We start from the raw sequence: 72,089 nt of genomic DNA on the forward strand, positions 1-72,089 counted from the left end.
ACATACACTGATACCCAGTAACACAAACACACACTTACACCAAGTAACAAAGACATACACTGACACCAAGTCACAAAGACACACACTGACACCCAGAAACAAAGACATACACTGACACCAAGTATTTTGACATACACTGACACCAAGTAACAATGACATAGACTGATACCCAGTAACACAGACACACACATACAACAAGTAACACAGACATACACTGACACCAAGTAACAAAGAAATACACTGATACCCAGTAACACAGGCACACACTTACACCATGTAACACAGACATACGCTTACACCAAGTAACAAAGACACACACTTACACCAAGCAACACAGACATACACTGACACCATGTAACACAGACATACACTGACACCAAGTAACAAAGACATACACTGACACCAAGTAACAAAGACATACAGTGACACCAAGTAGCAAAGACATGCACTGATACCCAGCAACACAGAAAAACACTTACACCATGTAACACAGACATACACTGACACCTAGTAACAAAGACATACACTGACACCAAGTAACAAAGACATACACTGATACCCAGTAACACAGACGCACACTTACACCATGTAACAAAGACATACGCTTACACCAGTTAACAAAGACACACACTTACACCAAGTAACACAGACATACACTGACACCAGGTAACAAAGACATACACTGACACCAAGTAACAAAGACATACACTGATACCCAGTAACACAGACATACACTTACACCAAGTAACAAAGACATACACTGACACCAAGTCACAAAGACACACACTGACACCCAGTAACAAAGACACACACTGACACCAAGTAACACAGACATACACTGACACCAAGTAACAAAGACATACACTGACACCAAGTAACACAGACATACACAGACACCAAGTAACAAAGACATACACTCATACCCAGTAACACAGACACACACTGACACCAAGTAACAAAGACATACACTGACACCAAGTAACAAAGGCATACTCTTACACCAAGTAACAAAGACACACACTTACACCAAGTAACACAGACATACACTGACACCAAGGAACAAAGACAGACAATGACACCAAGTAACAAAGACAAACACTTACATCAAGTATTTTGACATACAATGACACCAAGTAACAAAGACATACACTGACACCCAGTAACAAAGACATACACTGACACCAAGTCACAAAGACATACACTGATACCCAGTAACACAGACACACACTTACACCAAGTAACACAGACATACACTGATACCCAGTAACACAGACACACACTTAAACCAAGTAACACAGACATACACTGACACCAAGTAACAAAGACATACACTGATACCCAGTAACACAAACACACACTTACACCAAGTAACAAAGACATACACTGACACCCAGAAACAAAGACATACACTGACACCAAGTATTTTGACATACACTGACACCAAGTAACAATGACATAGACTGATACCCAGTAACACAGACACACACATACAACAAGTAACACAGACATACACTGACACCAAGTAACAAAGAAATACACTGATACCCAGTAACACAGGCACACACTTACACCATGTAACACAGACATACGCTTGCACCAAGTAACAAAGACACACACTTACACCAAGTAACACAGACATACACTGACACCATGTAACACAGACATACACTGACACCAAGTAACAAAGACATACACTGACACCAAGTAACAAAGACATACAGTGACACCAAGTAACAAAGACATGCACTGATACCCAGCAACACAGAAAAACACTTACACCATGTAACACAGACATACACTGACACCTAGTAACAAAGACATACACTGACACCAAGTAACAAAGACATACACTGATACCCAGTAACAAAGACACACAATTACACCATGTAACAAAGACATACGCTTACACCAGTTAACAAAGACACACACTTACACCAAGTAACACAGACATACACTGACACCAGGTAACAAAGACATACACTGACACCAAGTAACAAAGACATACACTGATACCCAGTAACACAGACATACACTTATACCAAGTAACAAAGACATACACTGACACCAAGTCACAAAGACACACACTGACACCCAGTAACAAAGACACACACTGACACCAGGTAACACAGACATACACTGACACCAAGTAACAAAGACATACACTGACACCCAGTAACACAGACACACACTTACACCAAGTAACAAAGACATACACTGATACCCAGTAACACAGACACAACCTTACACCAAGTAACACAGACATACACTGACACCAAGTAACAAAGACATACACTGATACCCAGTAACACAGACACACACTTACACCAAGTAACAAAGACAGACACTGATACCCAGTAACACAGGCACACACTTACACCAAGTAACAAAGACATACACTGACACCAAGTAACAAAGACTTAAACTGCACCCAGTAGCACAGACACACACTGACACCAAGTAACAATGACACACACTTACACCAAGTAACACAGACACACACTGACACCCAGTAACACAGACACACACTTACACCAAGTAATAAAGACATACACTGACACCAAGTAACAAAGACATACACTTACACCAAGTAACAAAGACATACACTGATACCCAGTAACACAGACACACACTTACACCAAGTAACAAAGACATACACTGATACCCAGTAACACAGACACACACTTACACCAGGTAACACAGACATACACTGACACCAAGTAACAAAGACATACACTGATACCCAGTAACACAGGCACACACTTACACCAAGGAACAAAGACAGACACTGATACCCAGTAACACAGACACACACTTACACCAAGTAACAAAGACATACACTGACACCAAGTAACAAAGACATACACTGACACCAAGTAACAAAGACATAAACTGACACCCAGTAACACAGACACACACTTATACCAAGTAACAAAGACATACACTGATACCCAGTAACACAGACACACACTTACACCAAGTAACACAGACATACACTGACACCAAGTAACAAAGACATACACTGATGCCCAGTAACACGGACACAACCTTACACCAAGTAACACAGACATACACTGACACCAAGTAACAAAGACATACACTGATACCCAGTAACACAGACACACACTTACTCCAAGTAACAAAGACAGACACTGATACCAAGTAACAAAGACATACACTTACACCAAGTAACAAAGACATACACTTACACCAAGTAACAAAGACATACACTGACACCAAGTAACAAAGACATACACTGATACCCAGTAACACAGACACACACTTACAGCATGTAACACAGACATGCACTGGCACCACTTAACAAAGACATACACTGACACCAAGTAAAAAAGACATACTCTGATACCCAGTTACACAGACACACACTTACACCATGTAACACAGACATACACTGACACCAAGTAACAAAGACATACACTGATACCCAGTAACACAAACACACACTTACGCCAAGTAACAAAGACATACACTGACACCAAGTCACAAAGACACACACTGACACCCAGAAACAAAGACATACACTGACACCAAGTATTTTGACATACACTGACACCAAGTAACAATGACATAGACTGATACCCAGTAACACAGACACACACATACAACAAGTAACACAGACATACACTGACACCAAGTAACAAAGAAATACACTGATACCCAGTAACACAGGCACACACTTACACCATGTAACACAGACATACGCTTACACCAAGTAACAAAGACACACACTTACACCAAGTAACACAGACATACACTGACACCATGTAACACAGACATACACTGACACCAAGTAACAAAGACATACACTGACACCAAGTAACAAAGACATACAGTGACACCAAGTAGCAAAGACATGCACTGATACCCAGCAACACAGAAAAACACTTACACCATGTAACACAGACATACACTGACACCTAGTAACAAAGACATACACTGACACCAAGTAACAAAGACATACACTGACACCAAGTAACAAAGGCATACTCTTACACCAAGTAACAAAGACACACACTTACACCAAGTAACACAGACATACACTGACACCAAGGAACAAAGACAGACAATGACACCAAGTAACAAAGACAAACACTTACATCAAGTATTTTGACATACAATGACACCAAGTAACAAAGACATACACTGACACCCAGTAACAAAGACATACACTGACACCAAGTCACAAAGACATACACTGATACCCAGTAACACAGACACACACTTACACCAAGTAACACAGACATACACTGATACCCAGTAACACAGACACACACTTAAACCAAGTAACACAGACATACACTGACACCAAGTAACAAAGACATACACTGATACCCAGTAACACAAACACACACTTACACCAAGTAACAAAGACATACACTGACACCCAGAAACAAAGACATACACTGACACCAAGTATTTTGACATACACTGACACCAAGTAACAATGACATAGACTGATACCCAGTAACACAGACACACACATACAACAAGTAACACAGACATACACTGACACCAAGTAACAAAGAAATACACTGATACCCAGTAACACAGGCACACACTTACACCATGTAACACAGACATACGCTTGCACCAAGTAACAAAGACACACACTTACACCAAGTAACACAGACATACACTGACACCATGTAACACAGACATACACTGACACCAAGTAACAAAGACATACACTGACACCAAGTAACAAAGACATACAGTGACACCAAGTAACAAAGACATGCACTGATACCCAGCAACACAGAAAAACACTTACACCATGTAACACAGACATACACTGACACCTAGTAACAAAGACATACACTGACACCAAGTAACAAAGACATACACTGATACCCAGTAACAAAGACACACAATTACACCATGTAACAAAGACATACGCTTACACCAGTTAACAAAGACACACACTTACACCAAGTAACACAGACATACACTGACACCAGGTAACAAAGACATACACTGACACCAAGTAACAAAGACATACACTGATACCCAGTAACACAGACATACACTTATACCAAGTAACAAAGACATACACTGACACCAAGTCACAAAGACACACACTGACACCCAGTAACAAAGACACACACTGACACCAAGTAACACAGACATACACTGACACCAAGTAACAAAGACATACACTGACACCCAGTAACACAGACACACACTTACACCAAGTAACAAAGACATACACTGATACCCAGTAACACAGACACAACCTTACACCAAGTAACACAGACATACACTGACACCAAGTAACAAAGACATACACTGATACCCAGTAACACAGACACACACTTACACCAAGTAACAAAGACAGACACTGATACCCAGTAACACAGGCACACACTTACACCAAGTAACAAAGACATACACTGACACCAAGTAACAAAGACTTAAACTGCACCCAGTAGCACAGACACACACTGACACCAAGTAACAATGACACACACTTACACCAAGTAACACAGACACACACTGACACCCAGTAACACAGACACACACTTACACCAAGTAATAAAGACATACACTGACACCAAGTAACAAAGACATACACTTACACCAAGTAACAAAGACATACACTGATACCCAGTAACACAGACACACACTTACACCAAGTAACAAAGACATACACTGATACCCAGTAACACAGACACACACTTACACCAGGTAACACAGACATACACTGACACCAAGTAACAAAGACATACACTGATACCCAGTAACACAGGCACACACTTACACCAAGGAACAAAGACAGACACTGATACCCAGTAACACAGACACACACTTACACCAAGTAACAAAGACATACACTGACACCAAGTAACAAAGACATACACTGACACCAAGTAACAAAGACATAAACTGACACCCAGTAACACAGACACACACTTATACCAAGTAACAAAGACATACACTGATACCCAGTAACACAGACACACACTTACACCAAGTAACACAGACATACACTGACACCAAGTAACAAAGACATACACTGATGCCCAGTAACACGGACACAACCTTACACCAAGTAACACAGACATACACTGACACCAAGTAACAAAGACATACACTGATACCCAGTAACACAGACACACACTTACTCCAAGTAACAAAGACAGACACTGATACCAAGTAACAAAGACATACACTTACACCAAGTAACAAAGACATACACTTACACCAAGTAACAAAGACATACACTGACACCAAGTAACAAAGACATACACTGATACCCAGTAACACAGACACACACTTACAGCATGTAACACAGACATGCACTGGCACCACTTAACAAAGACATACACTGACACCAAGTAAAAAAGACATACTCTGATACCCAGTTACACAGACACACACTTACACCATGTAACACAGACATACACTGACACCAAGTAACAAAGACATACACTGATACCCAGTAACACAAACACACACTTACGCCAAGTAACAAAGACATACACTGACACCAAGTCACAAAGACACACACTGACACCCAGAAACAAAGACATACACTGACACCAAGTATTTTGACATACACTGACACCAAGTAACAATGACATAGACTGATACCCAGTAACACAGACACACACATACAACAAGTAACACAGACATACACTGACACCAAGTAACAAAGAAATACACTGATACCCAGTAACACAGGCACACACTTACACCATGTAACACAGACATACGCTTACACCAAGTAACAAAGACACACACTTACACCAAGTAACACAGACATACACTGACACCATGTAACACAGACATACACTGACACCAAGTAACAAAGACATACACTGACACCAAGTAACAAAGACATACAGTGACACCAAGTAGCAAAGACATGCACTGATACCCAGCAACACAGAAAAACACTTACACCATGTAACACAGACATACACTGACACCTAGTAACAAAGACATACACTGACACCAAGTAACAAAGACATACACTGATACCCAGTAACACAGACACACACTTACACCATGTAACAAAGACATACGCTTACACCAGTTAACAAAGACACACACTTACACCAAGTAACACAGACATACACTGACACCAGGTAACAAAGACATACACTGACACCAAGTAACAAAGACATACACTGATACCCAGTAACACAGACATACACTTACACCAAGTAACAAAGACATACACTGACACCAAGTCACAAAGACACACACTGACACCCAGTAACAAAGACACACACTGACACCAAGTAACACAGACATACACTGACACCAAGTAACAAAGACATACACTGACACCAAGTAACACAGACATACACAGACACCAAGTAACAAAGACATACACTCATACCCAGTAACACAGACACACACTGACACCAAGTAACAAAGACATACACTGACACCAAGTAACAAAGGCATACTCTTACACCAAGTAACAAAGACACACACTTACACCAAGTAACACAGACATACACTGACACCAAGGAACAAAGACAGACAATGACACCAAGTAACAAAGACAAACACTTACACCAAGTATTTTGACATACAATGACACCAAGTAACAAAGACATACACTGACACCCAGTAACAAAGACATACACTGACACCAAGTCACAAAGACATACACTGATACCCAGTAACACAGACACACACTTACACCAAGTAACACAGACATACACTGATACCCAGTAACACAGACACACACTTAAACCAAGTAACACAGACATACACTGACACCAAGTAACAAAGACATACACTGATACCCAGTAAGACAAACACACACTTACACCAAGTAACAAAGACATACACTGACACCAAGTCACAAAGACACACACTGACACCCTGAAACAAAGACATACACTGACACCAAGTATTTTGACATACACTGACACCAAGTAACAATGACATAGACTGATACCCAGTAACACAGACACACACATACAACAAGTAACACAGACATACACTGACACCAAGTAACAAAGAAATACACTGATACCCAGTAACACAGGCACACACTTACACCATGTAACACAGACATACGCTTACACCAAGTAACAAAGACACACACTTACACCAAGTAACACAGACATACACTGACACCATGTAACACAGACATACACTGACACCAAGTACAAAGACATACACTGACACCAAGTAACAAAGACATACAGTGACACCAAGTAACAAAGACATGCACTGATACCCAGCAACACAGAAAAACACTTACACCATGTAACACAGACATACACTGACACCTAGTAACAAAGACATACACTGACACCAAGTAACAAAGACATACACTGATACCCAGTAACACAGACACACACTTACACCATGTAACAAAGACATACGCTTACACCAGTTAACAAAGACACACACTTACACCAAGTAACACAGACATACACTGACACCAGGTAACAAAGACATACACAGACACCAAGTAACAAAGACATACACTGATACCCAGTAACACAGACATACACTTACACCAAGTAACAAAGACATACACTGACACCAAGTCACAAAGACACACACTGACACCCAGTAACAAAGACACACACTGACACCAAGTAACACAGACATACACTGACACCAAGTAACAAAGACATACACTGACACCAAGTAACAAAGACATACACTGACACCCAGTAACACAGACACACACTTACACCAAGTAACAAAGACATACACTGATACCCAGTAACACAGACACAACCTTACACCAAGTAACACAGACATACACTGACACCAAGTAACAAAGACATACACTGATACCCAGTAACACAGACACACACTTACACCAAGTAACAAAGACAGACACTGATACCCAGTAACACAGGCACACACTTACACCAAGTAACAAAGACATACACTGACACCAAGTAACAAAGACTTAAACTGCACCCAGTAGCACAGACACACACTGACACCAAGTAACAATGACACACACTTACACCAAGTAACACAGACACACACTGACACCCAGTAACACAGACACACACTTACACCAAGTAATAAAGACATACACTGACACCAAGTAACAAAGACATACACTTACACCAAGTAACAAAGACATACACTGATACCCAGTAACACAGACACACACTTACACCAAGTAACAAAGACATACACTGATACCCAGTAACACAGACACACACTTACACCAGGTAACACAGACATACACTGACACCAAGTAACAAAGACATACACTGATACCCAGTAACACAGGCACACACTTACACCAAGGAACAAAGACAGACACTGATACCCAGTAACACAGACACACACTTACACCAAGTAACAAAGACATACACTGACACCAAGTAACAAAGACATACACTGACACCAAGTAACAAAGACATAAACTGACACCCAGTAACACAGACACACACTTATACCAAGTAACAAAGACATACACTGATACCCAGTAACACAGACACACACTTACACCAAGTAACACAGACATACACTGACACCAAGTAACAAAGACATACACTGATGCCCAGTAACACGGACACAACCTTACACCAAGTAACACAGACATACACTGACACCAAGTAACAAAGACATACACTGATACCCAGTAACACAGACTCACACTTACACCAAGTAACAAAGACAGACACTGATACCAAGTAACAAAGACATACACTTACACCAAGTAACAAAGACATACACTGACACCAAGTAACAAAGACATACACTGACACCAAGTAACAAAGACATACACTTACACCAAGTAACAAAGACATACACTGGCACCCAGTAACACAGACACACACTTACACCAAGTATCAAAGACATACAATGATACCCAGTAACACAGACACACACTTACACCAGGTAACACAGACATACACTGACACCATGTAACAAAGACATACACTGATACCCAGTAACACAGACACAACCTTACACCAAGTAACAAAGACATACACTGATACCCAGTAACACAGACACAACCTTACAACAAGTAACACAGACGTACACTGACACCAAGTAACAAAGACAGACACTGATACCCAGTAACACAGGCACACACTTACACCAAGTAACAAAGACATACACTGACACCAAGTAACAAAGACTTAAACTGAGACCCAGTAACACAGACACATACGGACACCAAGTAACAATGACACACACTTACACCAAGTAACACAGACACACACTGACACCCAGTAACACAGACACACACTTACACCAAGTAACAAAGACATACACTGACACCAAGTAACAAAGACATACACTTACACCAAGTAACAAAGACATACACTGATACCCAGTAACACAGACACACACTTACACCAAGTAACAAAGACATACACTGATACCCAGTAACACAGACACACACTTACACCAAGTAACACAGACATACACTGACACCAAGTAACAAAGACATACACTGATACCCAGTAACACAGACACACACTTACACCAAGTAACACAGACATACACTGACACCAAGTAACAAAGACATACACTGATACCCAGTAACACAGGCACACACTTACACCAAGTAACAAAGACAGACACTGATACCCAGTAACACAGACACACACGGACACCAAGTAACAAAGACATACACTGACACCAAGTAACAAAGACATACACTGACACCAAGAGTAACAAACACATACACTTACACCAAGTAACAAAGACATACACTGATACCCAGTAACACAGACACACACTTACACCAAGTAACAAAGACATACACTGATACCCAGTATCACAGACACACACTTACACCAAGTAACACAGACATACACTGACACCAAGTAACAAAGACATACACTGATACCCAGTAACACAGACATACACTTACACCAAGTAACAAAGACATGCACTGACACCAAGTCACAAAGACACACACTGACACCCAGTAACAAAGACACACACTGACACCAAGTAACACAGACATACACTGACACCAAGTAACACAGACATACACTGATACCCGGTAACACAGACACACACTGACACCAATTAACAAAGACACACCCTGACACCAAGTAACAAAGGTATACACTTACACCAAGTAACAAAGACACACACTTACACCAAGTAACACAGACATACACTGACACCAAGTAACAAAGACATACACTGACACCAAGTAACAAAGACATACACTGACACCCAGTAACACAGACACACACTTACACCAAGTAACAAAGACATACACTGATACCCAGTAACACAGACACAACCTTACACCAAGTAACACAGACATACACTGACACCAAGTAACAAAGACATACACTGATACCCAGTAACACAGACACACACTTACACCAAGTAACAAAGACAGGCACTGATACCCAGTAACACAGGCACACACTTACACCAAGTAACAAAGACATACACTGACACCAAGTAACAAAGACTTAAACTGCACCCAGTAGCACAGACACACACGGACACCAAGTAACAATGACACACACTTACACCAAGTAACACAGACACACACTGACACCCAGTAACACAGACACACACTTACACCAAGTAACAAAGACATACACTGACACCAAGTAACAAAGACATTCACTTACACCAAGTAACAAAGACATACACTGATACCCAGTAACACAGACACACACTTACACCAAGTAACAAAGACATACACTGATACCCAGTAACACAGACACACACTTACACCAGGTAACACAGACATACACTGACACCAAGTAACAAAGACATACACTGATACCCAGTAACACAGGCACACACTTACACCAAGGAACAAAGACAGACACTGATACCCAGTAACACAGACACACACTTACACCAAGTAACAAAGACATACACTGACACCAAGTAACAAAGACATAAACTGACACCCAGTAACACAGACACACACGGACACCAAGTAACAAAGACACACACTTACACCAATTAACACAGACACACACTGACACCCAGTAACACAGACACACACTTACACCTAGTAACAAAGACATACACTGACACCAAGTAACAAAGACATACACTGACACCAAGTAACAAAGACATAAACTGACACCCAGTAACACAGACACACACTTATACCAAGTAACAAAGACATACACTGATACCCAGTAACACAGACACACACTTACACCAAGTAACACAGACATACACTGACACCAAGTAACAAAGACATACACTGATGCCCAGTAACACGGACACAACCTTACACCAAGTAACACAGACATACACTGACACCAAGTAACAAAGACATACACTGATACCCAGTAACACAGACACACACTTACACCAAGTAACAAAGACAGACACTGATACCAAGTAACAAAGACATACACTTACACCAAGTAACAAAGACATACAATGACACCAAGTAACAAAGACATACACTTACACCAAGTAACAAAGACATACACTGGCACCCAGTTACACAGACACACACTTACACCAAGTATCAAAGGCATACACTGATACCCAGTAGCACAGACACACACTTACACCAGGTAACACAGACATACACTGACACCAAGTAACAAAGACATACACTGATACCCAGTAACACAGACACAACCTTACACCAAGTAACAAAGACATACACTGATACCCAGTAACACAGACACAACCTTACACCAAGTAACACAGACGTACACTGACACCAAGTAACAAAGACAGACACTGATACCCAGTAACACAGGCACACACTTACACCAAGTAACAAAGACATACACTGACACCAAGTAACAAAGACTTAAACTGACACCCAGTAACACAGACACATACGGACACCAAGTAACAATGACACAAACTTACACCAAGTAACACAGACACACACTGACACCCAGTAACACAGACACACACTTACACCAAGTAACAAAGACATACACTGACACCAAGTAACAAAGACATACACTTACACCAAGTAACAAAGACATACACTGATACCCAGTAACACAGACACACACTTACACCAAGTAACAAAGACATACACTGATACCCAGTAACACAGACACACACTTACACCAAGTAACACAGACATACACTGACACCAAGTAACAAAGACATACACTGATACCCAGTAACACAGACACACACTTACACCAAGTAACACAGACATACACTGACACCAAGTAACAAAGACATACACTGATACCCAGTAACACAGGCACACACTTACACCAAGTAACAAAGACAGACACTGATACCCAGTAACACAGACACACACGGACACCAAGTAACAAAGACATACACTGACACCAAGTAACAAAGACATACACTGACACCAAGAGTAACAAAGACATACACTTACACCAAGTAACAAAGACATACACTGATACCCAGTAACACAGACACACACTTACACCAAGTAACAAAGACATACACTGATACCCAGTAACACAGACACACACTTACACCAAGTAACACAGACATACACTGACACCAAGTAACAAAGACATACACTGATACCCAGTAACACAGACACACACTTACACCAAGTAACAAAGACAGACACTGATACCCAGTAACACAGACACACACTTACACCAAGTAACAAAGACATACACTGACACCAAGTAACAAAGACATACACTGATACCCAGTAACACAGACACACACTTACACCAAGTAACAAAGACATACACTGATGCCCAGTAACACAGACACAACCTTACACCAAGTAACACAGACATACACTGATACCCAGTAACACAGACACAAACTTACACCAAGTAACAAAGACATACACTGATACCCAGTAACACAGACACACATTTACACCAAGTAACAAAGACATACACTGACACCAAGTAACAAAGACATACAATGACACCAAGTAACAAAGACATACACTTACACCAAGTAACAAAGACATACACTGGCACCCAGTTACACAGACACACACTTACACCAAGTAACAAAGACATACAATGACACCAAGTAACAAAGACATACACTTACACCAAGTAACAAAGACATACACTGGCACCCAGTTACACAGACACACACTTACACCAAGTATCAAAGGCATACACTGATACCCAGTAGCACAGACACACACTTACACCAGGTAACACAGACATACACTGACACCAAGTAACAAAGACATACACTGATACCCAGTAACACAGACACAACCTTACACCAAGTAACAAAGACATACACTGATACCCAGTAACACAGACACAACCTTACACCAAGTAACACAGACGTACACTGACACCAAGTAACAAAGACAGACACTGATACCCAGTAACACAGGCACACACTTACACCAAGTAACAAAGACATACACTGACACCAAGTAACAAAGACTTAAACTGACACCCAGTAACACAGACACATACGGACACCAAGTAACAATGACACAAACTTACACCAAGTAACACAGACACACACTGACACCCAGTAACACAGACACACACTTACACCAAGTAACAAAGACATACACTGACACCAAGTAACAAAGACATACACTTACACCAAGTAACAAAGACATACACTGATACCCAGTAACACAGACACACACTTACACCAAGTAACAAAGACATACACTGATACCCAGTAACACAGACACACACTTACACCAAGTAACACAGACATACACTGACACCAAGTAACAAAGACATACACTGATACCCAGTAACACAGACACACACTTACACCAAGTAACACAGACATACACTGACACCAAGTAACAAAGACATACACTGATACCCAGTAACACAGGCACACACTTACACCAAGTAACAAAGACAGACACTGATACCCAGTAACACAGACACACACGGACACCAAGTAACAAAGACATACACTGACACCAAGTAACAAAGACATACACTGACACCAAGAGTAACAAAGACATACACTTACACCAAGTAACAAAGACATACACTGATACCCAGTAACACAGACACACACTTACACCAAGTAACAAAGACATACACTGATACCCAGTAACACAGACACACACTTACACCAAGTAACACAGACATACACTGACACCAAGTAACAAAGACATACACTGATACCCAGTAACACAGACACACACTTACACCAAGTAACAAAGACAGACACTGATACCCAGTAACACAGACACACACTTACACCAAGTAACAAAGACATACACTGACACCAAGTAACAAAGACATACACTGATACCCAGTAACACAGACACACACTTACACCATGTAACAAAGACATACACTGATGCCCAGTAACACAGACACAACCTTACACCAAGTAACACAGACATACACTGATACCCAGTAACACAGACACAAACTTACACCAAGTAACAAAGACATACACTGATACCCAGTAACACAGACACACATTTACACCAAGTAACAAAGACATACACTGACACCAAGTAACAAAGACATAAACTGACACCCAGTAACACAGACACACACGGACACCAAGTATCAAAGACACACACTTACACCAATTAACACAGACACACACTGACACCCAGTAACACAGCACACACTTACACCAAGTAACAAAGACATACACTGACACCAAGTAACAAAGACATACACTTACACCAAGTAACAAAGACATACACTGACACCAAGTAACAAAGACATACACTGACACCCAGTAACACAGACACACACTTACACCAAGTAACACAGACATACACTGACACCAAGTAACAAAGACATACACTGATACCCAGTAACAAAGTCACAACCTTGCACCAAGTAACACAGACATACACTGACACCAAGTAACAAAGACATACACTGATACCCAGTAACAAAGACACAACCTTACACCAAGTAACAAAGACATACACTTACACCAAGTAACAAAGACATACACTGACACCAAGTAACAAAGACATACACTTACACCAAGTAACAAAGACATACACTGACACCAAGTAACAAAGACATACACTGGCACCCAGTAACACAGACACACACTTACACCAAGTAACAAAGACATACACTGATACCCAGTAACACAGACACAACCTTACACCAAGTAACAAAGTCATACACTGACACCAAGTAACAAAGACAGACACTGATACCCAGTAACACAGGCACACACTTACACCAAGTAACAAAGACATACACTGACACCAAGTAACAAAGACTTAAACTGACACCCAGTAACACAGACACACACGGACACCAAGTAACAATGACACACACTTACACCAAGTAACACAGACACACACTGACACCCAGTAACACAGACACACACTTACACCAAGTAACAAAGACATACACTGACACCAAGTAACAAAGACATAGACTTACACCAAGTAACAAAGACATACACTGATACCCAGTAACACAGACACACACTTACACCAAGTAACAAAGACATACACTGATACGAAGTAACACAGACACACACTTACACCAAGTAACACAGACATACACTGACACCAAGTAACAAAGACATACACTGATACTCAGTAACACAGACACACACTTACACCAAGTAACAAAGACAGACACTGATACCCCGTAACACAGGCACACACTTACACCAAGTAACAAAGAGATACATTGACACCAAGTAACAAAGACATAAACTGACACCCAGTAACACAGACACACAGGGACAACAAGTAACAAAGACACACACTTACACCAATTAACACAGGCACACACTGACACCCAGTAACACAGACACACACTTACACCAAGTAACAAAGACATGCACTGACACCAAGTAACAAAGACATAGACTTACACCAAGTAACAAAGACATACACTGATACCCAGTAACACAGACACACACTTACACCAAGTAACAAAGACATACACTGATACCCAGTAACAAAGACACACACTTACACCAAGTAACACAGACATCCACTGACACCAAGTAACAAAGACATACACTGATACTCAGTAACACAGACACACACTTCCGCCAAGTAACAAAGACATGCACTGACACCAAGTAACAAAGACATACACTTACACCAAGTAACAAAGATATACACTGACACCAAGTAACAAAGACATACACTGACACCCAGTAACACAGACACACACTTACACCAAGTAACAAAGACATACACTGATACCCAGTAACACAGACACACACTTACACCAAGTAACACAGACATACACTGACACCAAGTAACAAAGACATACACTGATACCCAGTAACACAGACACACACTTACACCACGTAACAAAGACAGACACTGATACCCAGTAACACAGGCACACACTTACACCAAGTAACAAAGACATACACTGACACCAAGTAACAAAGTCATAAATTGACACCCAGTAACACAGACACACACGGACACCAAGTAACAAAGACACACACTTACACCAAGTAACACAGACACACACAGACACCCAGTAACACAGACACACACTTACACCAAGTAACAAAGACATACACTGACACCAAGTAACAAAGACATACACTTACACCAAATAACAAAGCCATACACTGATACCCAGGAACACAGACACACACTTACACCAAGTAACACAGACATACACTGACACCAAGTAACAAAGACGTACACTGATACACAGTAACAAAGGCACACACTGGGGGGAGGGGGCGGGGGTGCACATTGGCGCAGTGGATCGCACCGCAGCCTTTCAGCTCCAGAGACCCGGGTTCGATTCTGGGTACTGCCTGTGCAGAGTTTGCAAGTTCTCCCTGTGTCTGCGTCAGTTTCCTCCGGGTGCTCCGGTTTCCTCCCACATGCGAAAGACATGCAGGTTGATAGGTTAATTGGCCATCATAAATTGCCCCTAGTGTAGGTAGGTGGTAGGGAAATATATAGGGACAGGTGGGGATGTGATAGAAATACGGGATTAGTGTAGGATTAGTATAAATGGGTGGTTGATGGTCGGCACATACTCGGTGGACCGAAGGGCCTGTTTCAGTGCTGTATTTCGAAACTAAACTAAATACTGACACCTAGTGTCACAGACACACACTGACAGCAAGTAACACAAACAAACACACACTGATACCCCGTAACACAGAGAACCACTGATACACAGTAACCAAGACATACACTGACACCAAGTAACACAGACACACACTGACACCCAGTAAAAAAGACATACACTGACACCAAGTAACAAAGACATACATTGATACCAAGTCACAAAGACATAGACTGATACCCAGTAACACAGACACACACTGATACCAAGTAACACAGACATACACTGACACCAAGTCACAAAGACACACACTGACACCCAGTAACAAAGACATACACGGACACCAAGTCGCAAAGACATACACTGATACCAAGTAACAAAGACATACACTTACACCAAGTAACAAAGACATACACTGACACCAAGTAACAAAGACATACACTGATACCCAGTAGCACAGACACACACTTACACCAAGTAACAAAGACATACACTGATACCCAGTAACACAGACACAACCTTACACCAAGTAACACAGACATACACTGACACCAAGTAACAAAGACATACACTGATACCCAGTAACACAGACACACACTTACACCAAGTAACAAAGACAGACACTGATACCCAGTAACACAGGCACACTCTTAAACCACGTAACAAAGACATACACTGACACCAAGTAACAAAGACTTAAACTGATACCCAGTAACACAGACACACACGGACACCAATGAACAAAGACACACACTTACACCAAGTAACACAGACACACACTGACACCCAGTAACACAGACACACATTTACACCAAGTAACAAAGACATACACTGACACCAAGTAACAAAGACATACACTTACACCAAGTAACAAAGACATACACTGATACCCAGTAACACAGACACACACTTACACCAAGTAACAAAGACATACACTGATACCCAGTAACACAGACACACACTTACACCAAGTAACACAGACATACACTGACACCAAGTAACAAAGACATACACTGATACCCAGTAACACAGACACACACTTACACCACGTAACAAAGACAGACACTGATACCCAGTAACACAGGCTCACACTTACACCAAGTAACAAAGACATACACTGACACCAAGTAACAAATTCATAAACTGACACCCAGTAACACAGAAACACACAGACACCCAGTAACACAGACACACACGTACACCAATTAACAAAGACATACACTGACACCAAGTAACAAAGACATACACTTACACCAAGTAACAAAGACATACACTGATACCCAGGAACACAGACACACACTTACACCAAGTAACACAGACATACACTGACACCAAGTAACAAAGACATACACTGATACACAGTAACAAAGGCACACACTGGGGGGAGGGGGCGGGGGTGCACATTGGCGCAGTGGTTCGCACCGCAGCCTTTCAGCTCCAGAGACCCGGGTTCGATTCTGGGTACTGCCTGTGCAGAGTTTGCAAGTTCTCCCTGTGTCTGCGTCAGTTTCCTCCGGGTGCTCCTGTTTCCTCCCACATGCCAAAGACATGCAGGTTGATAGGTTAATTGGCCATCATAAATTGCCCCTGGTGTAGGTAGGTGGTAGGGAAATATATAGGGACAGGTGGGGATGTGATAGAAATACGGGATTAGTGTAGGATCAGTATAAATGGGTGGTTGATGGTCGGCACATACTCGGTGGGCCGAAGTGCCTGTTTAAGTGCTGTATCTCTAAACTAAACTAAATACTGACACCTCGTGTCACAGACACACACTGACAGCCAGTAACACAAACAAACACACACTGATACCCAGTAACACAGAGAACCACTGATACACAGTAACAAAGACATACACTGACACCAAGTAACACAGACACACACTGACACCCAGTAAAAAAGACATACACTGACACCAAGTAACAAAAACATACATTGATACCAAGTCACAAAGACATAGACTGATACCCAGTAACACAGACACTCACTGATACCAAGTAACACAGACATACACTGACACCAAGTCACAAAGACACACACTGACACCCAGTAACAAAGACATACACTGACACCAAGTCGCAAAGACATACACTGATACCAAGTAACAAAGACATACACTTACACCAAGTAACAAAGACATACACTGACACCAAGTAACAAAGACATACACTGATACCCAGTAACACAGACACACACTTACACCAAGTAACAAAGACATACACTGATACCCAGTAACACAGACACAACCTTACACCAAGTAACACAGACATACACTGACACCAAGTAACAAAGACATACACTGATACCCAGTAACACAGACACACACTTACACCAAGTAACAAAGACAGACACTGATACCCAGTAACACAGGCACACACTTACACCACGTAACAAAGACATACACTGACACCAAGTAACAAAGACTTAAACTGACACCCAGTAACACAGACACACACGGACACCAAGTAACAAAGACACACACTTACACCAAGTAACACAGACACACACTGACACCCAGTAACACAGACACACATTTTCACCAAGTAACAAAGACATACACTGACACCAAGTAACAAAGACATACACTTACACCAAGTAACAAAGACATACACTGATACCCAGTAACACAGACACACACTTACACCAAGTAACAAAGACATACACTGATACCCAGTAACACAGACACACACTTACACCAAGTAACACAGACATACACTGACACCAAGTAACAAAGACATACATTGATACCCAGTAACACAGACACACACTTACACCAAGTAACAAAGACATGCACTGATACCCAGTAACACAGAAACATACTTACACCAAGTAACACAGACATACACTGACACCAAGTAACACAGACATACACTGACACCAAGTAACAAAGACATACACTGACACCAAGTAACACAGGCACACACTTACACCAAGTAACAAAGACAGACACTTACACCAAGTAACAAAGACAGACACTGACACCAAGTAACAAAGACATACACTGATACCCAGTAACACAGACACACACTTACACCACGTAACAAAGACAGACACTGATACCCAGTAACACAGGCACACACTTACACCAAGTAACAAAGACATACACTGACACCAAGTAACAAAGTCATAAACTGACACCCAGTAACACAGACACACACGGACACCAAGTAACAAAGACACACACTTACACCAAGTAACACAGACACACACTGACACCCAGTTACACAGACACCCACTTACACCAAGTAACAAAGACATACACTGACACCAAGTAACAAAGACATACACTTACACCAAGTAACAAAGACATACACTGATACCCAGTAACACAGACACACACTTACACCAAGTAACACAGACATACACTGACACCAAGTAACAAAGACATACACTGATACCCAGTAACAAAGGCACACACTCGGGGGAGGGGGCGGGGGTGCTCTTTGGCGCAGTGGTTCGCACCGCAGCCTTTCAGCTCCAGAGACCCGGGTTCGATTCTGGGTACTGCCTGTGCAGAGTTTGCAAGTACTCCCTGTCTCTGCGTCAGTTTCCTCCGGGTGCTCCTGTTTCCTCCCACATGCCAAAGACATGCAGGTTGATAGGTTAATTGGCCATCATAAATTGCCCCTAGTGTAGGTAGGTGGTAGGGAAATATATAGGGACAGGTGGGGATGTGATAGAAATACGGGATTAGTGTAGGATTAGTATAAATGGGTGGTTGATGGTCGGCACATACTCGGTGGGCCGAAGGGCCTGTTTAAGTGCTGTATCTCTAAACTAAACTAAATACTGACACCTCGTGTCACAGACACACACTGACAGCCAGTAACACAAACAAACACACACTGATACCCAGTAACACAGAGAACCACTGATACACAGTAACAAAGACATACACTGACACCAAGTCGCAAAGACATACACTGATACCAAGTAACAAAGACATACACTTACACCAAGTAACAAAGACATACACTGACACCAAGTAACAAAGACATACACTGATACCCAGTAACACAGACACACACTTACACCAAGTAACAAAGACATACACTGATACCAAGTTACAAAGACATACATTAACACCAAATAACAAGGACAGACAATTACACCAAGTAACAAAGACATACACTGATACCCAGTAACACAGACACACACTTACACCAAGTAACAAAGACATACACTGACACCAAGTCATAAAGAGACACACTGACACCCAGTAACAAAGACATACACTGATACCAAGTCACAAAGACATACACTGATACCCAGTAACACAGACACACACTTACACCAAGTAACACAGACATACACTGACACCAAGTAACAAAGACATACACTGATACCCATTAACACAGACACACACTTACACCAAGTAACAAAGAGAGACACTGATACACAGTAACAAAGACATACACTGATACCCAGGAACACAGACACACACTTACACCAAGTAACACAGACACACACTTACACCAAGTAACAATGACATACACTTACACCAAGTAACACAGACATACACTGACACCAATTAACAAAGACATACACTGACACCAAGTTACAAAGACATACATTAACACCAAATAACAAAGACAGACAATTACACCAAGTAACAAAGACATACACTTACACCAAGTATTTTGACATACACTGACACCAAGTAACAAAGACATACACTGATACCCAGTAACAAAGACACACACTGACATCAAGTAACAAAGACATACACAGACACCAAGTAACAAAGACATACACTTACACCAAGTAACAAAGACATACACTTACACCAAGTAACAAAGACACATACTTACACCAAGTAACAAAGACATACACTGATACCCAGTAACACAGACACACACTTACACCAAGTAACAAAGACATACACTGATACCCAGTAACACAGACACAACCTTACACCAAGTAACACAGACATACACTGACACCAAGTAACAAAGACATACACTGATACCCAGTAACACAGACACACACTTACACCAAGTAACAAAGACAGACACTGATACCCAGTAACACAGGCACACACTTACACCACGTAACAAAGACATACACTGACACCAAGTAACAAAGACTTAAACTGACACCCAGTAACACAGACACACACGGACACCAAGTAACAAAGACACACACTTACACCAAGTAACACAGACACACACTGACACCCAGTAACACAGACACACATTTGCACCAAGTAACAAAGACATACACTGACACCAAGTAACAAAGACATGCACTTACAACAAGTAACAAAGACATACACTGATACCCAGTAACACAGACACACACTTACACCAAGTAACAAAGACATACACAGATACCCAGTAACACAGACACACACTTACACCAAGTAACACAGACACACACTTACACCAAGTAACAAAGACATACACTGATACCCAGTTACACAGACACACACTTACACCAAGTAGCACAGACATACACTGACAGCAAGTAACAAAGACATACACTGATACCCAGTAACACAGACACACACTTACACCAAGTAACAAAGACAGACACTGATACCCAGTAACAAAGACATAAACTGACACCCAGTAACTCAGACACACACGGACACCAAGTAACAAAGACACACACTTGCACCAAGTAACACAGACACACACTGACACCCAGTAACACAGACACACACTTACACCAAGTAACAAAGACATACACTGACACCAAGTAACAAAGACATGCACTTACACCAAGTAACAAAGACATACACTGATACCCAGTAACACAGACACACACTTAGACCAAGTAACAAAGACATACACTGATACCCAGTAACACAGTCACACACTTACACCAAGTAACACAGACATTCACTGACACCAAGTAACAAAGACAGACACTGATACCCAGTAACACAGACACACACATACGCCAAGTAACAAAGACATACACTGACACCAAGTAACAAAGACATAAACTGACACCCAGTAACACTGACACACACGGACACCAAGTAACAAAGACACACATTACCCCAATTCACACAGACACACACTGACACCCAGTAACACAGACACACACTTACACAAAGTAACAAAGACATACACTGACATCAAGTAACAAAGACATACACTTACACCAAGTAACAAAGACATACACTGATACCCAGTAACACAGACAAAAACTTACACCGAGTAACACAGACACACACTGACACCCAGTAACAAAGACATACACTGACACCAAGTAACAAAGACATACATTGATACGAAGTCACAAAGACATACACTGATACCCAGTAACACAGACACACACTGACACCAAGTAACAAAGACATACACTGACACCAAGTAAGAAAGGCATACACTGATACCCAGTAACACGGACACACACTGATACCCAGTAACACAGACACACATTTGCGTCAAGTAACACAGAGATTCACTGATACCAAGTAACGCAGACACACACTTACACCAAGTAACACAGACATACACTGACACCAAGTAACAAAGACATACACTGATACCCAGTAACACAGACACACACTGACACCAAGTAACAAAGACATACACTGATACCCAGTAACACAGACACACACTTACACCAAGTAACAAAGACATACAATGACACACAGTAACAAAGACATACACTGACACCCAGTACCAAAGACATACACTGACACCAAGTCACAAAGACATACACTGATACCCAGTAACACAGACACACACTTCAACCAAGTAACACAGACATACACTGATACCCAGTAACACAGACACACACTTACACCAAGTAACACAGACATACACTGACACCAAGTAACAAAGACATACACTGATACCCAGTAACACAGACACACACTTACACCAAGGAACAAAGACATACACTGACACCAAGTATTTTGACATACACTGACACCAAGTAACAATGACATAGACTGATACCCAGTAACACAGACACACACTTACACCAAGTAACAAAGACATACACTGACACCAAGTCACAAAGACACACAGTGACACCCAGTAACAAAGACATACACTGACACAAAGTAACAAAGACATACACTGATACCCAGTAACACAGACACACACTTACACCATGTAACACAGACATACGCTTACACCAAGTAACAAAGACACACACTTACACCAAGTAACACCGACATACACTGACACCATGTAACACAGACATACACTGACACCAAGTAACAAAGACATACACTGACACCAAGTAATAAAGACATACACTGACACCAAGTAACAAAGACATAAACGAACACCCAGTAACACAGAAACACACGGACACCAAGTAACAAAGACACAAATTACACCAATTAACACAGACACACACTGACACCCAGTAACACAGACACATACTTACACCAAGTAACAAAGACATACACTTACAGCAAGTAACAAAGACATACACTGACACCAAGTAACAAAGACATACACTGATACCCAGTAACACAGACACACACTTACACCAAGTAACACAGACACACACTGACACCCAGTAACAAAGACATACACTGACACCAAGTAACAAAGACATACATTGATACCAAGTCACAAAGACATACACTGATACCCAGTAACACAGACACACACTGACACCAAGTAACAAAGACATACACTGACACCAAGTAACAAAGGCATACGCTTACACCAAGTAACAAAGGCATACACTGATACCCAGTAACACGGACACACACTGATACCCAGTAACACAGACACACATTTGCATCAAGTAACACAGAGATTCACTGATACCAAGTAACGCAGACACACACTTACACCAAGTAACACAGACATACACTGACACCAAGTAACAAAGACATAGACTGATACCCAGTAACACAGACACAGACTTACACAAAGTAACAAAGACATACACTGATACCCAGTAACACAGACACACACTTACACCGAGTAACAAAGACATACACTGACACCAAGTATTTTGACATACACTGACACCAAATAACAATGACATAGACTGATACCCAGTAACACAGACACACACTTACACCAAGTAACAAAGACATACACTGACACCAAGTCACAAAGACACACACTGACACCCAGTAACAAAGACATACACTGACACAAAGTAACAAAGACATACACTGATACCCAGTAACACAGACACACACTTACACGATGTAACACAGACATACGCTTACACCAAGTAACAAAGACACACACTTACACCAAGTAACACCGACATACACTGACACCATGTAACACAGACATACACTGACACCAAGTAACAAAGACATACACTGACACCAAGTAATAAAGACATACACTGACACCAAGTAACAAAGACATAAACTGACACCCAGTAACACAGAAACACACGGACACCAAGTAACAAAGACACAAATTACACCAATTAACACAGACACACACTGACACCCAGTAACACAGACACATACTTACACCAAGTAACAAAGACATACACTTACAGCAAGTAACAAAGACATACACTGACACCAAGTAACAAAGACATACACTGATACCCAGTAACACAGACACACACTTACACCAAGTAACAAAGACATACACTGACACCAAGTAACAAAGATATACATTGATACCAAGTCACAAAGACATACACTGATACCCAGTAACACAGACACACACTGACACCAAGTAACAAAGACATACACTGACACCAAGTAACAAAGGCATACACTTACACCAAGTAACAAAGACACACAGTTACACCAAGTAACACAGACATACACTGACACCAAGTAACAAAGACAGACAATTACAACAAGTAACAAAGACATACACTTACACCAGGTATTTTGACATACACTGACAACAAGTAACAAAGACATACACTGATACCCAGTAACACAGACACACACGTACACCAAGTAACAAAGACATACACTGACACCAAGTCACAAAGACACACATTGAAACCCAGTAACAAAGACATACACTGACACCAAGTCACAAAGACATACACTGATACCCAGTAACACAGACACACACTTACACCAAGGAACACAGACATACACTGACACCAAGTAACAAAGACATACACTGATACCCATTAACACAGACACACACTTACACCAAGTAACAAAGACAGATACTGATACCCAGTAACACAGACACACACTTACACCGTGAAACAAAGACATCCACTGACACCAGGTAACACAGACACACACGGACACCAAGTAACAAAGACACACACTTACACCAAGGAACACAGACACACACTGACACCCAGTAACACAGACACACACTTACACCAAGTAACAAAGACCAAAACTGACACGAAGTAACAAAGACATACACTTACACCAAGTAACAAAGACATGCACTGACACGAAGTAACAAAGACATACACAGATACCCAGTAATACAGACACACACTTACACCAAGTAACAAAGACATACACTGACACCAAGTAACAAAGACATACACTGACACCAAGTCACAAAGACACACACTGACACCCAGTAACAAAGACATACACTGACACAAAGTAACAAAGACATACACTGATACCCAGTAACACAGACACACACTTACACCATGTAACACAGACATACGCTTACACCAAGTAACAAAGACACACACTTACGCCAAGTAACACCGACATACACTGACACCATGTAACACAGACATACACTGACACCAAGTAACAAAGACATACACTGACACCAAGTAATAAAGACATACACTGACACCAAGTAACAAAGACATAAACTGACACCCAGTAACACAGAAACACACGGACACCAAGTAACAAAGACACAAATTACACCAATTAACACAGACACACACTGACACCCAGTAACACAGACACATACTTACACCAAGTAACAAAGACATACACTTACAGCAAGTAACAAAGACATACACTGACACCAAGTAACAAAGACATACACTGATACCCAGTAACACAGACACACACTTACACCAAGTAACAAAGACATACACTGACACCAAGTAACAAAGACATACATTGATACCAAGTCACAAAGACATACACTGATACCCTTTAACACAGACACACACTGACACCAAGTAACAAAGACATACACTGACACCAAGTAACAAAGGCATACACTTACACCAAGTAACAAAGACACACAGTTACACCAAGTAACACAGACATACACTGACACCAAGTAACAAAGACAGACAATTACAACAAGTAACAAAGACATACACTTACACCAGGTATTTTGACATACACTGACAACAAGTAACAAAGACATACACTGATACCCAGTAACACAGACACACACGTACACCAAGTAACAAAGACATACACTGACACCAAGTCACAAAGACACACATTGAAACCCAGTAACAAAGACATACACTGACACCAAGTCACAAAGACATACACTGATACCCAGTAACACAGACACACACTTACACCAAGGAACACAGACATACACTGACACCAAGTAACAAAGACATACACTGATACCCATTAACACAGACACACACTTACACCAAGTAACAAAGACAGATACTGATACCCAGTAACACAGACACACACTTACACCGTGAAACAAAGACATCCACTGACACCAGGTAACAAAGACATACACTGACACCCAGTAACACAGACACACACGGACACCAAGTAACAAAGACACACACTTACACCAAGGAACACAGACACACACTGACACCCAGTAACACAGACACACACTTACACCAAGAAACAAAGACCGAAACTGACACGAAGTAACAAAGACATACACTTACACCAAGTAACAAAGACATGCACTGACACGAAGTAACAAAGACATACACAGATACCCAGTAATACAGACACACACTTACACCAAGTAACAAAGACATACACTGACACCAAGTAACAAAGACATACACTGACACCAAGTAACAAAGACATACACTGATACCCAGTAACACAGACACACACTTACACCATGTAACACAGACATACGCTTACACCAAGTAACAAAGACACACACTTACACCAAGTAACACAGACATACACTGACACCATGTATCACAGACATACACTGACACCAAGTAACAAAGACATACACTGACACCAAGTAACAAAGACATACACTTACACCAAGTAACAAAGACATACACTGACACCAAGTAACAAAAACATACACTGACACCCAGTAACAAAGACATAAACTGACACCAAGTAACAAAGACATACATTGATACCAAGTCACAAAGACATACACTGATACCCAGTAACACAGACACACACTGACACCAAGTAACAAAGACATACACTGACACCAAGTAACAAAGGCATACGCTTACACCAAGTAAAAAAGACACACAATTACACCAAGTAACACAGACATACACTGACACCAAGTAACAAAGACAGACAATTACACCAAGTAACAAAGACATACACTTACACCAAGTAACAAAGACATGCACTGACACCAAGTAACAAAGACATACACAGATACCCAGTAATACAGACACACACTTACACCATGTAACACAGACATACACTGACACCAAGTAACAAAGACATACACTGACACCAAGTAACAAAGACATACACTGATACCCAGTAACACAGACACACACTTACACCATGTAACACAGACATACGCTTACACCAAGTAACAAAGACACACACTGACACCAAGTAACAAAGACATACACTTACACCAAGTAACAAAGACATACACTGACACCAAGTAACAACGACATACACTGATACCCAGTAACACTGACACACACTTACACCATGTAACACAGACATACTCTGACGCCAAGTAACAAAGACATACACTGACACCAGGTAACAAAGACATACACTGACACCAAGTAATAAAGACATACACTGATACCCAGTAACACAGACACACACTTACACCATGTAACAAAGACATACACTGAGACCAAGTATTAAAGACATACACTGACACCAAGTAACGAAGACATAAACTGACACCCAGTAACACAGACAGACACATACACCAAGTAACAAAGACCGACACTGACACGAAGTAACAAAGACATGCACTTACACCAAGTAACAAAGACCGACACTGACACGAAGTAACAAAGACATGCACTTACACCAAGTAACAAAGACACACACGGACACCAAGTAACCAAGACACACATTACACCAATTAACACAGACACACACTGACACCCAGTAACACAGACACACACTTACACCAAGTAACAAAGACATACACTGACACCAAGTAACAAAGACATACACTTACACCAAGTAAAAAAGACATACACTGACACCAAGTAACAAAGACATACACTGATACCCAGTAACACATACACACACTTACACCAAGTAACACAGACACACACCGACACCCAGTAACAAAGACATACACTGACACCAAGTAACAAAGACATAAATTGATACCAAGTCACAAAGACATACACTGATACCCAGTAACTCAGACACACACTGACACCAAGTAACAAAGACATACACTGACACCAAGTAACAAAAACATACACTGACACCAAGTAATAAAGACATACACTGATACCCAGTAACACAGACACACACTTACACCATGTAACAAAGACATACACTGACCAAGTAATAAAGACATACACTGACAGCAAGTAACGAAGACATAAACTGACACCCAGTAACACAGACACACACGGACATCAAGTAACAAAGACACACATTACACCAATTAACGCAGACACACACTGACACCCAGTAACACAGACACACACTTACACCAAGTAACAAAGACATACACTGACACCAAGTAACAAAGACATACACTTACACCAAGTAAAAAAGACATACACTGACACCAATTAACAAAGACATACACTGATACCCAGTAACACAGACACACACTTACACCAAGTAACACAGACACACACTGACACCCAGTAACAGAGACATACACTGACACCAAGTAACAAAGACATACATTGATACCAAGTCACAAAGACATACACTGATACCCAGTAACACAGACACACACTGACACCAAGTAACAAAGACATACACTGACACCAAGTAACAAAGGCATACGCTTACACCAAGTAAAAAAGACACACAATTACACCAAGTAACACAGACATACACTGACACCAAGTAACAAAGACAGACAATTACACCAAGTAACAAAGACATACACTTACACCAAGTAAGAAAGACATGCACTGACACCAAGTAACAAAGACATACACAGATACCCAGTAATACAGACACACACTTACACCATGTAACACAGACATACACTGACACTAAGTAACAAAGACATACACTGACACCAAGTAACAAAGACATACACTGATACCCTGAAACACAGACACACACTTACACCATGTAACACAGACATACGCTTACACCAAGTAACAAAGACACACACTTACACCAAGTAACAAAGACATACACTTACACCAAGTAACAAAGACATACACTGACACCAAGTAACAACGACATACACTGATACCCAGTAACACAGACACACACTTACACCATGTAACACAGACATACACTGACGCCAAGTAACAAAGACATACACTGACACCAGGTAACAAAGACATACACTGACACCAAGTAATAAAGACATACACTGATACCCAGTAACACAGACACACACTTACACCATGTAACAAAGACATACACTGACACCAAGTATTAAAGACATACACTGACACCAAGTAACGAAGACATAAACTGTCACCCAGTAACACAGACACACACTTACACCAAGTAACAAAGACCGACACTGACACGAAGTAACAAAGACATGCACTTACACCAAGTAACAAAGACCGACACTGACACGAAGTAACAAAGACATGCACTTACACCAAGTAACAAAGACACACACGGACACCAAGTAACAAAGACACACATTGCACCAATTAACACAGACACACACTGACACCCAGTAACACAGACACACACTTACACCAAGTAACAAAGACATACACTGACACCAAGTAACAAAGACATACACTTACACCAAGTAAAAAAGACATACACTGACACCAAGTAACAAAGACATACACTGATACCCAGTAACACATACACACACTTACACCAAGTAACACAGACACACACTGACACCCAGTAACAAAGACATACACTGACACCAAGTAACAAAGACATACATTGATACGAAGTCACAAAGACATACACTGATACCCAGTAACACAGACATACACTGACACCAAGTAACAAAGACATACACTGACACCAAGTAACACAGACATACACTGACACCAAGTAACAAAGACGGACAATTACACCAAGTAACAAAGACATACACTTACACCAAGTATTTTGACATACACTGACACCAAGTAACAAAGACATGCACTGAGACCAAGTAACAAAGACATACACAGATACCCAGTAATACAGACACACACTTACACCATGTAACACAGACATACACTGACACCAAGTAACAAAGACATACACTGACACCAAGTAACAAAGACATACACTGATACCCAGTAACACAGACACACACTTACACCATGTAACACAGACATACGCTTACACCAAGTAACAAAGACACACACTTACACCAAGTAACACAGACATACACTGACACCATGTATCACAGACATACACTGACACCAAGTAACAAAGACATACACTGACACCAAGTAACAAAGACATACACTTACACCAAGTAACAAAGACATACACTGACAGCAAGTAACAACGACATACACTGATACCCAGTAACACAGACACACACTTACACCATGTAACACAGACATACACTGACGCCAAGTAACAAAGACATACACTGACACCAGGTAACAAAGACATACACTGACACCAAGTAATAAAGACATACACTGATACCCAGTAACACAGACACACACTTACACCAAGTAACAAAGACCGACACTGACACGAATTAACAAAGACATGCACTTACACCAAGTAACAAAGACCGACACTGACACGAAGTAACAAAGACATGCACTTACACCAAGTAACAAAGAAACACACGGACACCAAGTAACAAAGACACACATTACACCAATTAACAAAGACACACACTGACACCCAGTAACACAGACACACACTTACACCAAGTAACAAAGACATACACTGACACCAAGTAACAAAGACATACACTTACACCAAGTAAAAAAGACATACACTGACACCAAGTAACAAAGACATACACTGATACCCAGTAACACATACACACACTTACACCAAGTAACACAGACACACACTGACACCCAGTAACAAAGACATACACTGACACCAAGTCACAAAGACATACATTGATACGAAGTCACAAAGACATACACTGATACCCAGTAACACAGACACACACTGACACCAAGTAACAAAGACATACACTGACACCAAGTAACACAGACATACACTGACACCAAGTAACAAAGACAGACAATTACACCAAGTAACAAAGACATACACTTACACCAAGTATTTTGACATACACTGACACCAAGTAACAAAGACATACACTGATACCCAGTAACACAGACACACACTTACACCAAGTAACAAAGACATACACTGACACCAAGTCACAAAGACACACATTGACACCGAGTAACAAAGACATACACTGACACCAAGTCACAAAGACATACACTGATCCCCGGTAACACAGACACACACTTACACCAAGTAACAAAGACATACACTGATACCCATAAACACAGACACACACTTACACTAAGTAACAAAGACAGATACTGATACCCAGTAACACAGACACACACTTACACCATGTAACAAAGACATCCACTGACACCAGGTATCAAAGACATACACTGACACCCAGTAACACAGACACACACGGACACCAAGTAACAAAGACACACACTTACACCAAGTAACACAGACACACACTGACACCCAGTAACACAGACACACACTTACTCCAAGTAACAAAGACCGACACTGAAACGAAGTAACAAAGACATGCACTTACACCAAGTAACAAAGACATGCACTGACACCAAGTAACAAAGACATACACAGATACCCAGTAATACAGACACACACTTACACCATGTAACACAGACATACACTGACACCAAGTAACAAAGACATACACTGACACCAAGTAACAAAGACGTACACTGATACCCAGTAACACAGACACACACTTTTACCATGTAACACAGACATACGCTTACACCAAGCAACAAAGACACACACTTACACCAAGTAACACAGACATACACTGACACCATGTAACACAGACATACACTGACATCAAGTAACAAAGACATACACTGACACCAAGTAACAAAGTCATACACTTACACCAAGTAACAAAGACATACACTGACACCAAGTAACAACGAAATACACTGATACCCAGTAACACAGACAAACACTTACACCAAGTAACACAGACACACACTGACACCCAGTAACAAAGACATACACTGACACCAAGTAACAAAGACATACATTGATACCAAGTCACAAAGACGTACACTGATACCCAGTAACACAGACACACACTGACACCAAGTAACAAAGACATACACTGACACCAAGTAATAAAGGCATACACTTACACCAAGTAACAAAGACACACAATTACACCAAGTAACACAGACATACACTGACACCAAGTAACAAAGACAGACAATTACACCAAGTAACAAAGACATACACTTACACCAAGTAACAAAGACATGCACTGACACCAAGTAACAAAGACATACACAGATACCCAGTAATACAGACACACACTTACACCATGTAACACAGACATACACTGACACCAAGTAACAAAGACATACACTGACACCAAGTAACAAAGACATACACTGATACCCAGTAACACAGACACACACTTACACCATGCAACACAGACATACGCTTACACCATGTATCACAGACATACACTGACAACAAGTAACAAAGACATACACTGACACCAAGTAACAAAGACATACACTTACACCAAGTATCAAAGACATACACTGACACCAAGTAACAACGACATACACTGATACCCAGTAACACAGACACACACTTACACCATGTAACAAAGACATACACTGACACCAAGTAACAAAGACATACACTGACACCAAGTAATAAAGACATACACTGATACCCAGTAACACAGACACACACTGACACCATGTAACAAGACATACACTGACACCAAGTAATAAAGACATACACTGACACCAAGTAACGAAGACATAAACTGACACCCAGTAACACAGACACACACTTACACCAAGTAACAAAGACGGACACTGACACGAAGTAACAAAGACATGCACTTACACCAAGTAACAAAGACCGACACTGACACGAAGTAACAAAGACATGCACTTACACCAAGTAACAAAGACACACACGGACACCAAGTAACAAAGACACACATTACACCAATTAACACAGACACACACTGACACCCAGTAACACAGACACACACTTACACCAAGTAACAAAGACATACACTGACACCAAGTAACAAAGACATACACTTACACCAAGTAAAAAAGACATACACTGACACCAAGTAACAAAGACATACACCGATACCCAGTAACACATACACACACTTACACCAAGTAACACAGACACACACTGACACCCAGTAACAAAGACATACACTGACACCAAGTAACAAAGACATACATTGATACCAAGTCACAAAGACATACACTGATACCCAGTAACACAGACACACACTGACACCAAGTAACAAAGACATACACTGACACCAAGTAACACAGACATACACTGACACCAAGTAACAAAGACAGACAATTACACCAAGTAACAAAGACATACACTTACACCAAGTATTTTGACATACACTGACACCAAGTAACAAAGACATACACTGATACCCAGTAACACAGACACACACTTACACCAAGTAACAAAGACATACACTGACACCAAGTCACAAAGACACACATTGACACCCAGTAACAAAACCATACACTGACACCAAGTCACAAAGACATACACTGATACCCTGTAACACAGACACACACTTACACCAAGTAACAAAGACATACACTGATACCCATTAACACAGACACACACTTACACCAAGTAACAAAGACAGATACTGATACCCAGTAACACAGACACACACTTACACCATGTAACAAAGGCATCCACTGACACCAGGTATCAATGACATACACTGACACCCAGTAACACAGACACACACGGACACCAAGTAACAAAGACACACACTTACACCAAGTAACACAGACACACACTGACACCCAGTAACACAGACACACACTTACACCAAGTAACAAAGACCGACACTGACACGAAGTAACAAAGACATGCACTTACACCAAGTAACAAAGACCGACACTGACACGAAGTATCAAAGACATGCACTTACACCAAGTAACAAAGAAACACACGGACACCAAGTAACAAAGACACACATTACACCAATTAACACAGACACACACTGACACCCAGTAACACAGACACACACTTACACCAAGTAACAAAGACATACACTGACACCAAGTAACAAAGACATACACTGACACCAAGTAAAAAAGACATACACTGACACCAAGTAACAAAGACATACACTGATACCCAGTAACACATACACACACTTACACCAAGTAACACAGACACACACTGACACCCAGTAACAAAGACATACACTGACACCAAGTAACAAAGACATACATTGATACGAAGTCACAAAGACATACACTGATACCCAGTAACACAGACACACACTGACACCAAGTAACAAAGACATACACTGACACCAAGTAACACAGACATACACTGACACCAAGTAACAAAGACAGACAATTACACCAAGTAACAAAGACATACACTTACACCAAGTATTTTGACATACACTGACACCAAGTAACAAAGACATACACTGATACCCAGTAACACAGACACACACTTACACCAAGTAACAAAGACATACACTGACACCAAGTCACAAAGACATAAACTTATCCCCGGTAACACAGACACACACTTACACCAAGTAACAAAGACATACACTGATACCCATAAACACAGACACACACTTACACTAAGTAACAAAGACAGATACTGATACCCAGTAACACAGACACACACTTACACCATGTAACAAAGACATCCACTGACACCAGGTATCAAAGACATACACTGACACCCAGTAACACAGACACACACGGACACCAAGTAACAAAGACACACACTTACACCAAGTAACACAGACACACACTGACACCCAGTAACACAGACACACTCTTACTCCAAGTAACAAAGACCAACACTGAAACGAAGTAACAAAGACATGCACTTACACCAAGTAACAAAGACATGCACTGACACCAAGTAACAAAGACATACACAGATACCCAGTAATACAGACACACACTTACACCATGTAACACAGACATACACTGACACCAAGTAACAAAGACATACACTGACACCAAGTAACAAAGACGTACACTGATACCCAGTAACACAGACACACACTTTTACCATGTAACACAGACATACGCTTACACCAAGCAACAAAGACACACACTTACACCAAGTAACACAGACATACACTGACACCATGTAACACAGACATACACTGACATCAAGTAACAAAGACATACACTGACACCAAGTAACAAAGACATACACTTACACCAAGTAACAAAGACATACACTGACACCAAGTAACAACGACATACACTGATACCCAGTAACACAGACAAACACTTACACCAAGTAACACAGACACACACTGACACCCAGTAACAAAGACATACACTGACACCAAGTAACAAAGACATACATTGATACCAAGTCACAAAGACGTACACTGATACCCAGTAACACAGACACACACTGACACCAAGTAACAAAGACATACACTGACACCAAGTAATAAAGGCATACACTTACACCAAGTAACAAAGACACACAATTACACCAAGTAACACAGACATACACTGACACCAAGTAACAAAGACAGACAATTACACCAAGTAACAAAGACATACACTTACACCAAGTAACAAAGACATGCACTGACACCAAGTAACAAAGACATACACAGATACCCAGTAATACAGACACACACTTACACCATGTAACACAGACATACACTGACACCAAGTAACAAAGACATACACTGACACCAAGTAACAAAGACATACACTGATACCCAGTAACACAGACACACACTTACACCATGAAACACAGACATACGCTTACACCATGTATCACAGACATACACTGACAACAAGTAACAAAGACATACACTGACACCAAGTAACAAAGACATACACTTACACCAAGTATCAAAGACATACACTGACACCAAGTAACAACGACATACACTGATACCCAGTAACACAGACACACACTTACACCATGTAACAAAGACATACACTGACACCAAGTAACAAAGACATACACTGACACCAAGTAACAAAGACATACACTGACACCAAGTAATAAAGACATACACTGATACCCAGTAACACAGACACACACTGACACCATGTAACAAAGACATACACTGACACCAAGTAATAAAGACATACACTGACACCAAGTAACGAAGACATAAACTGACACCCAGTAACACAGACACACACTTACACCAAGTAACAAAGACGGACACTGACAGGAAGTAACAAAGACATGCACTTACACCAAGTAACAAAGACCGACACTGACACGAAGTAACAAAGACATGCACTTACACCAAGTAACAAAGACACACACGGACACCAAGTAACAAAGACACACATTACACCAATTAACACAGACACACACTGATACCCAGTAACACAGACACACACTTACACCAAGTAACAAAGACATACACTGACACCAAGTAACAAAGACATACACTTACACCAAGTAAAAAAGACATACACTGACACCAAGTAACAAAGACATACACCGATACCCAGTAACACATACACACACTTACACCAAGTAACACAGACACACACTGACACACAGTAACAAAGACATACACTGACACCAAGTAACAAAGACATACATTGATACCAAGTCACAAAGACATACACTGATACCCAGTAACACAGACACACACTGACACCAAGTAACAAAGACATACACTGACACCAAGTAACACAGACATACACTGACACCAAGTAACAAAGACAGACAATTACACCAAGTAACAAAGACATACACTTACACCAAGTATTTTGACATACACTGACACCAAGTAACAAAGACATACACTGATACCCAGTAACACAGACACACACTTACACCAAGTAACAAAGACATACACTGACACCAAGTCACAAAGACACACATTGACACACAGTAACAAAACCATACACTGACACCAAGTCACAAAGACATACACTGATACCCAGTAACACAGCCACACACTTACACCAAGTAACAAAGACAGATACTGATACCCAGTAACACAGACACACACTTACACCATGTAACAAAGGCATCCACTGACACCAGGTATCAATGACATACACTGACACCCAGTAACACAGACACACACGGACACCAAGTAACAAAGACACACACTTACACCAAGTAACACAGACACACACTGACACCCAGTAACACAGACACACACTTACACCAAGTAACAAAGACCGACACTGACACGAAGTAACAAAGACATGCACTTACACCAAGTAACAAAGACATGCACTGACACCAAGTAACAAAGACATACACAGATACCCAGTAATACAGACACACATTTACACCATGTAACACAGACATACACTGACACCAAGTAACAAAGACATACACTGACACCAAGTAACAAAGACATACACCGATACCCAGTAACACAGACACACACTTACACCATGTAACACAGACATACGCTTACACCAAGCAACAAAGACACACACTTACACCAAGTAAAACAGACATACACTGACACCATGTAACACAGACATACACTGACACCAAGTAACAAAGACATACACTGACACCACGTAACAAAGACATACACTTTCACCAAGTAACAAAGACATACACTGACAGCAAGTAACAACGACATACACTGATACCCAGTAACACAGACACACACTTACAGACTGTAACACAGACATACACTGACACCAAGTAACATAGACATACACTGACACCAAGTAACAAAGACATACACTGACACCAAGTAATAAAGACATACACTGATACCCAGTAACACAGACACACACTTACACCATGTAACACAGACATACGCTTACACCAAGTAACAAAGACACACACTTACACCAAGTAACACAGACATACACTGACACCAGGTAACAAAGACATACACTGACAACAGGTAACAAAGACAGACAATTACACCAAGTAACAAAGACATACACTTACACCAAGTATTTTGACATACACTGACACCAAGTAACAAAGACATACACTGATACCCAGTAACACAGACATACACTTACACCAAGTAACAAAGACATTCACTGACAACAAGTCACAAAGACACACACTGACACCCAGTAACAAAGACATACACTGACACCAAGTAACACAGACATACACTGACACCAAGTAACAAAGACATACACTGATACCCAGGAACGCAGTCACACACTGACACCAAGTAACAAAGACATACACTGAAACCAAGTAACTAAGGAATACACTTACACCAAGTTACAAAGACACACACTTACACCAAGTAACACAGACATACACTGACACTAAGTAACAAAGACAGACAATTACACCAAGTAAAAAAGACATTCACTTACACCAATTATTTTGGCATACACTGACACCAAGTAACAAAGACAAAAACTGATACCCAGTAACACAGACACACACTTACACCGAGTAACAAAGACATACAATGACACCAAGTAACAAAGACATACACTGACACCCAGTAATAAAGACATACACTGATACCCAGTAACACAGACGCACACTTACACCATGTAACACAGACATACACTGACACCAGGTAACAAAGACATACACTGACAACAGGTAACAAAGACAGACAATTACACCAAGTAACAAAGACATACACTTACACCAAGTATTTTGACAGACACTGACACCAAGTAACAAAGACATACACTGATACCCAGTAACACAGACATACACTTACACCAAGTAACAAAGACATTCATTGACAACAAGTCACAAAGACACACACTGACACCCAGTAACAAAGACATACACTGACACAAAGTCACACAGACATACACTGACACCAAGTAACAAAGACATACACTGATACCCAGTAACACAGTCACACACTGACACCAAGTAACAAAGACATACACTGACACCAAGTAACTAAGGAATACACTTACAGCAAGTTACAAAGACACACACTTACACCAAGCAACACAGACATACACTGACACTAAGTAACAAAGACAGACAATTACACCAAGTAAAAAAGACATTCACTTACACCAATTATTTTGGCATACACTGACACCAAGTAACAACGACATACACTGATACCCAGTAACACAGCCACACACTTACACCGAGTAACAAAGACATACAATGACACCAAGTAACAAAGACATACACTGACACCCAGTAACAAAGACATACACTGACACCAAGTCACTAAGACATACACTGATACCCAGTAACACAGACACACACTTTCACCAAGTAACACAGACATACACTGATACCCAGTAACACAGACACACACTTACACCAAGTAACAAAGACATACACTGACACCAAGTCACAAAGACACACACTGACACCCAGTCACAAAGACATACACTGACACAAAGTCACAAATACATACACTGATACCCAGTAGCACAGACACACACTTACAACAAGTAACACAGACATACACTGACACCAAGTAACAAAGACATAAACTGACACCCAGTAACACAGACACAAACGGACACCAATTACAAAGACACACACTTACATCAATTTACACAGACACACACTGACACCCAGTAACGCAGATACACACTTACACCATGTAACAAAGACATACACTGACACCAAGTAACAAAGACATACACTTACACCAAGTAACACAGACATACACTGACACCAAGTAACAAGGACATACACTGATACCCAGTAACACAGACATACACTTACACCAAGTAACAAAGACAGACACTGATACCCAGTAACACAGGCACACACTTACACCAAGTAACACAGACATACACTGACACCAAGTAACAAGGACATACACTGATACCCAGTAACACAGACACTCACTTACACCAAGGAACAAAGACATACACTGATACCTTTAACACAGACACACACTTACACCAAGTAACAAAGACATGCACTGACACCAAGTAACAAAGACATCCACAGATACCCAGTAATACAGACACACAATTACACCATGCAACACAGACATACACTGCCACCAAGTAACAAAGACATACACTGACACCAAGTAACAAAGACATACACTGATACCCAGTAACACAGACACACACTTACACCATGTAACACAGACATACGCTTACACCAAGTAACAATGACACACACTTACATCAAGTAACACAGACATACACTGACACCATGTAACAAAGACATACACTTACACCAAGTATTTTGACATATACTGACAACAAGTAACAAAGACTTACACTGATACCCAGTAACACAGACATACACATACACCAAGTAACAAAGACATACACTGACACCAAGTCACAAAGACACACACTGACACCCAGTAACAAAGACATACACTGACACCAAGTAACACAGACATACACTGACACCAAGTAACAAAGACATACACTGATACCCAGTAACACAGACACACACTGACACCAAGTAACAAAGACATACACTGACACCAAGTAACAAAGGCATACACTGATACCCAGTAACACAGACACACACTTACACCAAGTAACACAGACATACACTGACACCAAGTAACAAAGACATACACTGATACCCAATAACAAAGACACACACTTACACAAAGTAACAAAGACATACACTGATACCCAGTAACACAGACACACATTTACACCAAGTAACAAAGACATACACTGACACCAAGTAACAAAGACATAAAATGACACCCAGTAACACAGACACAAACGGACACCAATGACAAAGACACACACTTACATCAATTTACACAGACACACACTGACACCCAGTAACACAGATACACACTTACACAATGTAACAAAGACATACACTGACACCAAGTAACAAAGACATACACTTACACCAAGTAACACAGACATACACTGACACAAAGTAACAAAGACAGACACTGATACCCAGTAACACAGGCACACACTTACACCAAGTAACAAAGACATACACTGTCACCAAGTAACAAAGACATACACAGATACCCAGTAATACAGACACACACGTACACCATGTAACACAGATATACACTGCCACCAAGTAACAAAGACATACACTGACAGCAAGTAAAAAAGACATACACTGATACCCACTAACACAGACACACTCTTACACCATGGAACAAAGACATACACTGACACCAAATAATAAAGACATACACTGACACCAAGTAACGAAGACATAAACTGACACCCAGTAACACAGACACACACGGACACCAAGTAACAAAGACACACATTGCACCAATTAACACAGACACACACTGACACCCAGTAACACAGACACACACGGACACCAAGTAACAAAGACACACACTTACACCAAGTAACACAGACACACACTGACACCCAGTAACACAGACACACACTTACACCAAGTAACAAAGACATACACTGACACCAAGTAACAAAGATATACACTTACACCAAGTAACAAAGACATACACTGATACCCAGTAACACAGACACACACTTACACCAAGTAACAAAGACATACACTGACGCCAAGTCACAAAGACACACACTGACACCCAGTAACAAAGACATACACTGACACCAAGTATTTTGACATACACTGACACCAAGTAACAATGACATAGACTGATACCCAGTAACACAGACACACACTTACACCAATTAACAAAGACATACACTGACACCAAGTCACAAAGACACACACTGACACCCAGTCACAAAGACATACACTGACACAAAGTCACAAATACATACACTGATACCCAGTAACACAGACACACACTTACAACAAGTAACACAGACATACACTGACACCAAATAACAAAGACATACACTGATAACCAGTAACACAGGCACTCACTTACACCAAGTAACAAAGACAGACACTGATACCCAGTAACACAGACACACATTTACACCAAGTAACAAAGACATACACTGACACCAAGTAACAAAGACATAAACTGACACCCAGTAACACAGACACAAACGGACACCAATGACAAAGACACACACTTACATCAATTTACACAGACACACACTGACACCCAGTAACACAGATACACACTTACATCATGTAACAAAGACATACACTGACACCAAGTAACAAAGACATACACTTACACCAAGTAACACAGACATACACTGACACCAAGTAACAAAGACATACACTGATACCCAGTAACACAGACATACACTTACACCAAATAACAAAGACAGACACTGATACCCAGTAACACAGGCACACACTTACACCAAGTAACACAGACATACACTGACACCATGTAAAAAGACATACACTTACACCAAGTATTTTGACATACACGGACACCATGTAACAGAGACACACACTTACACCAAGTAACACAGACACACACACCAAGTAACAAAGACATACACTGACACCAAGTAACAAAGACATACACTTACACTTGTAACAAAGACATACACTGATACCCAGTAACACAGACACACACTTACACCAAGGAACAAAGACATACACTGATACCTTTAACACAGACACACACTTACACCAAGTAACAAAGACATGCACTGACACCAAGTAACAAAGACATTCACTCATACCCAATAACACAGACACACACTTACACAAAGTAACAAAGACATACACTGATACCCAGTAACACAGACACACACTTACATCAAGTAACAAAGACAGACACTGATACCTAGTAACACAGACACACATTTACACTAAGTAACAAAGACATACACTGACACCAAGTAACAAAGACATAAACTGACACCCAGTAACACAGACACAAACGGACACCAATGACAAAGACACACACTTACATCAATTTACACAGACACACACTGACACCCAGTAACACAGATACACACTTACACCATGTAACAAAGACATACACTGACACCAAGTAACAAAGACATACACTTACACCAAGTAACACAGACATACACTGACACAAAGTAACAAAGACATACACTGATACCCAGTAACACAGACATACACTTACACCAAGTAACAAAGACAGACACTGATACCCAGTAACACAGGCACACACGTACACCAAGTAACAAAGACACACACTGTCTCCAAGTAACAAAGACATACACAGATACCCAGTAATACAGACACACACTTACAACATGTAACACAGACATACACTGCCACCAAGTAACAAAGACATACACTGACAACAAGTAACAAAGACATACACTGATACCCAGTAACACAGACACACACTTACACCATGTAACAAAGACACACACTTACACCATGTAACAAAGACATACACTGACACCAAGTAATAAAGACATACACTGACACCAAGTAACGAAGACATAAACTGACACCCAGTAACACAGACACACATGGACACCAAGTAACAAAGACACACATTTTTAGTTTCGGTGACTGCAGCGTGGATAGCAACGGAGGTGCGTGAACGTGCTTACAGCTGTGAAGTCAATTTCAGCGTAAGTTTAAAAGTGAATTCCCTTTTGTTTTCGGAGGACCAGGGGACTGCTGGGTAAGGAAAAAGGTATATATTTGTGTGGTTTAGAATCTCTTTCTTTTAGTTTCGGTGACTGCAGCGTGGATAGCAACGGAGGTGCGTGAACGGGCTTACAGCTGTGAAGTCAATTTCAGCGTAAGTTTAAAAGTGAATTCCCTTTTGTTTTCGGAGGACCAGGGGATTGCTGGGTAAGGAAAAAGGTATATATTTGTGTGGTTTAGAATCTCTTTCTTTTAGTTTCGGTGACTGCAGCGTGGATAGCAACGGAGGTGCGTGAACGGGCTTACAGCTGTGAAGTCAATTTCAGCGTAAGTTTAAAAGTGAATTCCCTTTTGTTTTCGGAGGACCAGGGGATTGCTGGGTAAGGAAAAAGGTATATATTTGTGTGGATTAGAATCTCTTTCTTTTAGTTTCGGTGACTGCAGCGTGGATAGCAACGGAGGTGCGTGAACGGGCTGACAGCTGTGAAGTCAATTTCAGCGTAAGTTTAAAAGTGAATTCCCTTTTGTTTTCGGAGGACCAGGGGATTGCTGGGTAAGGAAAAAGGTATATATTTGTGTGGTTTAGAATCTCTTTCTTTTAGTTTCGGTGACTGCAGCGTGGATAGCAACGGAGGTGCGTGAACGGGCTTACAGCTGTGAAGTCAATTTCAGCGTAAGTTTAAAAGTGAATTCCCTTTTGTTTTCGGAGGACCAGGGGATTGCTGGGTAAGGAAAAAGGTATATATTTGTGTGGTTTAGAATCTCTTTCTTTTAGTTTCGGTGACTGCAGCGTGGATAGCAACGGAGGTGCGTGAACGGGCTTACAGCTGTGAAGTCAATTTCAGCGTAAGTTTAAAAGTGAATTCCCTTTTGTTTTCGGAGGACCAGGGGATTGCTGGGTAAGGAAAAAGGTATATATTTGTGTGGTTTAGAATCTCTTTCTTTTAGTTTCGGTGACTGCAGCGTGGATAGCAACGGAGGTGCGTGAACGGGCTTACAGCTGTGAAGTCAATTTCAGCGTAAGTTTAAAAGTGAATTCCCTTTTGTCTTCGGAGGACCAGGGGATTGCTGGGTAAGGAAAAAGGTATATATTTGTGTGGTTTAGAATCTCTTTCTTTTAGTTTCGGTGACTGCAGCGTGGATAGCAACGGAGGTGCGTGAACGGGCTTACAGCTGTGAAGTCAATTTCAGCGTAAGTTTAAAAGTGAATTCCCTTTTGTTTTCGGAGGACCAGGGGATTGCTGGGTAAGGAAAAAGGTATATATTTGTGTGGTTCAGAATCTCTTTCTTTTAGTTTCGGTGACTGCAGCGTGGATAGCAACGGAGGTGCGTGAACGGGCTTACAGCTGTGAAGTCAATTTCAGCGTAAGTTTAAAAGTGAATTCCCTTTTGTCTTCGGAGGACCAGGGGATTGCTGGGTAAGGAAAAAGGTATATATTTGTGTGGTTTAGAATCTCTTTCTTTTAGTTTCGGTGACTGCAGCGTGGATAGCAACGGAGGTGCGTGAACGGGCTTACAGCTGTGAAGTCAATTTCAGCGTAAGTTTAAAAGTGAATTCCCTTTTGTTTTCGGAGGACCAGGGGATTGCTGGGTAAGGAAAAAGGTATATATTTGTGTGGTTTAGAATCTCTTTCTTTTAGTTTCGGTGACTGCAGCGTGGATAGCAACGGAGGTGCGTGAACGGGCTTACAGCTGTGAAGTCAATTTCAGCATAAGTTTAAAAGTGAATTCCCTTTTGTCTTCGGAGGACCAGGGGATTGCTGGGTAAGGAAAAAGGTATATATTTGTGTGGTTTAGAATCTCTTTCTTTTAGTTTCGGTGACTGCAGCGTGGATAGCAACGGAGGTGCGTGAACGGGCTTACAGCTGTGAAGTCAATTTCAGCGTAAGTTTAAAAGTGAATTCCCTTTTGTTTTCGGAGGACCAGGGGATTGCTGGGTAAGGAAAAAGGTATATATTTGTGTGGTTTAGAATCTCTTTCTTTTAGTTTCGGTGACTGCAGCGTGGATAGCAACGGAGGTGCGTGAACGGGCTTACAGCTGTGAAGTCAATTTCAGCGTAAGTTTAAAAGTGAATTCCCTTTTGTCTTCGGAGGACCAGGGGATTGCTGGGTAAGGAAAAAGGTATATATTTGTGTGGTTTAGAATCTCTTTCTTTTAGTTTCGGTGACTGCAGCGTGGATAGCAACGGAGGTGCGTGAACGGGCTTACAGCTGTGAAGTCAATTTCAGCGTAAGTTTAAAAGTGAATTCCCTTTTGTTTTCGGAGGACCAGGGGATTGCTGGGTAAGGAAAAAGGTATATATTTGTGTGGTTTAGAATCTCTTTCTTTTAGTTTCGGTGACTGCAGCGTGGATAGCAACGGAGGTACGTGAACGGGCTTACAGCTGTGAAGTCAATTTCAGCGTAAGTTTAAAAGTGAATTCCCTTTTGTCTTCGGAGGACCAGGGGATTGCTGGGTAAGGAAAAAGGTATATATTTGTGTGGTTTAGAATCTCTTTCTTTTAGTTTCGGTGACTGCAGCGTGGATAGCAACGGAGGTGCGTGAACGGGCTTACAGCTGTGAAGTCAATTTCAGCGTAAGTTTAAAAGTGAATTCCCTTTTGTTTTCGGAGGACCAGGGGATTGCTGGGTAAGGAAAAAGGTATATATTTGTGTGGTTTAGAATCTCTTTCTTTTAGTTTCGGTGACTGCAGCGTGGATAGCAACGGAGGTGCGTGAACGGGCTTACAGCTGTGAAGTCAATTTCAGCATAAGTTTAAAAGTGAATTCCCTTTTGTCTTCGGAGGACCAGGGGATTGCTGGGTAAGGAAAAAGGTATATATTTGTGTGGTTTAGAATCTCTTTCTTTTAGTTTCGGTGACTGCAGCGTGGATAGCAACGGAGGTGCGTGAACGGGCTTACAGCTGTGAAGTCAATTTCAGCATAAGTTTAAAAGTGAATTCCCTTTTGTCTTCGGAGGACCAGGGGATTGCTGGGTAAGGAAAAAGGTATATATTTGTGTGGTTTAGAATCTCTTTCTTTTAGTTTCGGTGACTGCAGCGTGGATAGCAACGGAGGTGCGTGAACGGGCTTACAGCTGTGAAGTCAATTTCAGCGTAAGTTTAAAAGTGAATTCCCTTTTGTTTTCGGAGGACCAGGGGATTGCTGGGTAAGGAAAAAGGTATATATTTGTGTGGTGGCTGTACCCGAGACACTACACGTGTAGTGTCTCCCACCCACCCTCCTCCTCTAACCATAAAAAAGGACTCTGGTGTGTTGATAAGGTAAGCTTTTTATTTAGCAAGTTCTGTCCGTTGGATTGCTAACCTAACAAGTTTTGACTTTTTTTTTTGGTTTTTCTGTAGATTTGTTGGGAATTTGCAATAGTGGGAGGTAAGGGTCGCCAAGAGTGTCGCTGCTGACTGCATCTGTGGGAAGTGCACCCAACTCCAGCTCCTCGAGAACCGCGTTAGGGAACTGGAGCTGGAGCTGGATGAACTTCGGATCATTCGGGAGGCGGAGGAGGTTATTGAGAGGAGTTATGGGGAGGTAGTCACACCTCAGGTAAAAGAAGTAGGTAGATGGGTTACCGTCAGGGGAAGGAGAGGGAACCAGCAGGCAGTGCAGGGATCCCCTGTGGCCGTTTCCTCAACAACAGGTATACCGTTTTGGATACTGTTGCGGGGGACGACTTACCAGGGGTAAGCAATGGGGTACAGATATCTGGCACAGAGTCTGTCCCTGTTGCTCAGAAGGGAAGGGGGAAGAGGAGCAGAACATTAGTCATTGGGGACTCCATAGTTAGGGGAACAGATAGGAGGTTCTGTGGGAACGAGAGAGACTCACGGTTGGTATGTTGCCTCCCAGGTGCCAGGGTTCGTGATGTCTCGGATCGTGTTTTTGGGATCCTTAATGGGGAGGGGGAGCAGCCCCAAGTCGTGGTCCACATAGGCACCAACGACATAGGTAGGAAGAGAGATGGGGATTTAAGATAGAAATTTAGGGAGCTAGGGTGGAAGCTTAGAGCGAGAACAAAGAGAGTTGTTATCTCTGGGTTGTTGCCCGTGCCACGTGATAGCGAAGCGAGGAATAGGGAGAGAGAGGAGTTGAACACGTGGCTGCAGGGATAATGCAGGAGGGAGGGTTTTGGTTTCCTGGATAATTGGGGCTCTTTCTGGGGTAGGTGGGACCTCTACAAACAGGATGGTCTTCACCTGAACCAGAGGGGTACCAATATCCTGGTGGGGAGGTTTGCTAGTGCTCTTCGGGGGGGTTTAAACTAATTCAGCAGGGGAATGGGAACCTAAATTGTAGTGCCAGTGTACAGGATGTTGAGAGTAGTGAGGTCAGGGATATGGTTACAAGGACGCAAGAGGGCACTGGCAAGCAAGAACCTGGTTTAAAGTGTGTCTATTTCAACGCCAGGAGCATCCGGAATAAGGTGGGTGAGCTTGCAGCATGGGTTGGTACCTGGGATCTCGATGTAGTGGCCATTTCGGAGACATGGGTAGAGCAGGGGCAGGAATGGATGTTGCAGATTCCGGGATTTAGATGTTTCAGTAAGAACAGAGAAGATGGTAAAAGAGGGGGGGGAGTGGCATTGTTAATCAAGGAGAGTATTACAGCGACAGAAAGGACGTTTGAGGACTCGGCTACTGAGGTAGTATGGGCTGAGGTTAGAAACAGGAGAGGTGAGGTTACCCTGTTGGGAGTCTTTTATAGACCTCCGAATAGTTCCAGAGATGTAGAGGAAAGGATAGCGAAGATGATTCTCGACAGGGGTGAGAGTAACAGGGTAGTTGTTATGGGGGACTTTAACTTTCCAAATATCGACTGGAAATACTATAGTTCGAGTACTTTAGATGGGTCAGTTTTTGTCCAGTGTGTGCAGGAGGGTTTTCTGACACAGTATGTAGACAGGCCAACCAGGGGCGATGCCACATTGGATTTGGTACTGGGAAATGAAGCCGGCCAGGTGTTAGATTTAGATGTAGGTGAGCACTTTGGTGATAGTGATCACAATTCGGTTAGGTTTACCTTAGCGATGGGCAGGGACAGGTATATACCGCAGGGCAAGAATTATAACTGGGGGAAAGGAAATTATGATGCGATTAGGCAAGATTTAGGATGCGTAGGATGGGGAAGGAAACTGCAGAGGATGGGAACAATCGAAATGTGGAGCTTATTCAAGGAGCAGCTACTGCGTGTCCTTGATAAGTATGTACCTGTGAGGCAGGGAGGAAGTTGTCGTGCGAGGGAGCCGTGGTTTACTAAAGAAGTTGAAGCGCTTGTCAAGAGGAAGAAGAAGGCTTATGTTAGGATGAGACGTGAAGGCTCAGTTAGGGCGCTTGAGAGCTACAAGCTAGCCAGGAAGGATCTAAAGAGAGAGCTAAGAAGGGCAAGGAGAGGACACGAGAAGTCATTGGTGGATCGGATCAGGGAAAACCCTAAGGCTTTCTATAGGTATATCAGGAATAAAAGAATGACTAGAGTTAGATTAGGGCCAATCAAGGATAGTAGTGGGAAGTTGTGTGTGGAATCAGAGGAGATAGGGGAAGTGTTAAATGAATATTTTGCGTCAGTATTTACAGTAGAGAAAGAAAATGTTGTTGAGAATACTGAGATTCAGGCTACGAGGCTAGATGGGATTGAGGTTCACAAGGAGGAGGTGTTAGCAATTTTGGAAAGTGTGAAAATAGATAAGTCCCCTGGGCCAGATGGGATTTATTCTAGGATTCTCTGGGAAGCTAGGGAGGAGATTGCAGAGCCTTTGTCCTTGATCTTTATGTCGTCATTGTCGACAGGAATAGTGCCGGAAGACTGGAGGATTGCAAAAATTGTCCCCTTGTTCAAGAAGGGGAGTAGAGACAGCCCTGGTAATTATAGACCTGTGAGCCTTACTTCGGTTGTGGGTAAAATGTTGGAAAAGGTTATAAGAGACAGGATTTATAATCATCTTGAAAAGAATAAGTACATTAGAGATAGTCAGCACGGTTTTGTGACGGGTAGGTCGTGCCTCACAAACCTTATTGAGTTTTTCGAGAAGGTGACCAAACAGGTGCATGAGGGTAAAGCAGTGGATGTGGTGTATATGGATTTCAGTAAGGCGTTTGATAAGGTTCCCCACGGTAGGCTATTGCAGAAAATACGCAAGTATGGGCTTGAAGGTGATTTAGAGCTTTGGATCAGAAATTGGCTAGCTGAAAGAAGACAGAGGGTGGTGGTTGATGGCAAATGTTCATCCTGGAGTTTAGTTACTAGTGGTGTACCGCAAGGATCTGTTTTTGGGCCACTGCTGTTTGTCATTTTTATAAATGACCTGGAAGAGGGTGTAGAAGGGTGGGTTAGTAAATTTGCAGATGACACTAAGGTCGGTGGAGTTGTGGATAGTGCCGAAGGATGTTGTCGGGTACAGAGAGACATAGATAGGCTGCAGAGCTGGGCTGAGAGATGGCAAATGGAGCTAAATGCGGAAAAGTGCGAGGTGATTCACTTTGGAAGGAGTAACAGGAATGCAGAGTACTGGGCTAATGGGAGGATTCTTGGTACTGTAGATGAACAGAGAGATCTTGGTGTCCAGGTGCATAAATCCCTGAAGGTTGCTAACCAGGTTAATAGGGCTGTTAAGAAGGCATATGGTGTGTTAGCTTTTATTAGTAGGGGGGTCGAGTTTCGGAGCCACGAGGTCATGCTGCAGCTGTACAAAACTCTGGTGAGACCGCACCTGGAGTATTGCGTGCAGTTCTGGTCACCGCATTATAGGAAGGATGTGGAAGCTATGGAAAGGGTGCAGAGGAGATTTACTAGGATGTTGCCTGGTATGGAGGGAAGGTCTTACGAGGTAAGGCTGAGGGACTTGAGGTTGTTTTCGTTGGAGAGAAGGAGAAGAAGAGGTGACTTAATAGAGACATATAAGATAATCAGAGGGTTAGATAGGGTGGATAGTGAGCGTCATTTTCCTCGGATGGTGATGGCAAACACGAGGGGACATACCTTCAAGTTGAGGGGTGATAGATATCGGACAGATGTGAGAGGTAGTTTCTTTACTCAGAGAGTAGTAAGGGCGTGGAACGGCCTGCCTGCAGCAGTAGTAGATTCGCCAACTTTAAGGGCATTTAAGTGGACATTGGATAGACATATGGATGAAAATGGAATAGTGTAGGTCAGATGGTTTCACAGGTCGGCGCAACATCGAGGGCCGAAGGGCCTGTACTGCGCTGTAATGTTCTAAATTCTAAATTCTAAACATTGCACCAATTAACACAGACACACACTGACACCCAGTAACACAGACACACACGGACACCAAGTAACAAAGACGCACACTTACACCAAGTAACACAGACACACACTGACACCCAGTAACACAGACACACACTTACACCAAGTAACAAAGACATACACTGACACCAAGTAACAAAGATATACACTTACACCAAGTAACAAAGACATACACTGATACCCAGTAACACAGACACACACTTGCACCAAGAAACAAAGACATGCACTGATACCCAGTAACACAGACACACACTTACACCAAGTAACAAAGACATGCATTGACACGAAGTAACAAAGACATACACAGATACCCAGTAATACAGACACACACTTACACCACGTAACACAGACATACACTGCCACCAAGTAGCAAAGACATGCACTGACACCAAGTAACAACGACATACACTGATACGCAGTAACACAGACACACACTTACACCATGTAACACAGACATACACTGACACCAAGTCACAAAGACATACACTGACACCAAGTAACAAAGACATACACTGACACCAAGTAATAAAGTCATACACTGACACCAAGTAACGAAGACATAAACTGACACCCAGTAACACAGACACACACTTACACCAAGTAACAAAGACCGACACTGACACGAAGTAACAAAGACATGCACTTACACCAAGTAACAAAGACATGCACTGACACCAAGTAACAAAGACATACACAGATACCCAGTAATACAGACACACAATTACACCATGTAACACAGACATACACTGACACCAAGTAACAAAGACATACACTGACACCAAGTAACAAAGACATACACTGATACCCAGTAACACAGACACACACTTACACCATGTAACACAGACATACGCTTACACCAAGCAACAAAGACACACACTTACACCAAGTAACACAGACATACAATGACACCATGTAACACAGACATACACTGACACCAAGTAACAAAGACATACACTTACACCAAGTAACAAAGACATGCACTGACACCAAGTAACAACGACATACACTGATACCCAGTAACACAGACACACACTTACACCATGTAACACAGACATACACTGACACCAAGTCACAAAGACATACACTGACATCAAGTAACAAAGACATACACTGACACCAAGTAATAAAGACATACACTGATACCCAGTAACACAGACACACACTTACACCATGTAACACAGACATACGCTTGCAAGAAGTAACAAAGACACACACTTACACCAAGTAACACAGACATACACTGACACCAGGTAACAAAGACATGCACTGACAACAGGTAACAAAGACAGACAATTACACCAAGTAACAAAGACATACACTTACACCAAGTATTTTGACATACACTGACACCAAGTAACAAAGACATACACTGATACCCAGTAACACAGACATACACTTACACCAAGTAACAAAGACATTCACTGACAACAAGTCACAAAGACACACACTGACACCCAGTAACAAAGACATACACTGACACCAAGTAACACAGACATACACTGACACCAAGTAACAAAGACATACACTGATACCCAGTAACACAGTCACACACTGACACCAAGTAACAATGACATACACTGACACCAAGTAACTAAGGAAGACACTTACACCAAGTTACAAAGACACACACTTACACCACGTAACACAGACATACACTGACACTAAGTAACAAAGACAGACAATTACACCAAGTAAAAAAGACATACACTTACACCAATTATTTTGGCATACACTGACACCAAGTAACAAAGACAAAAACTGATACCCAGTAACACAGACACACACTTACACCAAGTAACAAAGACATACAATGACACAAAGTAACAAAGACATACACTGACACCCAGTAACAAAGACATAAATTGACACCAAGTCACAAAGACATACACTGATACCCAGTAACACAGACACACACTTACACCAAGTAACACAGACATACACTGATACCCAGTAACACAGACACACACTTACACCAAGTAACACAGACATGCACTGACACCAAGGAACAAAGACATACACTGATACCCAGTAACACAGACACACACTTACACCAAGTAACAAAGACATACACTGACGCCAACTCACAAAGACACACACTGACACCCAGTAACAAAGGCACACACTGACACCAAGCATTTTGACATACACTGACACCAAGTAACAATGACATAGACTGATACCCAGTAACACAGACACACACTTACACCAAGTAACAAAGACATACACTGACACCAAGTCACAAAGACACACACTGACACCCAGTCACAAAGACATACACTGACACAAAGCCACAAATACATACACTGATACCCAGTAACACAGACACACACTTACAACAAGTAACACAGACATACACTGACACCAAGTAACAAAGACATACACTGATAACCAGTAACACAGGCACTCACTTACACCAAGTAACAAAGACAGACACTGATACCCAGTAACACAGACACACATTTACACCAAGTAACAAAGACATACACTGACACCAAGTAACAAAGACATAAACTGACACCCAGTAACACAGACACAAATGGACACCAATGACAAAGACACACACTTACATCAATTTACACAGACACACACTGAGACGCAGTAACACAGATACACACTTACACCATGTAACAAAGACATACACAGACACCAACTAACAAAGACATACACTTACACCAAGTAACACAGACATACACTTACACCATGAAACAAAGACATCCACTGACACCAGGTATCAAAGACATACACTGACGCCCAGTAACACAGACACACACGGACACCAAGTAACAAAGACACACACTTACACCAAGTAACACAGACACACACTGACACCCAGTAACACTGACACACACTTACACAAAGTAACAAAGACCGACACTGACACGAAGTAACGAAGACATGCACTTACACCAAGTAACAAAGACATGCACTGACACCAAGTAACAAAGACATACACTGTCACCAAGTAACAAAGACATACACTGATACCCAGTCACACAGACACACACTTACACCATGTAACACAGACATACGCTTACACCAAGCAACAAAGACACACACTTACACCAAGTAACACAGACATACACTGACACCATGTAACACAGACATACACTGACACCAAGTAACAATGACATACACTGTCACCACGTAACAACGACATACACTGATACCCAGTAACACAGACACACACTTACACCATGTAACACAGACATACACTGACACCAAGTAACAAAGACATACACTGACACCAAGTAACAAAGACATACACTGACACCAAGTAATAAAGACATACACTGATACCGAGTAACACAGACACACACTTACACCATGTAACACAGACATACGCTTACACCAAGCAACAAAGACACACACTTACACCAAGTAACACAGACATACACTGACACCAGGTAACAAAGACATACAATGACAACAGGTAACAAAGACAGACAATTACACCAAGTATTTTGACATACACTGACACCAAGTAACAAAGACATACACTGATACCCAGTAACACAGACATACACTTACAACAAGTAACAAAGACATTCACTGACAACAAGTCACAAAGATACACACTGACACCCAGTAACAAAGACATACACTGACACCAAGTAACACAGACATACACTGACACCAAGTAACAAAGACATACACTGATACCCAGTAACACAGTCACACACTGACACCAAGTAACACAGACATACACTGACACTAAGTAACAAAGACAGACAATTACACCAAGTAAAAAAGACATACACTTACACCAATTATTTTGGCATACACTGACACCAAGTAACAAAGCAAAAACCGATACCCAAAAACACAGACACACACTTACACCAAGTAACACAGACATACACTGATACCCAGTAACACAGACACACACTTACACCAAGTAACACAGACATGCACTGACACCAAGTAACAAAGACATACACTGATACCCAGTATCACAGACACACACTTACACCAAGTAACAAAGACATACACTGACGCCAAGTCACAAAGACACACACTGACACCCAGTAACAAAGACATACACTGACACCAAGTATTTTGACATACACTGACACCAAGTAACAAAGACATACACTGACACCAAGTCACAAAGACACACACTGACACCCAGTCACAAAGACATACACTGACACAAAGTCACAAATACATACACTGATACCCAGTAACAAAGACACACACTTACAACAAGTAACACAGACATACACTGACACCAAGTAACAAAGACATACACTGATAACCAGTAACACAGGCTCTCACTTACACCAAGTAACAAAGACAGACACTGATACCCAGTAACACAGACACACATTTACACCAAGTAACAAAGACATACACTGACACCAAGTAACAAAGTCATAAACTGACACCCAGTAACACAGACACAAACGGACACCAAGTAACACAGATACACACTTACACCATGTAACAAAGACATACACTGACACCAAGTAACAAAGACATACACTTACACCAAGTAACACAGACATACACTGACACCAAGTAACAAAGACATACACTGATACCCAGTAACACAGACATACACTTACACCAAGTAACACAGACATACACTGACACCATGTCACAAAGACATACACTTACACCAAGTATTTTGACATACACGGACACCAAGTAACAAAGACACACACTTACACCAAGTAACAAAGACACACACATACACCAAGTAACACAGACACACACTGACACCCAGTAACAGAGACATACACTGACACCAAGTAACAAAGATATACACTTACACCAAGTAACAAAGACATACACTGATACCCAGTAACACAGACACACACTTACACCAAGAAACAAAGACATACACTGATACCCAGTAAGACAGACACACACTTACATCAGGTAACAAAGACATGCACTGACACCAAGTAACAAAGACATACACAGATACCCAGTAATACATACACACACTTACACCATGTAACACAGACATACACTGCCACCAAGTAACAAAGACATGCACTGACACCAAGTAACAAAGACATACACTCATACCCAGTATCACAGACACACACTTACATCATGTAACACAGACATACGCTTACACCAAGTAACAATGACACACACTTACACCAAGTAACACAGACATACACTGACACCATGTGACAAAGACATACACTTACACCAAGTATTTTGACATACACTGACACCAAGTAACAAAGACATACACTGATACCCAGTAACACAGACATACAATTGCACCAAGTAACAAAGACATACACTGACACCAAGTCACAAAGACACATACTGACACCCAGTAACAAAGACATACACTGACACCAAGTAACACAGACATACACTGACACCAAGTAACAAAGACATACACTGATACCCAGTAACACAGACACACACTGACACCAAGTAACAAAGACATACACTGACACCAAGTAACAAAGGCATACACTGATACCCAGTAACACAGACACACACTTACACCAAGTAACACAGACATACACTGACACCAAGTAACAAAGACATACACTGATACCCAATAACACAGACACACACTTACACAAAGTAACAAAGACATACACTGATACCCAGTAACACAGACACACACTTACACCAAGTAACAAAGACAGACACTGATACCCAGTAACACAGACACACATTTACACCAAGTAACAAAGACATACACTGACACCAAGTAACATAGACATAAACTGAAACCCAGTAACACAGACACAAACGGACACAAATGACAAAGTCACACACTTACATCAATTTACACAGACACACACTGACACCCAGTAACACAGATACACACTTACACCATGTAACAAAGACATACACTGACACCAAGTAACAAAGACATGCACTTACACCAAGTAACACAGACATACACTGACACAAAGTAACAAAGTCATACACTGATACCCAGTAACACAGACATACAATTACACCAAGTAACAAAGACAGACACTGTCACCAAGTAACAAAGACATAAACTGACACCCAGTAACACAGACACACACGGACACCAAGTAACAAAGACACACACTTACACCAAGTAGCACAGACACACACTGACACCCAGTAACACAGACACACACTTACACCAAGTAACAAAGACATACACTGACACCAAGTAACAAAGACATACACTGATACCCAGTAACACAGACACACACTTACACCAAGAAACAAAGATATACACTTACACCAAGTAACAAAGACAGACACTGATACCCAGCAACAATGACACACACTTACACCAAGTAACACAGACATACACTGACTCCATGTAACAAAGACATACACTTACACCCAGTATTTTGACATACACTGATACCCTGTAACACAGACATACTCTTACATCAAGTAACAAAGACATACACTGACACCCAGTAACAAAGACATACACTGACACCAAGTAACACAGACATACACTGACACCAAGTAACAAAGTCATACACTGATACCCAGTAACACAGACACACACTGACACCAAGTAACAAAGACATACACTGACACCAAGTAACAAAGGCATACACTGATACCCAGTAACACAGACACACACTTACACCAAGTAACACAGACATACACTGACACCAAGTAACAAAGACATACACTGATACCCAGTAACACAGACACACACTTACAACCAGTAACAAAGACATACACTGACACCGAGTATTTTGACATACACTGACACCAAGTAACAATGACATAGACTGATACCCAGTAACACAGAGACACACTTACACCAAGTAACAAAGACATACACTGACACCAAGTCACAAAGACACACACTGACACCCAGTAACAAGGACATACACTGACACAAAGTCAAAAAGACATACACTGATACCCAGTAACACAGACACACACTTACAACAAGTAACAGAGACATACACTGACACCAAGTAACAAAGACATACACTGATACCCAGTAACACAGGCACACACTTACACCAAGTAACAAAGACAGACACTGATACCCAGTAACACATACACACACTTACACCAAGTAACAAAGACACACATTACACCAATTAACACAGACACACACTGACACCCAGTAACACAGACACACACTTACACCAAGTAACAAAGACATACACTGACACCAAGTAACAAAGACATACCATGATACCCAGTAACACAGACACACACTTACACCAAGTAACACAGACACACACTGACACCAAGTAACAAAGACATACACTGATACCCAGTAACACAGACACACACTTACACCAAGTAACACAGACATACACTGACACCAAGTAACAAAGACATACACTGATACCCAGTAACACAGACACACACTTACACCAAGTAACGAAGACAGACACTGATACCCAGTAACACAGGCACACACTTACACCAAGTAACAAAGACATACACTGTCACCAAGTATCGAAGACATAAACTGACACCCAGTAACACAGACACACACGGACACCAAGTAACAAAGACACACACTTACACCAAGTAACACAGACACACACTGACACCCAGTAACACAGACACACACTTACACCAAGTAAGAAAGACATACACTGACACCAAGTAACAAAGATATACACTTACACCAAGTAACAAAGACATACACTGATACCCAGTAACACAGACACACACTTACACCAAGTAACAAAGACATACACTGATACCCAGTAACACAGACATACACTTACACCAAGTAACACAGACATACACTGATACCCAGTAACACAGGCACACACCGGTGGGGGGTGGGGGGGTGGGGGGTGGGGGGCGGGGGTGGGGCTGGGTGGCACATTGGCGCAGTGGTTCGCACCGCAGCCTCACTGCTCCAGAGACCCGGGTTCGATTCTGGGTACTGCCTGTGCAGAGTTTGCAAGTTCTCCCTGTGTCTGCGTGATTTTCCTCCGGGTGCTCCGGTTTCCTCCCACATGCCAAAGACTTGCAGGTTGATAGGTTAATTGGCCATCATAAATTGGCCCTAGTATAGGTAGTTGGTAGGGAAATATATAGGGACAGGTGGGGATGTGATAGAAATACGGGATTAGTGTAGGATTAGTATAAATGAGTGGTTGATGGTCGGCACAGACTCGGTGGGCCGAAGTGCCTGTTTAAGTGCTGTATCTCTAAACTAAACTAAAAAATTAACACCTAGTGTCACAGACACACACTGACAGCTGTAACACAAACAAACACACACTGACACCCAGTAACACAGAGAACCACTGATATACAGTAACAAAGACATACACTTACACCAAGTAACACAGACACACACTGACACCCAGTAACAAAGACATACACTGACACCAAGTAACAAAGACATACATTGATACCAAGTCAATAAGACATACACTGATACCCAGTAACACAGACACACACTGACACCAAGTAACAAAGGCATACACTGACACCAAGTAACAAAGGCATTCACTTACACCAAGTAACAAAGACACGCACTTACACCAAGTAACACAGACATACACTGACACCAAGTAACAAAGACAGACAATTACACCAAGCAACAAAGACATACATTTGCACCAAGTATTTTGACATACACTGACACCAAGTAACAAAGACATACACTGATACAAAGTAACACAGACACACACTTACACCCAGTAACACAGACACACACTTACACCAAGTAACAAAGACATTCATTGACACCAAGTAACAAAGACATTCACTTACACCAAGTAACAAATACATACACTGACACCAAGTAACAAAGACATACACTGACACCAAGTAACAAATACATACACTGATACCCGGTAACACAGACACACACTTACACCAAGTAAAAAAGATATACACTGATACCCAGTTACACAGACAAACACTTAAACCAAGTAACACAGGCATACATTGTCACCAAGTAACAAAGACATACACTGATACCCAGTAACACAGGCACACACTGGGGGGCGGGGGGGCGGGTGGGGGCACATTGGCGCAGTGTTTAGCACCGCAGCCTCACAGCTCCAGTGACCCGGGTTCGATTCTGCGTACTGCCTGTGCGGAGTTTGCAAGTTCTCCCTGTGCCAGCGTGAGTTTCCTCCGGGTGCTCCGGTTTCCTCCCACATGCCAAAGACCTGCAGGTTTATAGGTTAATAGGCCACCATAAATTGCCCCTAGTATAGGTAGGTGGTAGGGAAATATATAGGGACAGGTGGGAATGTGATAGGAATACGGAATTAGTGTAGGATTAGCATAAATGGGTGGTTGATGGTAGGCACAGACTCGGTGGGCCGAAGGGCCTGTTTAAGTGCTGTATCTCGAAACTAAACTAAATACTGACACCTAGTGTCACAGACACACACTGACAGCCAGTAACAGAAGCAAACACACACTGACACCCAGTAACAAAGATATCCACTGACACCAAGTAACAAAGACATACATTGATACCAAGTCACAAAGACATACACTGATACCCAGTAACACAGACACACACTGACACAAAGTAACAAAGACATACACTGACACCAAGTAACAAAGGCATACACTTACAGCAAGTAACAAAGACACACACTTACACCAAGTAACACAGACATACACTGACACCAAGTAACAAAGACAGACAATTACACCAAGTAACAAAGACATACACTTACACCAAGTATTTTGACATACACTGACACCAAGTAACAAAGACATACACTGATACCCAGTAACACAGACACACACTTACACCAAGTAACAAAGACATACACTGACACCAAGTCACAAAGTCACACACTGACACCCAGTAACACAGACGCAAACGGACACCAAGTAACAAAGACACATACTTACACAAAGTAACACAGACACACACTGACACCCAGTAACACAGACACACACTTACACCAAGTAACAAAGACATACATTGACTCCAAGTAACAAAGACATACACTTACACCAAGTAACAAAGACATACACTGACACCAAGTAACAAAGACATACACTGATACCCAGTAACACAGACACACACTTACAGCATGTAACACAGACATGCACTGACACCAATTAACAAAGACATACACTGACACCAAGTAAAAAAGACGTACTCTGATACCCAGTTACACAGACACACACTTACACCATGTAACACAGACATAATCTTACACCAAGTAACAAAGACACGCACTTACACCAAGTAACACAGACATACACTGATACCATGTAACACAGACATACACTGACACCAAGTAACAAAGACACACACTTACACCAAGTAACACAGACATACACTGACACCAAGTAACAAAGACAGACAATTACACCAAGTAACAAAGACATACACTTACACCAAGTATTTTGACATACACTGACACCAAGTAACAAAGACATACACTGATACCCAGTAACACAGACACACTCTTGCACCAAGTAACAAAGACATACACTGACACCAAGTCACAAAGACACACACTGACACCCAGTAACAAAGACATACACTGACACCAAGTCACAAAGACATAAACTGATACCCAGTAACACAGACACACACTTACACCAAGTAACACAGACATACACTGACACCCATTAACACAGACGCAAACGGACACCAAGTAACAAAAACACATACTTACACAAAGTAACACAGACACACACTGACACCCAGTAACACAGACACACACTTACACCAAGTAACAAAGACATACATTGACACCAAGTAACAAAGACATACACTTACACCAAGTAACAAAGACATACACTGACACCAAGTAACAAAGACATACACTGATACCCAGTAACACAGACACACACTTACAGCATGTAACACAGACATGCACTGGCACCACTTAACAAAGACATACACTGACACCAAGTAAAAAAGACATACTCTGATACCCAGTTACACAGACACACACTTACACCATGTAACACAGACATAATCTTACACCAAGTAACAAAGACACACACTTACACCAAGTAACACAGACATACACTGATACCATGTAACACAGACATACACTGACACCAAGTAACAAAGACATACACTGACACCAAGTAACAAAGACATACACTTACACCAAGTAACACAGACATACGCTTACACCAAGTAACAAAGACACACACTTACACCAAGTAACAAAGACATACACTGACACCAAGTTACAAAGACATACACTTATAACCAGTAACACAGACACACACTTACACCATGTAACACAGATATAATCTTACACCAAGTAACAAAGACACACACTTACACGAAGTAACACAGACATCCACTGACACCAGGTAACAAAGACATACACTGACACCAGATAACAAAGACAGACAATTACACCAAGTTACTAGTGGTGTACCGCAAGGTTCTGTTTTGGGGCCACTGCTGTTTGTCATTTTTATAAACGACCTGGATGAGGGTGTAGAAGGGTGGGTTAGTAAATTTGCGGATGACACGAAGGTCGGTGGAGTTGTGGATAGTGTCGAAGGGTGTTGTAGGGTACAGAGGGACATAGATAGGCTGCAGAGCTGGGCTGAGAGATGGCAAATGGAATTTAATGCAGAGAAGTGTGAGGTGATTCACTTTGGAAGGAGTAACAGCAATGCAGTGTACTGGGCTAATGGGAAGATTCTTGGTAGTGTAGATGAGCAGAGAGATCTTGGTATCCAGGTACATAAATCCCTGAAAGTTGCTACCCAGGTTAATAGGGCTGTTAAGAAGGCATATGGTGTGTTAGCCTTTATTAGTAGGGGGATCGGGTTTCGGAGCCACGAGGTCATGATGCAGCTGTACAAAACTCTGGTGAGGCCGCACCTTGAGTATTGCGTGCAGTTCTGGTCACCGCATTATAGGAAGGATGTGGAAGCTTTGGAAAGGGTGCAGAGGAGATTTACTAGGATGTTGCCTGGTATGGAAAGAAGGTCTTACGAGGAAAGGCTGAGGGACTTGGGGTTGTTTTCGTTAGAGAGAAGGAGGAGGAGAGGTGACTTAATAGAGACATATACGATAATCAGAGGGTTAGATAGGGTGGATAGTGAGAGTCTTTTTCCTCGGATGATGATGGCAAACACGAGGGGACATAGCTTTAAGTTGAGGGGTGAAAGATATAGGACAGATGTCAGAGGTAGTTTCTTTACGCAGAGAGTAGTAGGGGCGTGGAACGCCCTGCCTGCAACAGTAGTAGACTCGCCAACTTTAAGGGCATTTAAGTGGTCATTGGATAGACATATGGATGTAAATGGAATAGTGTAGGTCAGATGATCGGCGCAACATCGAGGGCCGAAGGGCCTGTACTGCGCTGTAATATTCTAATTCTAATTCTAATTCTAATACACTTACACCAAGTATTTTGACATACACTGACACCAAGTAACAAATACATACACTGATACCCAGTAACACAGACATACACTTACACCAAGTAACAAAGACATACACTGACACCCAGTAACACAGACATACACTGACACCCAGTAACAAAGACAGACACTGACACCAAGTAACACAGACATACACAGACACCAAGTAACAAAGACATACACTCATACCCAGTAACACAGACACACACTGACACCAAGTAACAAAGACATACACTGACACCAAGTAACAAAGGCATACTCTTACACCAAGTAACAAAGACACACACTTACACCAAGTAACACAGACATACACTGACACCAAGGAACAAAGACAGACAATGACACCAAGTAACAAAGACAAACACTTACACCAAGTATTTTGACATACAATGACACCAAGTAACAAAGACATACACTGACACACAGTAACAAAGACATACACTGACACCAAGTCACAAAGACATACACTGATACCCAGTAACACAGACACACACTTAAACCAAGTAACACAGACATACACTGACACCAAGTAACAAAGACATACACTGATACCCAGTAACACAAACACACACTTACACCAAGTAACAAAGACATACACTGACACCAAGTCACAAAGACACACACTGACACCCAGAAACAAAGACATACACTGACACCAAGTATTTTGACATACACTGACACCAAGTAACAATGACATAGACTGATACCCAGTAACACAGACACACACATACAACAAGTAACACAGACATACACTGACACCAAGTAACAAAGAAATACACTGATACCCAGTAACACAGGCACACACTTACACCATGTAACACAGACATACGCTTACACCAAGTAACAAAGACACACACTTACACCAAGTAACACAGACATACACTGACACCATGTAACACAGACATACACTGACACCCAGTTACACAGACATACACTGACACCAAGTAACAAAGACTTAAACTGACACCCAGTAACACAGACACACAAGGACACCAAGTAACAAAGACACACACTTACACCAAGTAACACAGACACACACTGACACCCAGTAACACAGACACACATTTGCACCAAGTAACAAAGACATACACTGACACCAAGTAACAAAGACATACACTTACAACAAGTAACAAAGACATACACTGATACCAAGTAACACAGACACACACTTACACCAAGTAACAAAGACATACACTGATACCCAGTAACACAGACACACACTTACACCAAGTAACAAAGACATACACTGACACCAAGTCACAAAGACACACACTGACACCCAGTAACAAAGACATACACTGACACCAAGTATTTTGACATACACTGACACCAAGTAACAATGACATAGACTGATACCCAGTAACACAGACACACACATACAACAAGTAACACAGACATACACTGACACCAAGTAACAAAGAAATACACTGATACCCAGTAACACAGGCACACACTTACACCATGTAACACAGACATACGCTTACACCAAGTAACAAAGACACACACTTACACCAAGTAACACAGACATACACTGACACCATGTAACACAGACATACACTGACACCCAGTTACACAGACATACACTGACACCAAGTAACAAAGACTTAAACTGACACCCAGTAACACAGACACACAAGGACACCAAGTAACAAAGACACACACTTACACCAAGTAACACAGACACACACTGACACCCAGTAACACAGACACACATTTGCACCAAGTAACAAAGACATACACTGACACCAAGTAACAAAGACATACACTTACAACAATTAACAAAGACATACACTGATACCCAGTAACACAGACACACACTTACACCAAGTAACAAAGACATACACTGATACCCAGTAACACAGACACACACTTACACCAAGTAACAAAGACATACACTGACACCAAGTCACAAAGACACACACTGACACCCAGTAACAAAGACATACACTGACACCAAGTCACAAAGACATAAACTGATACCCAGTAACACAGACACACACTTACACCAAGTAACACAGACATACACTGACACCCATTAACACAGACGCAAACGGACACCAAGTAACAAAAACACATACTTACACAAAGTAACACAGACACACACTGACACCCAGTAACACAGACACACACTTACACCAAGTAACAAAGACATACATTGACACCAAGTAACAAAGACATACACTTACACCAAGTAACAAAGACATACACTGACACCAAGTAACAAAGACATACACTGATACCCAGTAACACAGACACACACTTACAGCATGTAACACAGACATGCACTGGCACCACTTAACAAAGACATACACTGACACCAAGTAAAAAAGACATACTCTGATACCCAGTTACACAGACACACACTTAAACCATGTAACACAGACATAATCTTACACCAAGTAACAAAGACACACACTTACACCAAGTAACACAGACATACACTGACACCAAGTAACAAAGACATACACTGATACCCAGTAACACAAACACACACTTACACCAAGTAACAAAGACATACACTGACACCAAGTCACAAAGACACACACTGACACCCAGAAACAAAGACATACACTGACACCAAGTATTTTGCCATACACTGACACCAAGTAACAATGACATAGACTGATACCCAGTAACACAGACACACACATACAACAAGTAACACAGACATACACTGACACCAAGTAACAAAGAAATACACTGATACCCAGTAACACAGGCACACACTTACACCATGTAACACAGACATACGCTTACACCAAGTAACAAAGACACACACTTACACCAAGTAACACAGACATACACTGACACCATGTAACACAGACATACAGTGACACCAAGTAGCAAAGACATGCACTGATACCCAGCAACACAGAAAAACACTTACACCATGTAACACAGACATACACTGACACCTAGTAACAAAGACATACACTGACACCAAGTAACAAAGACATACACTGATACCCAGTAACACAGACACACACTTACACCATGTAACAAAGACATACGCTTACACCAGTTAACAAAGACACACACTTACACCAAGTAACACAGACATACACTGACACCAGGTAACAAAGACATACACTGACACCAAGTAACAAAGACATACACTGATACCCAGTAACACAGACATACACTTACACCAAGTAACAAAGACATACACTGACACCAAGTCACAAAGACACACACTGACACCCAGTAACAAAGACACACACTGACACCAAGTAACACAGACATACACTGACACCAAGTAACAAAGACATACACTGACACCAAGTAACACAGACATACACAGACACCAAGTAACAAAGACATACACTCATACCCAGTAACACAGACACACACTGACACCAAGTAACAAAGACATACACTGACACCAAGTAACAAAGGCATACTCTTACACCAAGTAACAAAGACACACACTTACACCAAGTAACACAGACATACACTGACACCAAGGAACAAAGACAGACAATGACACCAAGTAACAAAGACAAACACTTACACCAAGTATTTTGACATACAATGACACCAAGTAACAAAGACATACACTGACACCCAGTAACAAAGACATACACTGACACCAAGTCACAAAGACATACACTGATACCCAGTTACACAGACACACACTTACACCAAGTAACACAGACATACACAGATACCCAGTAACACAGACACACACTTAAACCAAGTAACACAGACATACACTGACACCAAGTAACAAAGACATACACTGATACCCAGTAACACAAACACACACTTACACCAAGTAACAAAGACATACACTGACACCCAGAAACAAAGACATACACTGACACCAAGTATTTTGACATACACTGACACCAAGTAACAATGACATAGACTGATACCCAGTAACACAGACACACACATACAACAAGTAACACAGACATACACTGACACCAAGTAACAAAGAAATACACTGATACCCAGTAACACAGGCACACACTTACACCATGTAACACAGACATACGCTTACACCAAGTAACAAAGACACACACTTACACCAAGTAACACCGACATACACTGACACCATGTAACACAGACATACACTGACACCAAGTAACAAAGACATACACTGACACCAAGTAACAAAGACATGCACTGATACCCAGCAACACAGAAAAACACTTACACCATGTAACACAGACATACACTGACACCAAGTAACAAAGACATACACTGATACCCAGTAACACAGACACACACTTACACCATGTAACAAAGACATACGCTTACACCAGTTAACAAAGACACACACTTACACCAAGTAACACAGACATACACTGACACCAGGTAACAAAGACATACACTGACACCAAGTAACAAAGACATACACTGATACCCAGTAACACAGACATACACTTACACCAAGTAACAAAGACATACACTGACACCAAGTCACAAAGACACACACTGACACCCAGTAACAAAGACACACACTGACACCAAGTAACACAGACATACACTGACACCAAGTAACAAAGACATACACTGATACCCAGTAACACAGACACACACTTACACCAAGTAACAAAGACAGACACTGATACCCAGTAACATAGGCACACACTAACACCAAGTAACAAAGACATACACTGACACCAAGTAACAAAGACATACGCTTACACCAGTTAACAAAGACACACACTTACACCAAGTAACACAGACATACACTGACACCAGGTAACAAAGACATACACTGACACCAAGTAACAAAGACATACACTGATACCCAGTAACACAGACACACACTGACACCAAGTAACAATGACACACACTTACACCAAGTAACACAGACACACACTGACACCCAGTAACACAGACACACACTTACACCAAGTAATAAAGACATACACTGACACCAAGTAACAAAGACATACACTTACACCAAGTAACAAAGACATACACTGATACCCAGTAACACAGACACACACTTACACCAAGTAACAAAGACATACACTGATACCCAGTAACACAGACACACACTTACACCAGGTAACACAGACATACACTGACACCAAGTAACAATGACATACACTGATACCCAGTAACACAGGCACACACTTACACCAAGGAACAAAGACAGACACTGATACCCAGTAACACAGACACACACTTACACCAAGTAACAAAGACATACACTGACACCAAGTAACAAAGACATACACTGACACCAAGTAACAAAGACATAAACTGACACCCAGTAACACAGACACACACTTATACCAAGTAACAAAGACATACACTGATACCCAGTAACACAGACACACACTTACACCAAGTAACACAGACATACACTGACACCAAGTAACAAAGACATACACTGATGCCCAGTAACACGGACACAACCTTACACCAAGTAACACAGACATACACTGACACCAAGTAACAAAGACATACACTGATACCCAGTAACACAGACACACACTTACTCCAAGTAACAAAGACAGACACTGATACCAAGTAACAAAGACATACACTTACACCAAGTAACAAAGACATACACTTACACCAAGTAACAAAGACATACACTGACACCAAGTAACAAAGACATACACTGATACCCAGTAACACAGACACACACTTACAGCATGTAACACAGACATGCACTGGCACCACTTAACAAAGACATACACTGACACCAAGTAAAAAAGACATACTCTGATACCCAGTTACACAGACACACACTTACACCATGTAACACAGACATAATCTTACACCAAGTAACAAAGACACACACTTACACCAAGTAACACAGACATACACTGACACCAAGTAACAAAGACATACACTGATACCCAGTAACACAAACACACACTTACACCAAGTAACAAAGACATACACTGACACCAAGTCACAAAGACACACACTGACACCCAGAAACAAAGACATACACTGACACCAAGTATTTTGACATACACTGACACCAAGTAACAATGACATAGACTGATACCCAGTAACACAGACACACACATACAACAAGTAACACAGACATACACTGACACCAAGTAACACAGACATACACTGACACCATGTAACACAGACATACACTGACACCAAGTAACAAAGACAGACACTGATACCCATTAACACAGGCACACACTTACACCAAGTAACAAAGACATACACTGACACCAAGTATTTTGACATACACTGACACCAAGTAACAATGACATAGACTGATACCCAGTAACACAGACACACACATACAACAAGTAACACAGACACACACTTACACCAAGTAACACAGACATACACTGACACCATGTAACACAGACATACACTGACACCATGTAACAAAGACATACACTGACACCAAGTAACAAAGACATACAGTGACACCAAGTAGCAAAGACATGCACTGATACCCAGCAACACAGAAAAACACTTACACCATGTAACACAGACATACACTGACACCTAGTAACAAAGACATACACTGACACCAAGTAACAAAGACATACACTGATACCCAGTAACACAGACACACACTTACACCATGTAACAAAGACATACGCTTACACCAGTTAACAAAGACACACACTTACACCAAGTAACACAGACATACACTGACACCAGGTAACAAAGACATACACTGACACCAAGTAACAAAGACATACACTGATACCCAGTAACACAGACATACACTTACACCAAGTAACAAAGACATACACTGACACCAAGTCACAAAGACACACACTGACACCCAGTAACAAAGACACACACTGACACCAAGTAACAAAGACATACACTTACACCAAGTAACAAAGACATACACTGGCACCCAGTAACACAGACACACACTTACACCAAGTATCAAAGGCATACACTGATACCCAGTAGCACAGACACACACTTACACCAGGTAACAC

Source organism: Heterodontus francisci, unplaced genomic scaffold (assembly GCF_036365525.1).
Source record: "Heterodontus francisci isolate sHetFra1 unplaced genomic scaffold, sHetFra1.hap1 HAP1_SCAFFOLD_184, whole genome shotgun sequence".
Classification (NCBI taxonomy): Eukaryota; Metazoa; Chordata; class Chondrichthyes; order Heterodontiformes; family Heterodontidae; genus Heterodontus; species Heterodontus francisci.